At 46.8% G+C, this 59932-nt stretch overlaps 2 protein-coding genes across 7 annotated transcripts; both read left to right on the top strand.

Annotated features, from left to right (window-relative positions):
- Positions 1–2618: 2618 nt before the first annotated feature.
- SLC41A1 (solute carrier family 41 member 1) lies at positions 2619–25156 on the top strand. Of its 2 annotated transcripts, none has more exons than XM_070384580.1 (11): positions 2619–2731; positions 5219–6230; positions 14529–14636; positions 15701–15772; positions 16416–16560; positions 16704–16850; positions 17438–17585; positions 18355–18434; positions 18921–19055; positions 19359–19507; positions 22609–25156. In XM_070384580.1, the coding sequence occupies exons 2-11, from the start codon at positions 5856–5858 to the stop codon at positions 22792–22794; spliced, it is 1545 nt and encodes a 514-aa protein (XP_070240681.1). In that variant the 5' UTR covers positions 2619–2731; positions 5219–5855; the 3' UTR covers positions 22795–25156. The 2 variants fall into 2 exon arrangements, with proteins under 2 accessions (XP_070240681.1, XP_005909539.1); XM_005909477.2 differs by lacking the exon at positions 2619–2731 and adding an exon at positions 3146–3552.
- Positions 25157–39410: 14254 nt separating this feature from the next.
- RAB29 (RAB29, member RAS oncogene family) lies at positions 39411–46692 on the top strand. Of its 5 annotated transcripts, none has more exons than XR_011467181.1 (7): positions 39411–39623; positions 39801–40050; positions 42045–42116; positions 43290–43471; positions 43762–43883; positions 44160–44382; positions 46481–46692. XR_011467181.1 is itself a non-coding variant. In XM_005909478.3 (6 exons), exons 2-6 carry the CDS (start codon positions 39927–39929, stop codon positions 44269–44271), a joined length of 612 nt encoding a protein of 203 aa, XP_005909540.1. In that variant the 5' UTR covers positions 39411–39623; positions 39801–39926; the 3' UTR covers positions 44272–46692. The 5 variants fall into 5 exon arrangements, 3 of the variants coding, with proteins under 3 accessions (XP_005909540.1, XP_070240680.1, XP_070240679.1); XR_011467182.1 differs by having other exon boundaries at positions 46461–46692; XM_005909478.3 differs by having other exon boundaries at positions 44160–46692.
- Positions 46693–59932: the final 13240 nt, after the last annotated feature.

The raw sequence follows: 59932 nt of genomic DNA, 5'->3' as shown, positions 1-59932 counted from the left end.
AGTCGGACATGACTGAAGCAACTATGGATGCATGCACACATGCACTGATGCTAAACATATACACATATTCTATGATGCAGTAGAACTGATGCTTTTGAACTGTGGTGTTGGAGAAGACTCTTGTGAGTCCCTTGGACTGCAAGAAGATCCAACCAGTCCATCCTAAAGGAAATCAGTCCTGAGTGTTCATTGAAGGACTGAAGCTGAAGCTGAAACTCCAATACTTTGGCCACTTGATGCAAAGAGGGGACTCATTTGAAAAGACCCTGATGCTGGGAAAGATTGAAGGCAGGAGGAGAAGGGGATAACAGAGGATGAGATGGTTGGATGGCATCACTGACTCAATGGACACGCTACTGCTAAGTCACTTCAGTCGTGTCCGACTCTGTGCAACCTCATAGACGGCAGCCTACCAGGCTCCTCTGTCCGTGGGATTTTCCAGGCAAGAGTACTGGAGTAGGGTGCCATTGCCTGAGTTTGAGTAAACTCTGGGAGTTGGTGATGCCCAGGGAGGCCTGGCGTGCTGCAGTCCATGGGGTCACAAAGAGATACGACTGAGCGACTGAACTGAACTGCTGACCCAGTAAGTCTGTTTGTAAGTATATGTCCAATAGAAATAGAAACATAAGTGTACCAATGGACAGAAACAAAATTGTTACAGCAACTTTATTCATAATAATGCCAAACTAGAACAACCTAGATGTCCACCAACAGAATAATAGAAAAATAAACTGTGGTATATGCATTTAATGGTGATGAAATAAAACTCATTTTATTACAAGACAAGAAAAATTGAAACATCAAAGTTTTGTCTGCCCATTTGGGCCTCCTCCTTCCCCTTTAGTATGTATTGTGCGTACGTGTTAACCAGAACTCCTTAGGAGATAACATCCCTTCTCAATCTTGTAAGGGGTCATGGTGCCCCACTACTTGCTTTGTTCTGCACATCTGGATAGCATAAACTGTCAATACATCATTCAGTGTATAAACCTTCATCTCAAAAACACATATAACTATGTTTTGCCCTCCAGCAGGCAGAACAGTCCTCAGAGCTTTCTGAAAAACTGTCTCTCAAGTTATAATCCTCAGGCTGGCTTGAATAAAATTTTTCATTTCTTTCTCAGATCTATTGATTTTTATTTTTTCATCAACAGCTGCAATGGCGTACCATACAGCCATGAAAATGAATGAGCTACTGCTACCTTGGGCTTAAATTTCACAAATATAACACTGAGTGAGAAAAGCTAGACACAAAATAGTACCAACTGAATGGTTTCATTTATATAAAGTTCAAAAGCAGGTAAATCTAACCTATGGGATTAGACAGAGGTTAATTTAGGAAGGAGGGTGGGGTAGTGACTGGGGGGGAGACATGAAGAGGGCTTTTGGGGTGCTGGTTATGGTCGAATTCTTGATCTGGGAGGCTGTCATACAGGTATGTTCACTGTGTCGTAATTTGTTGACCTGCATATTTAGGATTTGTGCACCTTCCCACAGATCTGGTGGGAAATTCTATTTTAAAAAATTTACAGGGGAAGGGAACTGCTTCAGCAGAATTTTTTTAAAGGAAGGTAGAAAGGGAACAGGAGGTGGATCAAGATCTTACATTCAGGTGGCTCAGCTGTGGCAAGATGAAAAGGGAACAAAGTGGACTGTTGAATGGAGCAGGGGCAGGAATTATTTCCAGCCCTCAACTGAAAAGTCTCCAGACACTTCCGCCTTAATTCCCTCCCCACCCCTACACCACCTATTCAAAATCGGGTCCTTTTGGGTGCAGCCCAATGTCTCCTAGTCTAGCAGTTACTTTTGTATCCAGGCAGAAAGACGTAGTGTTCCTGGCCAAATTAGAACCCCAATTTTGACACAGCCATTTCCTGTACTAGGTGCTATGAGAAACTGCAGGCCCTGATGCCAAATGTCCCAGCAGCTAAACTGGAATAATCCTGAGGACTAGAGTGGGAAATAGGGACTAGACTGTGCGGGTTTGCGCAAAGGAATGAATTACCTGCTCCTGTTGCTGTGTGTGTGCTGGGGTGCGTGCGTGTTGGGGGGTAGGGGGGAGGTTGCGGTATCTCAGAAAGAGGAAGAGGCAGCCAGAAGCTCCTACCCAGCGCTGTGTTCTCTTCGCAGGCACATCTCTACTCCAAAACTCATCCGGGGGTCTGGAGTCACGCTCGAATGCACCCCTGAGCCACTTTCCGGGAGGAAAATGACAGGAAGGAACCACTGGTCACAGGTTCCACTGACAAGAGGGGAAAACCCAAGGGTGGCGGTTCCTTTACGGGGGAGATCACACCCCGTACACCAAAACATCCCCAAAAGAACTGGTTCTCCGTTTGCGTTGGAGAGGTGGAGATACCCCAGGGAGGAAGTGGCAAAAGGCGAAATGGGAACAGCCCTCTTTGATCCCAGAAGGTGCGTCAGGGAAAGTTGGATTTTGTTTAGCCCGGGATGGATACATCCTTCCGTGCTGCCACCAGAATCAGCGGGTCAGAGGAACCCAGGCTCCCCTCCGCCCCGCCTCGGGCGGTGAGTGTAGGACCGCAGCGGAGGTTTTGACCTCTTTTTCCTCCCTCCCTCCCGCCCGCCCATTTCCAGCCCTTCCAAGGCTGGGACTTTATTAAGGCCGGTTCCTTCAGGCTGAGCCACGCGCTTGCAGGAACGCGGCATCTGGCGGAAAGAGCAGAGGTGACTTCTCCCCAGCAGGCAAGAGGCTGTGTACCCAAACAAGGTAGGGACGGTTCTCTCCGGGAACCGAGCCCGGGGCGCAGAGCAGCGGCAGGGTGGTTTGAGTCCCGGTGGTCAGAGCTGGCGGCTCCGCTGGGAGGTTTCCCGGTCTTGCCGAAGGCCGGAGGCACAAGGAAACAATTCCGTACGCAGGGGTAGACGCGCACCGGCGCGCACGCCTTAAAGGGGCGAGGGACGATCCCGGCGCGGCGTGGCGGCCCCGGGCGGCGGCACCACGCGAGGAGCGCGGGGACCCGCGAGCGGCCTCCAGCGCGCGTCACCCCGCGTACTGCGCCTCCCCGGCGCCCCGCCCCCGGGGCCGGGCCGCAGCCGAGCCCGCCCCCCTCGCCGCCTCTGATTGGGGGCTGCCGCTGTCCATCCGGAATCTATTTTTGATGGAATGGGGGTGCCACCCATTCTGCCCCAGATCACGTTTGCCGCTAGCAGCCAACCAGTCAGGCCCAAGTCTGCGGGCAAGAAGGGATTGGGGGCGAGCGAGCTCGGCCCCACGGCCTGCCGTCCGGACTGCCCCCCGCCCCGCCTGGGACGCGGCGATCTGTCCTGCCCGCCAGGGCCACCTAACCCTTGTGGAAGCAGAGCGGCGGCCTCGCTCGCCCAGCGCCGAGGCGAAATGTAGCAAGTCGGGTGCCGCGGCTGGACGCTCGCCTAGGCTGGGGTGTGTGTGTGTGTGGCGAGGGGCATCCGGGGGCCGAGGAGGACTGCAGAGGAGGAGTGATGAGAAGAGGGGGACCCTTGCCTCCCCCGAGACCACGGGTCCCCGCCGCCAGTCGCCAGGCGCCCCCTTTCCTCCCGAGTGAGGGGCAGGTCAGTGCTGTTGGGTCTAGGGGCTGGGTGGCGAGGCCGAGTAACCTGGCACCCCGCGCGTTCGCTGACTCTGTTTGGAGGAGAGGCCGGAGGGCCACCCAGATACTTCTCCCAATCCCTGGGTTCGGGGACACGAAAGCCATCTGCTTAGTCCCCTCCCCAGAGCATCCCGGGTCACTTTTGCCTCTTTCATCCCAGGGCCTAGGCCCGGTTGAAGTCTCTTTACTGGCAGCAGTGGATGAGGGGCTGGCTTCTCTCGCTACGAGCCCCGTTTCAGGTTAGGTAACTTGCCAGGAAGGCTGGAGGAGGAGGGCCGGTCAGGTTTTAGCGGACTCAGAAACTTTTCTGGCACAGGAGCCGCGGGTTCTCTCCTGCTCAGAGGTTTCTTCCTGGATCTCTAGTGAGGGTGTTTGAAAGAACTAACAGGACAGTGTTTAAGGAGACTGGAAAAGGGAGTCCTGGTGACGTGAGTGGCTACAAAGAGAAAGCAATTCCTGTGGGCCAGTTACTGGAGTTTGATCCACCCTTCCCCAAACTGGAGTTGACTAATTGTGTGTGTTTGGAATACTTAAGGACCTATTCATCCTTCCTAGGGAAATTCTCTTTAAACGTATTTTTTACTCGTGAGAGCTCTTCTGGTGGGATGGAATCGGGTGGGAACAAGGCCTGGGGATTCCTGTAGGCAAGAAGAAGTGGGGCCATTACCCTAAAGAGACATGCATTTGGGAGCAAGTGCGTTTTGGCTTATACTGCTTTTGTTTTTTATTTTGCTCTGTTTTATTTATTTTTTCCGATGGTGCTCTTTTGTTTTTGTTTTTAAGAATTCCATTATATCCAACTCTCAGTAACCCTGGGGAACAGGGCGAACCTAGAGAACTGAAATCTGTGCATAATAACCACAGTGTTACCGTCTTTCCCTTCAAAGTGAGATAATACTCTAGTCCTATCTGAAGAGCTCACAAGGCCGAGAGCAGGGGGAGAGAAGTAGCAGAGGCCTGGATCCAAGTCAGTGTCTGAGCTTTTTGTAACACTGTTGACTCTCAAGGGCAGGAGTGGGTAGGCCTCTGGCTCTTGGCCTTGGTCTGGCAGGCCTGCCCCATTGCCTGGGGAGTCCTCCCAGTTTGTTGGTTTTTTTTCCTCAGGGACTAGGGTTTGTAGGGGCGTAGGGACCTTCATTCAGTAGTCAGATTCTTCCTGCTTATTTGCCTTATGACTGTAAACTATCGCTTTCTACAGCCAAGTGGCTGTAGGAAGCTTGTGACTGAATTTGGAAGAGACCCCGCTGGGAGACCGCATTTTAGTAACCTTGGGTTCTTAATGGACATTCAAGAAGGGATCTCCCCCAGGACATCCCTTCCCATCCCCCACTGCTGAGAAGGCAATGCCAAGGTCTCCTGCACAGCATCTTCCCCGTCCCAGGCTGGCCCATCTCATGGCTGTTGACCATGGTGGTGGTCCCTGGTCGGCAGTGTGCTGCCTGTTGGGAGGATGGCAGGACTAGTGCCTACTGGGCATCCAGATGTTGCAGGGCAGGAATGGAGGGTGTTAGTGGAAAAGGAAGGGAAATAGCAAACTCCTTATGCCTGCCGTGTGGGAATATTCTCAGAGTAGCAGCTGTCTTCTGCCATATCGTAACATTCCCTTATCTTCCTTCTTCCCACATAAGGTGTTCCATCCAGATTCTTGTGACTGTGAGGACCAGGGATTGGGGAAGATACAGGGTCTTCCCAGAAAGGAAGAACGTCTCTGGAAAAAAGGAGAAAGAGGGCTGACGCTGCCCTGGGACCAGCAGAGCCAGAGGAGCTGTGGGCAGCTGACGGAGCCCAGCCAGAGGCCGCCCCAGGCCAAGTCTGCCTTCGGAAGGATCTGAACTTGGGCTGCTTGTCATCAAAGCAGGGCCACCTCAGAGGCACCCCAGACTTGACCGGGCTCTTCTGCTCTGGATGCCTCCGACTCTGAGGAGTCTGCGCTGAGAACCAAAGAAGTTAGGAGGCCAGAGGAGCTCCCCCCAAGAAGCTTCTTGGCCTGCTGGATCGGGCACCTGCACCCCTCGCGCCAGCTGCAGCCTCTGGTGCGGAGTTTCCTGCTCCCCTCCAGCTTGTGGCTTCAGTGCTTGATGGGGCTGCCTGTCGGTGGATCAGCTTCTGAAGCGCCCCATCGGAGCGGAGAGCCGTGGGAAGAGGTCCCGCGGCCACCACGGCTGCGTTCACCCCAAGACTAAGTTCTTTCCCAAGTCAGAAAGGGAGAGAGAGCGGAAAAACAAAAAGAGGAGAGTTCCCCCCTTCTCCTCCTCCCTCCGCGACATGTCCTCCAAGCCAGAGCCCAAGGACGCCCACCAGCTGAACGGGACTGGTCCCGCCGCCTCAGCCTGCTCTTCGGAGGGCCCGGGCCGAGAGCCCTTGGCTGGGACCTCGGAGTTCCTGGGGCCCGATGGGGCGGAGGTTGAGGTGGTGGTGCCTGAGTCTCGGGCCAACGCCAAGGGCCTCCGGGAGGAGGATGCCCTGCTGGAGAACGGCAGCCAGAGCAACGAGAGTGACGACGTCAGCTCGGACCACGGCCCCGCCGCCCCCTCCCCGCTCAAGGAGACCTCCTTCTCCATCGGGCTGCAGGTGCTGTTCCCCTTCCTCCTGGCCGGCTTCGGAACGGTGGCCGCCGGCATGGTGCTGGACATCGTGCAGGTAGGGGCTGGGAGGGCGGCCCTGGACACTGAGCCTAGAGCCATCTTTTCCTCCTGGGAGACTGTCTCTTGAAGCTTTTCTTCCACCTCCCTGTCAGAAGCAGCTGCTGCTTCCTGGAACACTGTTTCCCTTTGGATCATGTCCTCGGTTTCTTCCTTTAGTCCCTTTCTACAGAAGCCTTGAGGAAGCCGGGTAGCCCTGGGACAGGTGGTCAGGGCTGTATTGCTTAAACAGAAGCAGGGTTGATTCCCAAGCTCAGGCTTGGAAGAGGAGAGATGGAGCAGCTTGTTGCCTGCCATCCCTCCTGGTCGTTCCTGCTGAGCCCAGCTCACTAGGAGACATTTAGATCGTGGGCCTTCTCTTTAGGCTTTCTTTCCCCTTTATTTTGGGGGTTTCAAGGATACCCACAGTAGAAAGCTCAGTCTCAAGCCTTCCCTTCACCCCCCTGCTGGGCAGGAATTTGTCCAGCCGCCAAGAGGGTCTCAAATTAAGCGAGAAGGTTCTTAAAGGCATTTTGTGTTGCTTGTCTTCGTGTAACCTTGGCAGGCTCTCCTTAGAGAATGGGGGTGGGTACATGCTGAGACATGATCTGGGGGGTTGGCGTGATAAGACATAGAAGTGCTGATTATGTGACAAATATGGGGACAAAATATAACCAAACCTGGGCAGAACTGTCTCTTCTCCTTGCTTCTTACCTGTCTTTCATGAACCTGTGGTGGGCAAAGAGAGCTCTTTGTGAGGCTCCTAGGTAGAATTAAGGACAGGAATTGGCAGAACCAGGAAGCTAAGAGCCAGGGATATGCTATGTTAGAATATTGTGGGTTAGGACTTACCCAGGACCTCCAGGTCCCCAAGATGATTTAAAGCTTTGTTTCCAGCTAAAGTTTCTGAGGCTTAGTAAGACACATAAAGCTTTCTAAAAGTGCTGGGTTTATCTAAGTTAATCATTAACATGTATCAGATTCCTACTGAGTTCTGGGCTCTGTCCTAGGTACTCAGAGAAATAGGAAGGCTGGAGGTGATCTGGCTTTTGCCTTTTGGGCCTCCCACTGCCCCCTGCCCAAACCAGTGAGTCCTTGGCCATGGAATCTCTCAGGAGGATGTGGATTTCAGCATCCCCTCCCCTTTGCTGAGCCAGCCCTACAAACGATGTATATGATAATACAGAGTCCTGCTGGCAAGTCTTACCAGGCCCCTGTCCCAGAAAGCAGGGTGGTTGGTTCTAGGAGGTTCTTTCAATGGTGTCTACCTGGACCACTTTGACTTGAGACCTTAGGGGGACCCTGCTCCTTTGATTGCTACTGAGGATGGTGTTTATATCATGCCTTCTGTCTCCCTTAACCTGTCTCTTTGGGGATCGTTCCTCATGGAGGTTGGGATGCCAGTCTGGAGCAGGGAGGGCAGACTTTGGATTCCTCGCCCTGGTAGCTGCTCCCCCTCCTAGAGTAGTGAGTGGGGTAAAGAGAGGAGGAGAAATTAGACCAGGGTAGCAGTTTCTCCACCTCTTCTATCCCTTTCCTGTGGCCTGGGTTCTCATTCTCAGAGGTTTCCAGTTCTGGTTTGATGCCTCCAAAGGGGTGTAGAACCAGGGTCTAATGGTAACCTGGGAGGGGTTATTGTATTTTCTAGAAAGTAAGAACGGTAGTGGGCAGCATCTGTTGGAGTCTTCTGTGAACCTGTGAGGTTCAAACCATAACTGTCCCCATTGTGTAGATAGGGAACCAATGGCTCAAAGGGATTAGTAACTTGTCCTTGGTCATCGGACTCAGAACCTATGTCCTTAAGCCTCTATAGCCTTTACCGTGGCCATGGTTCCAAAGTTGGTTAAAGACTCTGGGAGGAGTCTGCTCTTTGTCTTTCCTCGAAAAACAGGGTAGACTGGAATCTGGAACAACTGGAGTTATATTCTAAATGAGCAAGAACAAAGATTCTTAGAGGGCTACTCCCTCCCCTTCTCTTACACACTCAAGGGAATTCTAGAGCTGGAAATGACTTCCGGCATCTTACCCCTTACCCTGAGACATTGAGAAACCCAGGTAGGTAATCTTTGGAGCCTGCCCAGGGTGCCAGGCCAGCATTTGCCCTTGGTGTGGCACCTTGGCTCACTGCAGAGCTAAGGGCCAGTTGGTATGGAGGACAGTGGCTGGTTTGTCTTTGTGCCCGCCCCCAGCCTTCTCCCGCAGCGTGTCTGGAGCAAGCCCTGCAGATGGCTACAGTCGAGTCACGGCAGGGATGGCAGGAGCAGAGAAATCAGGGACCGCGGGGAGGTTTTTATTCCATATCTAAGGGGGTGAAAGAGGTGACTGGCATCTTGGGGTCAGAAGGAACAGGACAGTTTCTAATGATTCACACCTGCATTTCCCCCTCACAAGCTAAGCTGAACTGCAGTGGGATGGAGTCCTCTAAGTGGCCCTTGGGAGGAGCTGGCTGTAGGGTGTCCCCCGTGTCTCAGAGCAGCTGAGCACAGGGCCGTGCCGGTGCAGACGTCTCCTTGGTCTGAGGCCCTCATTTTCCCCACTGCTGCAGAAGCCCCAGTCTTTTCCTCAGGCCCGTTTCTGTCTCCTCTTATCTGCCCTCCCTCCAAAGGTGTGTACAGCCACCTTTGCAGTGAGATAAGGAACTGACTACTGGCCAAAAGTAAGAAAAGGTTAAGTAGACTGCAGTCTGCTGCAACCGCCCCACTGCTGAGGCTGAAGTTCCCGAAGCATTTGGGAAGGAAACCGGGACTGGGCCCAGTGTAGGAAATGAAGAGGGGTTGGGCTGGGGAGCCTCCATCCTGCAGAGGCCCTGCCCAGCCTCCTGGTTTAGTCCTGGGCTGCCCCAGGGCACCTCACTCCCCTCTTCTGTAAGCTCTTGGAGGGATGGGGGTGGCAGGAGGTGGTGTGCCAGCCTTCCCTGGAATTCTGCTGCTGCTGCTACTAAGCCGCTTCAACCCCATAGATGGCAACCCACCAGGTTCCTCAGTCCCTGGGATTCTCCAGGCAAGAATACTGGAGTGGGTTGCCGTTTCCTTCTCCGTCACTGGAATTCTAAGCTGTGTTAAAACAGGTGAGTCTCCCAGCTCTTGATCCTCACTATTCTTGTGCTGAAGATCCTGAGGAAAGGAGACACCCTATCCCGTAAACACTCCTCCTCTGGCTTTTTGTGTGTACAGAGGAGTCTGCAAAGGTCAAAGTGAATGGCAAGGATGGCTTTGGGGAAGCGGGGTGGGGCAGAAACATTCCTCCCTGGCTGGCCTGCCCCAAGGCTGCCTATATTCCTGAGCGGAGCACTCAGGTTTCAGGTATCCACCTCCCTTATCACACTTTGTCCAGCTTTCTATCCCCAGGCGCTGCCCTGAGGGCCTCCTCCTTGGACACCTAGAGGATGCCTGCAGGTGGCAGGGAGAGCCATAGTTGCAGGCTAGGTTTACACTCATCTGAGCTGACTCAGTCCTCACCCTGAGAGTCAGCTCTGGCCCAGCTTCCCATGTTCTCCTGCTTCTTCCCAGTTCTCAGAGCTGCTGGGGGTCTGAGTCGGCTTTGTGTCTTTGACTCCAGCCTTTCCAGCCTGTGACTTTCTTCCCTGCTGTTCTCCTCCTGGAGGGGAAGAAGGCTCAGGGAAGAACACTCCAGGCACACTTGGTTCTCTCTTTGAGGCCAGAGGAGGTGTCAGATGGAAGAGAGAAGAGGAACAGACCCGGGTGAGACAGCAGTAGGTTCCCTGAGGCGTGAAACCTTTGGTGATGAGTCAGGATTATTGTGGGGGGAGCAGCAGGCTCATCCCTCCTCCAAGCTATCAGGAACCAGTGAGCCCCATACTGCCCACCCCCCCCACACACACACCATCCACAGACAGAGAAGGAAGGGAAGAGGAGCCGCATTTCTGAGAAGCAGTGAAATCTGCCCCTGTGTGCCATCCACATCTCCCGCCAAGGGCTTCCTGGAATGTGTCCTTTTCCATCCCCAGCAGAGCAGGAAGGTGTGGGTGAAGGCTTGGCTCGTGGGTCTGACTTCAGGGTCAGACACTTCCAGGCAGGGTGAACAGGACGGGCCTGAATTAGGCCAAAGCAGGAAGGAGACACACTGGGCCCCTGACCCCCTGTGTCTCTACCCACTGCTCATCTCAGGGCCAGCCTGCTTCCCGGGCCCTCCCAGAGCCATGCACACACACACGCATGTCAGAGGCTCCCCTGAGAGGCTTTTGTGGGTGAAGAAAGCATGTGTGTAGCCACTGGCTACAGTGACCAAGTGCCAGCTCAGGGTGTTGCTGGGTGGGGGGTCAGGTGGTGTGAGGGTCCAGACTGTCCCCTGGCAGGCCCGGAAGACAGGGGCTGTTAGCATGGGTGCCCATCCTACTTGCTTATCTGTCCAAATCGCTGCTAAAGCCCCATCCCTTCTAGGTCCTAGTGTAGCTGAAGGAGAAGGTATATGTGTGCTGAGGGGGTGCAAGGATTTGAGGATATTTAGAACCTCATGTATATATTTATATATATTTATATGTATTAAGTATTAGTATATAATATAGTGGCAGCTAGAGGGGTTAGCTGAGCTTCATATATATATTTTTTCTTAATCATAAAGACAATATTCCTTACAAACAATCCAGAAAATATTTCTGGCATACACTTGGAGTATTTCTTTTCGGGCTTCTTCACCCTGCCAATACACACACACATTTTACATACGCCTACCTGCAGATCACAGCTTTTCACAGAACCGGAGGCTTGGAAGCTGTGAGAGGTGGGTGTTATGCAGTGAAGAGGGGATATGGGGCTGGGCTCAGAGAAGCTTCCAAAACCTCCAGTCAGCCACTTTTATTGGGGCGGGGGGGAGTGTCGCAGAAGGAATGCTTGCTCTCTGAGCTACGTGTCCAGTTGAGGTGAGGGAGAAGGGGGCAGAGCGGGGCACGGCCCTGCCTGCTGGGAGCTGGAGCCCCAGCGGTATGCATCAGCCTTGGCCAAGAGCAACAGTGCCTGAGCTCCTCCAGGGCCCATGGGGCTCGTGGGGCTGCCTCCCCTCTAGGGGCCCCAGGGCTAAGAAAGGATGCGCCTCCCTCCCAGCTCTTCCTGTGGGTGTCTGAAAGCTCAGCAACTGTGGCTGGGGGTCAGGGGGTTTCTTTCCCATCCTTAGTGTTCAAGAGAGCACCTTCCCTAAAAAGATTCCTATGCCTTCCACTGTGAGGGGCTAGGCCAGGAGCCCCGGAAGGGTGCACTCTAGCCCTAATGAGGGGAGCCCTCCTCTGGGGTCCTGGTAGGGACCCCCCACTGTCAACCCGCACACCCCCATACCCACAAAAAGAAGTCTGACAGGAAAAGAGAGGTCCTTGCCTTTATAGGATCCCACGCGCCGCCTCCCCCGGCCTCAGCCCCTCTGATTTCCATGCTCCTCTGTTTTGTTGTTGTTGTTAAATTGTGTTAAAAAAAAAAAAAAACACACACACATAACATAAAATTTATCATCTTAACCATTTTTAAAGTGCAGTTCAGTGGTGTTAAGTATATTCACACTGTTGTAAAATAGGTCTCCAAAACGTTTTCATCTTACAGAGCTAAAACTCCACACTCTACGCCTAAACATCGACTTCCCTTCCCCGCTCCTCCCAGTCCCAGGTAACCAGCAAGCTACTTCTATTTCTAGGAAGTTGAATGCTTTAGATACCTCGTATGAATGGAATCATATAGTATTTGTCTTTTTACGACTGGCTTGTTTCACTCACTATACTGTCCTTAAGGTTCATCTGTGTTGTTGTTACATATAACAGGATTTCTTTCCATTTTAGGGCTGAATAACTTTCCCTTGTGTATGTAAGACTGTGTTTTGTTTATTAATTTATCCATCAACAGACACTTGGATTGCTTCTACCTCTTGGCTATTAGGAATAACGTTGCTATGAACACGGATGTGCAAATATCTCTTTGACACCCTGCTTTCAATTATTTTGAGTATATACCAGAAGTGAGATTGCTGGATCACATAGTAGTTCTCGTCTTAATTTGTTAAGTAACAGCCATACCGTTTCCCATAGTGTTTGAGCCATGTTTCATTCCCATCGACAGTACTCAAGGCTTATAATTTCTCCACATCCTTGTCAACACTTGTTATTTTCTGTTTTTTAATAGTTGCCATCGTAACGAGTATAAGGTGATATCTCATTGTGGATTTGATTTGCAGCCTTGCTTATCATTAACTGTAGAGTGTCGGTCCTGGAATTGCCATTGGGGACCATCTGATCTGGCCCCTGAAGTGTACATTTTACAGTCAGGAGCTCAAGGCCTTGTAACTTGTCTAAGGAGCCCCTGCTGGCCTCTGTGGGACAATGTTGGGGACAGAGCACGTGGCCCACCCTTGTGGTCTCACGTGGGAGACCAAAGGCTGTCAGTCCAGTGCCCTTGCATTTTGCTTCCTGACCTTGGTAGTCTGATCAGCCTGCGTATCTCCGTCTGGCTGCCTGACCCCTCCTCTCTCCAAACCTGAAAGCTTTCCATTCTTTTTTTTAAATTATTTTTTAATTAAAGGATACTTGCTTTACAGAATTTTGTTGTTTTCTGCCAAACATCAACGTTTCCATTCTTAGAATAGGAAGCACTGAAAGAACTCACATTGCCCTTGGGGCCAGGAAGGGTAACTCGACCCCAGCATTTTTTGCAAGTCTTCAGTTTCAGTTGCAATTAAAGTAGCTTTCAAATAGCCAGTCCTGGCTCCTGCATTTCTCCTCCCAGGACTGAATATAGTGCTCTCTGAACCTCAGTAGTTCCCTCCTTTACAAAACAGGGATAAGAATACCTCCTACCTCACCAGGCTTTTGATAGAGTAAAAGGAAAACTGTACAGAGAGCCCTTAGCCTGGCGCTTAGTGCAGACTTAAGAAGACACTGGCTGGAAGACCGGGTCGGAGCGCGGAGCCTGATGGTCTCAGGGCTGGAATCCACGGCGCCTGTGCTCTTCCCGCACCAGCACCCCTCCGTTTCCTAACCAAGAGACTGGGGGAGCTTTCTGGGGTGACAGGGCCGAGGAGGAATGAAAAACCTCTTGCAGACGAGCCTTCTGAGGTTTGGGGGCCACCGTCTGCATTCAGAGCCTCCTCTGAAGGAGAGCAGCTGTGGCTGAGGCCCAGAGCCCTTGGAGATAGAAGCCAAACAAACTCTCTAATCTCCTTAGCCCCGTGGAGCCCAGCGCTCAACAGCTGAGACAACACCACCCGGGGCTGAGGCCACAAAGAAACTAGACTGAAGGCGATTTGAAGGGTGATTGCGCTGGAGTTCTGGGGTGTAAGCCAGCTCCAGGGTGACTCAGCTGCATGGGTCCCCACCATCTTCTCTCCTGGCTCCACAAAGTAGCCAGAGGAAGCAGAGCCAGGCTGGGGTCTCCTGACTGGGGAGACCCTCTGCACATCCCCGGTTCTGGGTGGCAGGAAGGGGGCTATGTTGTTTGGAGCATCGTGGACTTGGTTTGCTTCCAGGATTCCTGGAGGAAAGGCGTCTGACCAGCTCACTCCCTGCTGATTCCACTTCCTTCTCAACCCCCTGCTCCCAGACTATCCAATTGTAACCAAGCAAGGGCTCATGTGCCCACAGCACAGAAAGCCAAACTCTGATTGCAGGTTTGCAGCAAAGTAAGGGCATAAGGCAATGGCACCCCACTCCAGTACTCTTGCCTGGAGAATCCCATGGATGGAGGAGCCTGGTAGGCTGCAGTCCATGGGGTCGTGAAGAGTCGGACACGACTGAGCAACTTCACTTTCACTTTTCACTTTCATGCATTGGAGAAGGAAATGGCAACCCACTCCAGTGTTCTTGCCTGGAGAATCCCAGGGACGGGGGAGCCTGGTGGGCTGCCGTCCATGGGGTCACACAGAGTCGGACACGACTGAAGCGACCTAGCAGCAGCAGCAACAAGAGCTTACTGCAGGACACCAGGCAAGGCGAGGGAGACAAGCCTCAGAGCCTCTCCCACTTGGTCTTTGAGTGAGGGGATTTAAAGGAGAAGAACAAAAAAGCTCTGGTAACTCATCTTGCCCAGGAGAAACAACCTGAGCTTGTAACAGTGTTATCACTGATCTCAGCAATCTTAGTCATCTGACTCTGGCTGATTGCTGTTTAGTTAACACAGGATTGAGGTCAGAAGGGGCAAGAAAGGGATTGAATTCAGACGGGGACAAGAAAGGGAATAAAGTTTTGGATAGAAACATTAATCATAAACTCGGAGCAGAGTTTATTAATTAATCATAAACTCACTTTCAGGGGACTCAGTTTCACTTTCAACTTTGATGCCAGCCCTGTGGGGCCCTGAGATTCCTGGGTTCTGTTTTCCCCTTGTAGCACTGGGAAGTATTCCAGAAGGTGACAGAGGTCTTCATCCTGGTGCCTGCACTGCTGGGCCTTAAGGGAAACCTGGAAATGACGCTGGCATCAAGGCTTTCCACCGCAGTGAGTGTCCTGGCTGGAGGGAGTGGGGCACACAGAGACTCAGGCACCACAGAGCCTGACCAAGAGGGCACTGCAGGCCTTTCTCAGCTGCTCAGGTCCGCAAGGTGGGTCCGGGCTGGAAAGGCTCAGGGAGATCCCAGGCTGGTTGTCCTGCCCCTGGTCAGGGGCTCCCTGCTCAGAGTGGTTCCCAGGCTTGGTTTCTGGAGGTCCCAGCCATCCCTGGACTCTTGCCCCACTCCCTGCTTCGCAACCCGCCTCGTGACTGTTTGTGCAGCTTTGCCAGGGGAGCATCACGCTGGTCCCTTCACCTGCACAGCCGGGGGCCTTCTCTGATCTCCAGCCCCGCTCTGCAGCTGGGCCGGAGCAGAGCCAGGCCTTTCCAGCCCCCTCCCACCCCGCTCCCTCTCCCCCATGGCAGCTTGCTCATCACTCCCACCTCCCACAACCTTAGATCAGCCACTGATGTGCGGAGACTAAACCAGATTCAGGGCCACGGGGCAAGAGGTAGGAAGTGGTAAAACGCAGGAGGCCAGGAGAGCCAGGTGGCAGGGATGTCCCCGCATGGCCATGAGCCCAGAGAAGGGAGCAGAGAGAAGTGGCAGCCTGCCTAGCCCTCCCCATCTTGCCCTCCTGGCCTGCTCCCAGCCACCTCAGTCCTTCCCAAACACTCTCAGGGCCTCTGTCCTGCACCAGCAGCTGACCTGTTTCCCTTGGATGGCCAGCTGGCTTCAGAGCCAGGGACTGATCGGGTCCTTCTCACCCGTATGGGGATGAGCTGCCCAGATGAGCAGGGCAGAGCCCAGAATCGGCCTCTGTCCTGAGAGGAGGGGAGAAGAGGGCACTGCCTTACGAGCCCCCTGGCCACCCCCCAGCCAGAGGCAGGAGCTCAAGGCGGTCTTGCGCCTTCCCTCTCATCCAGCCCCTCCACCCTGCTTCACCTTCCCTGCGGGTCACACCCTGGTCCAGGGTCTCAGGGCACGTGCACCGTCTGCTGATCCAGGCATGATCCTAGTGAACAGGCTTTCCCAGCCTGCCGCTCCAGACCCTGGTCCTCCCTTTCCCAGGCCAACATCGGGCACATGGACACACCCAAGGAGCTCTGGCGGATGATCACTGGGAACATGGCCCTCATTCAGGTAAGAGAGCAGGGACCAGGCCGGTGGGGCTCAGCCTCTTTCCTCCCTGGGCAGGAATGTGACAGGCCTGTCAGCACCCACTGGCTCCCGAGTGAGGCTCCAAGGTCCTGCTGAGCTGCCTTCTCCCAAAGGAACTCTAGGAGTTTTTCCCAATTTCCCAGGAAAATGGCCAAGATCAGGGGGATTCCCGGGATCTTCAGTGTCAGTTCTCTGCTTGCAGTGATGCAGGAGGCTTGTGTCCCCCCGGCCCACATCAGGAGGAGACTTGGAGTGCTGAAGGCCCCTGACCACTTTTGTCCCATGTCCCCATGAGGCTGCACAGTTTCCGGACCAGGAGTTCTTCCCCTTGAGTCCCAGGCCTGTGTCTGGATGAAGTCTCGGGCTCTGTGGACCCTCCCCCGGGCCCCAGAGGAGCACTCCTTCAGCCAGTAACATGTCCCGGGCTCCTGCAGGGTGCACTACCCCGTACTGGTGTCTCGTGTGAAACTAAATAAATAAAGACATCATTCCTGCCTGGGAGGACTGGACAGGCCAGCTCTGCCTGCCTCCTGGAGCTGTGAGGGGTGGGAGGAGGTCTGGTTGAGTGCTCTGTGACCTCAGCTGAGAAGCTCTCTGCTCCCTGAGTCACGGCTCCCCTCCCCAGGTGCAGGCCACGGTGGTGGGCTTCCTGGCGTCCATCGCCGCCGTGGTCTTCGGCTGGATCCCTGACGGCCACTTCAGCATCCCGCATGCCTTCCTGCTCTGTGCCAGCAGTGTAGCCACAGCCTCCATTGCCTCTCTGGTCCTGGGTAAGGAGGGCGAGGGAGGGGCTGAGGGGGAGGCAGGGCGGTCCCAGAGGTGTCTGAAACCAGGCCCCTCCCATCTCCCTCTCGGTTGGTGAATGCCCCATCATTTCATCTTCCCCTGCCTGGCCCCTCTCCTTCCTCCCCAGGCATGATCATGATTGGAGTCATCATTGGCTCTCGCAAGATTGGCATCAACCCAGACAATGTGGCCACGCCCATTGCTGCCAGCCTGGGTGACCTCATCACCTTGGCACTGCTCTCGGGCATCAGCTGGGGACTCTACCTGGAGCAGGGTGAGGCTGAGGTCACTGAGGATGCCACCAGGGTGGATTCCTGGGTGGGACTGGGAGATGTGGTAGGGCTTTCGCACATGTGTAAGGATTTCTCCTCTGTTCCTAACCATTTGGTTGGAACACAGTTTGTAATAATTCCCTGCCTCACAGAGATGAGGCTGAGTTCTTATCTCAGCTTCACGCAGGCAGTGGGAGCAGGGGTGAAAGTATCTTAGAAATACATTTGGTCCTATGGAGGGGGAAGGGGAAAGGGCAAAGGAAAGGAACTAAGGCTGGAATCTGCTTGCACAATGAAAGAGAAGAGATGGAGATTTTTCCAGGGATCAAAGCAAGAAACTTAGGACCTGGTCTCTGCCCCTAATAAGTTCAGTGTCTGAAGAGGTTCACCTTGGCTTCCTCATTTACAGAATGGAAAGGGCTGGCCCCCGTGTACCTCCCGAGTTAACAGCGAGCATCAAATGAGTGGATACATTTGCTGGCATTTAGCGTGGTGTTACCGTTGGCCTGTTGGGATTTTGCAGGCTGAGCCGAGGGGAGGCTGGGAGCAGGGAGCCCGTGCTCACCTGCGTCTCCTCTCCACCTCTCAGGAATCTGGCAGTACATCTACCCACTGGTGTGCGCCTTCTTCGTGGCCCTGCTCCCCGTCTGGGTGATGCTGGCCCGACGGAGCCCGGCTACAAGGGAGGTGCTGTACTCGGGCTGGGAGCCCGTCATCATCGCCATGGCCATCAGCAGGTAGGCTCAAGCCCCTACCCGCCGCCCTCCCAGCCCCGGAAGGAGGAAGTGCGGCCCGGACCCTAGAAATGCCTTCGATAGTGGCTCAGTCACACGTGCTTCTATTGGAAGTGGCGGAGCCGTGTGAAGGGGTTTCATTAGAAACCACATTGGCTTAGGGAGCTGACTACACACAGCTGGGCTCAGGAACATAAATGATCGGGCCCCAGCATTCTCCATCTCTCAGCTCTGCTTTTCTGTGTGCTGGCCTGCAGCTTCAGGTTTGCTTCCATAAACAGGCGGAGAGAGATTCTTTCTCTAAAGTCTTCTGCAAAGTCCCATTATAGAATTTCACTGACTGTCCCTGAACCAGTCACTGTGGCCTCAGAGATGTGCAGCTCTGACTGCATGGGCCTGGGGCCGCGCCCTCATTGGAGCAGGGTCACGCAGACCACAGTGGCCAAGTCTGGGAGAGCTGGTTCCCCGAGGAAAAGTCCAGCCTTCTTACCAGAGGGGAAATAAACACTGAGCAGGCAGGGCAGCCGGCAGCTCCTCACGCCGACTTGGGAGGTGGTTGAAGAAGGTGGCTGCCTGACCCAGCAGCACCAGCTTGCCCGGGGTGCTGTGCTAGGGTGAATGTCAGGAGCATCAACTGGTTCTGGCAAGGGGAGGCGAGGACTGGAGGACAAGGGACTCCTGGGAGCCGCCTCACTGCCCACGTCCAGACGGACCTGCGGCCCCACCCCAGGGACCAGAGCAGAAGCCTTCACTGGTCTTTGTGTCTGTGCAGTGTGGGAGGCCTCATCTTGGACAAGACGGTTTCAGACCCCAACTTTGCAGGGATGGCTGTCTTCACACCGGTGATTAACGGTGAGGTCTCAGCATCAGCTGCCAGGGCGGGAAAGGAGAGGGCTGGATCAGAGGGTCTGGGGGCTTTGTATCAGTCAGGGTTCTATCAGGCAAGAGAGTCCAGCTCAGAGAGTTCAAGACTTGGACTGGTTCCTGGAACCGGCGCTTGAGCATGGGGTGCTGGGTCCGCCTAGCTTCGGAGAGGGACTGATCACGGCAAGGCTTGTCCCCTGAGCTATGCTTATGACCGCAGGTGCACACGCTGTCTGGGTAGAGAAGTCAGGCTCCCTGTGTCTACGCATCTGTCCCTGCCCATGCTCTCCGCCTGCCGGGGCTACGGGAGACTGCTGTGTCTCCGTAACTGGGAGGATGGGGGGAGCCTTGAAAACACCCTGGAAAGGAGTCTCCCTGCTCTGTGTCTCCATCTTCTCCTAGGGACTGGTGGATGGGTCACGCCCTCCCCGCTGCCCGAGCCCACCGCGGCTTAGGATTCACGTGTCTCCACAGGTGTTGGGGGCAATCTGGTGGCCGTGCAGGCCAGCCGCATCTCCACCTTCCTCCACATGAACGGGACGCCAGGGGAGAACTCGGAGCAAGCCCCCCGCCGATGCCCCAGCCCTTGTACCACCTTCTTCAGCCCTGGTAATGCAGAGTTCCCACCTCCTCCCCTGGGTTCACATCATCACTTAAGAAGCAGCTGGAGCCCGGTTATGCGGGTTCTCCTCGTCTGTTGGGCTGTGTGCACCAGCTGTCCTAGAAGGGGAGCCCAGGCAGGAAGGCTGGCCTTTCCTGGGGCACCCTGGGGGCTGGGTGCCGTGGGACGGATGCAGACTCAGTCCGCCGTCTGCTGCCCTGGAGTGCAGCACGGCACCTCCTGGCTGTGAAACGCCTCCTGGCACCAGATCGCCCCCTTCTCGCCTCACGCCCCCTCTCCGCTGGTCCTAGATGTGAATTCTCGCTCGGCCCGCGTGCTCTTCCTCCTCGTGGTCCCAGGACACCTGGTGTTCCTCTATACCATCAGCTGTATGCAGGGTGGGCATACCACCCTCACCCTCATCTTCATCATCTTCTACATGACAGCTGCTCTGCTCCAGGTGCGGACAGGCAGGGGCGTGGGGAGGGGCCAGGGCCGCCCTGCAGGGGTGGGAGGGGAGGGCCAGGGACGGTGTGGCCAGTGAACGCTGGACGGGGGCTCAGGAGAGCAGACCGCAGTTCCAGCCCAGTCCATAAGAGGCTGTTTGGCTTTCGGTGAGTTGTTTTACTTCTCTGAGCCTCAGTGGTACATTTGCAAATCTAGGGGAGTGAAGCAGAGGTGCTGGATTTCAGGCCGGTGCCACCCCCACTGGCCTGGCCGTGGAGCTCTGTGTGACTTTGCTCACATGCTGGGCTTCCTTGGGAGATTTCACTTGAGTAGAGGATTTCACAGCTTGAGAATGTGTCAAAACCACTGCACTAGGCAATCTCTAGGATCCCATCCAGCCTTCCTACTCTGTAATACTAGGATGTTTTCTCCCTTGCTGTTTACTACATTTTTTCAACTTTTTATTTTGAAATCATTATGTATTCATAAGAATTTGCCCCTCAAAAAATGTGCTGAGAGAGCCCCTGTACCCATCACGCAGCTCCCCACAGCTGGAACATCTTGCATGATTATAGCACAACACCAAACCCAGGAAGTCCGTGTTGGTATAATGCACAGAGCCGCTCGGATTGCACCAGTTTTACGAGCGATCTCGTGCGTGTGCATAGGCCTATCAGTCATACGCTCATGAACCACCACCACAGTCAAGACACAGAACAGCTCCGTCACCGCAAGGCTCTCTCGTGCAAGCCCTTTATAGCCAACCTAATCCTTATTATTACATTTTCAATCTCTATAGATTTGTTTTTTGAATAGGTTAGTTCAAAAACTTTGAAAGGGTCAATAGAGAAACCTCACTGAAACATCTTTCCTCCCCTCTTGGCATGCACCCAGTTCTCTTCCTCACGGGCCATGGGTGTCCTCTGTTCCTCTCTTTCTTTTTTTTAATAGAGTTGACTAACACTGTTGTGTTAGTTTCTGGTGTACAACAAAGTGATTCATACATAGAGATATAGCTTAAGGTTAAGTCACTTCAGTCATGTTCGACTCTGTGCGACCCCATAGACGGCAGCCCATCAGGCTCCCCCGTCCCTGGGATTCTCCAGGCAAGAACACTGGAGTGGGTTGCCATTTCCTTCTCCATAGAGATATAAAGGATACATATATACATCCTTTTTCATATTCTTTTCCATTATAGTTTGTTATAAAATATTGAGTATAGCTCCCTGTGCTATATAGTAGGATCTGCTATATATAGATCTGTTGATCTATATCTCTTATATATCCTTCAAGCTTATTCCACATTTAGGCAAGCAAACATACATATTTTTCTCATTTTACTCTTTTTTTTTAACACACATATTATTGGGTGTCAGGACATCTTGGCCAGGTCTGGGCCAACCACGTGCAGTTCCCCACAGCCGTTACCCCAGTTGCCACGGTCTGTTGCGAGTTGGGGTGAAGTGCACGTTGCAGAGCAGGGGTGGGTGTGGGCGCCCAGGGTCTGTGGCTGGAGGGCGGCCCTCGGCCACCTTGGGAAGGGCGAGCCTGCCTCCATTCCCAGCTGTGAACACGCCGGGGGCCACGCTCACCTCCTCTCTTCTCCAGCTGGTGCAGGGCCAGGGTGGGACACCTGATCCCCTCTAAAGGTTCCTCCTGATCCCCTCGCTGCCTTCTCCCGGCGTGTTCCCAGGGCCTGCTCAGGAGGCTGGAATGTGGAGACAGCTGCTGCCCGTCCCTTCCTGGGGCACGTCCCAAAGTCCTCTGGCCATGTTCTTTATTTGGGACCCTTCTGCAGCTGCTGGCAAGGGTGTGAAGTTATGGGGGTGGGGCTGTCCCTCACTCAGGGTCAGGGCCACAAAAGTTCAAGGCCGCTATGTGCAGGGCAAGGCAGAAGGTGAAGGATGCTGAAACTGTAACCTCTGCCTTCGTTGGAGAGAAGACTGGAGAGCAACCAGTTTGCCTAAATTTAGATATCACATCTGGCTTCCGGATCCCCCAGTGGGCTCTGGTTCCAGGAACTAAGCCCCTTTGGGTAGAATTTGCATACCACAGTATTTACAAAGTACACTCAGGAGTAAAACCTCCCAAATGACTGTTTCAGAGCTTTACCGTTAGAAACCATTTCATTCTTGCTCAGATGCAGTCATCTGGGGAGTGCCCCAACTGCCAGGAACTGTGCAGAGTATAGAGAAGATGCAGGCCTGTGGACATCCCATAGTATTCTAGGTCAAGTGCATCGCCAACTTAAAAGTGCATGTAAATCTTGTTCAAAGGCAGATTCTGATTTAGCAGATCCAGCATTAGGCCTAAGATTCTGCATTTTTCACAAGCTTCCAGCTGTTGATGTCCCTGGTCCTGGGCCCACTAGCAAGGTTCTAATGTAGATCATCATGAATTATCCGTAGTAAAGGAAGAAAAGCAAGGGACAGATACATCACAGCAGCAGGTCATCCAAAGTGTCTTTTGAATTGCTAGGCACTGTGTGCTTGGTATTCAGCTGCCTTATTCCTAACTCTGTTTTGCTAGGACTAATGTTAAAATAAACTTGCATTCTTTGAGCAGAATGGGAAGGGTCAGGAGGAAGGCAGCTTGGGATAATCAACTGTTACTCGGACAACTGTGCCGGCAGCAGCCTCTCACACTGTCCTTATTCCACTCTGCTCTGAGGACAAATCCCTCTCTGAAAAGCAAACTCCAACCCCCCAGCCGCCTGCTGGGCTCCCGCAGAGGCCAACATGGCAGGAATTGGAGTGACCCGAGAATAGGATGACCCAGAATTAGAGGCAAGAGGACTGAATTCCTGCAACAAGTAGGATGTTGATTAGCAGGCCTCTTGTCGGGTAAATTTGGGAGCAGAATGTAATGTAGGCAGCTCCGGAGAACAGAGGCACCTTCCTTCCCGATGAACTCAAATTCCTCCTGGCATCTGTTCGAGGTGGTCACTGTGGGCTGGAGGAGCAGAGAGGGCTTGCAGGGGCAAAGAGATGAGCTGACTTGCTTAAGGACTGGCTGCAGCTAGCCGAGCCTTGCGCTGCAGTGAATGGGGCGATCGCGTGGCCTCTGGCTCCCCCTGGAGAGGGGTAGCTGTAGGCTGGCCCTTCTGTCCTGCAGGTGCTGATCCTGCTCTACATCGCAGACTGGATGGTGCACTGGATGTGGGGCCGCGGCCTGGACCCAGACAACTTCTCCATACCGTACTTGACAGCCCTGGGGGACCTTCTCGGCACCGGGCTCCTGGCACTCAGCTTCCACGTCCTCTGGCTCATTGGGGACCGAGACACAGATGTCGGGGACTAGCCCGGTCACTCAACCTTCTGTCCACCTCTCTGCACTTTCTGTTTGAAATTTTTTTGGGGGAGGGGCGGTCTTCTTCCCTCGCCCCCACCCCACTCGACACTCCCATCTCTTTCTAGGACTTCATGTGGATACCGAATTCTCATTATTTTCAATGGGAATTTTTATACATTGAGCCAAGTTTGTAGAGTAAGAACTCAGACAAGACAGATGGACTGAGATGAACAGTACAAGTAGGTGTTTGGGCCAGTCACCAAGTGCAGCTGCATGATGGGTGCCTCCAGGGGAGACGCCTGGGGCAGGGGTCTCCATCCAGGATATGGGGTACTTGGTTTAGCTTTAGCAAACTCCAGTTGTGGTTTGGGGGGTTTGTCTTTGTTTTTTCTTTTTCTTTTTGGTTGAACAGAGGGCTAAATGTCACTCTCCCCTCTCCCCACACATACGTTTTCTAGAAGTGGACCAACTTCAAAACCCTAAGCAAGAGACAGCTGCTCCTAGCCCCAAGTAATCCTAGCCCTGTTCTCTGCCCTGCTCTCCAAAAGGATGAGGTGAACTCCTTAAATTATATACCTGCTCCTTACCCAACTGCCTGATACATACCACCAGCCCCTCCCTCTGATCTTTTTTCCAACTGACTGCCTCATCCAAGAAGAAATGAGCCATGACCTGGTCTCCCTGTTGGCCCATGTCCACCCATAGGTTTGCCAAAATCGACATCCTCCCTGGACCCAGAGACCTGATTCTTCATCTCTGTTCACCTTTATCTCTAATGATTTCTAAGCACGACCTTCCCCAGAGCTTGCCGCATTGGCTTCCGAGATTAGGGACGGAGAATGGGTTTGTGGAGAAGCGCTGGGCGGTTGATGGGTGTTTCCCTGCTGCTGTTTCTCCCGATTATGATTTCTGCCATAATCACATGGCCCCTGAGAATCTCTTGCTTCCTGAAATCACTCATTCTTTCATGCTGTGGAAGTCAGTTTTCCCCTCTCTCAGCTTCTGCCCACATCCGTCTTGTATTCATTCACTCATTCAGCAAATACGCAGCTTCCCCAAGAGGCGCGATTCTGCAGGCACAGTCTGACATTCACTGAGCGCTGTTTATTGAGCGCCTACTACACGTCAGGTCCTGTGCTGGGTACTGACTGGCCAGAGGAAACACAGTCCCGCCCTTGCCTCATTCCCCGGGTGCAAAGGCTGCGTGCCCTTTTCAGTCTAGCAGAGAAAGCGTCTTCACTGTACTCCCCTCTTTGTCCAAGCAGGGTCTGCCTCTCGACGCCGCTCCTGGCTCCCACCTGCGTGCGGCACTGGCCACAGCTCAGGCCCCGTGGCTCAGCCACCACTGATTTCCCTACACTGCCTGTCTCACCCTCGCTTCCTTCCATGTCCTCACCAGTCACCTGAAAGAGGGTTCAGATCTAGAAGGCCAGACATCCACCCACTGCTTCCAGTTTACCCAGCACAGGAGTGGGAGATCGCTGGGGCCTCTGCATCCTCCCAGCACGTTACTGTGAACAGGTCAGAATTCTGCTGCCCACACTCACGTGTGGACACACCTGGGCATTCGGATGCAGGTTTCTTCCAGCCTCTCTGTCCATAGCCTGCCCTTCAGCTGTCCCCCTCTTGTCAGCTAAAGGGCCTGTCTCCAGAGGAAGGCCAGGCAGTGACCCCGCCTCTTACCACCACCCTGCCTCACCCCAAGGAACTTGCCCTACACCTCTAGAGACTCTTTCTCTCTCTGCATTTCCACCCAGGCCACCCGCCAGAGCCTAGACCCTTAGACTTGGAATCATAGAGGTTACCCAGCTGGGGCTTCCCCCAGCAGAGTTCACTGACACCAGCCCAGCCTTGTTCCTGCTCTTCTCAGGCCTTCTCCTATCTTGTCGTCCATCTCCAGACACGTTTGCACACAGACTCTTGTACAGGCATCAGAACCAACTCCTCCGCCCCCAAGGCTGTGCCCCTGTGGTCTGCAGTCACCCCCGCCCCAGGCACTCACCCCTTTCTCCTCTCTGGAGTTCACCCAGGCTGCCCTGGAGGAGTCCGGTGTGCCCTCCTTTGCCAGAGAAGTGGGAAGGTAGGTGTGCCCCAAGCCCTGAGGATGAGCAGAGGGAGGTCTGCAGGGCGAGAGGGAAAGAAAATGAACTTCATGACTTTAATGGACGATCCATTTCTTTCCCCCCGATTGCACAAACCACGTGGATTTCTGGCCTGGCTGTGGGAGCAACATTGGTTTACTCTTATATCCTTAAAAAGTTACAGAACTGTGTCCTAAGAATTATTTATAGTGACTATAACTGAATTGACAAATGTCAACATAACTGATAAATTATATTTGGTAAAATAAAGAGGACGTTTATTTAGGTGGTTGGTGGCTCCTGTGTGTCTCATCCAAAAGCAGCTTCCCCTGCTGTCTTGGGCCTGCTCTGCGGCCCCACCCCTCCTTGCATAGAAGTGGAAAGAGGCCAGAGAGTGACAAGAAACGAAATAGCTCTTAAATACAGAGATGTGTGATAGGAAACAGTCATTTCTTGAGAAGCAGCCAGTGCTGCTCTGGGGCATCCTCCCTGCTCTCCACACACTGACTCGGCCTTGGTTGGGGTGTTGGCAAAGGGCGCACCTGGGGGTTAAGAGTCCTTCCTTGCAGAGGTTTATCCCCTGCTTGGGCCACAATGACAATACCTGTATTTGTTGAGTACTCGCACTTGGCTTCACCATGCTCAGCACTGTAAGTGCTTAGAAATGTATAGTTGACTGCAAAGGGTTTAGAATCTGGCCTGGATCCAGATCTTCTAATTGTATTTGTGTGACACTGGACAAGCCGTTTACCCTCTCTGAGCTTCAGTTTCCTCATCTGTACAGACACCTAGGGTCGTTAGGAGACTCCAATAAGACAATTCACAGAAAGCAATAAGCACTGCCTGGCACACACCAAACTCCAACGTAGTAGTCATTTTTAAAGTGAAAGGGAAGTGGGCCAATCTCTAGACAATGTCAATACACTGACCATAGGGGTGAATCAGGATTAACTGGGGAGCAGGCAGGTGGAAAGAACACCCAACCAAGTCTTGAGGGTCAGGGAAGTCTTCGAGGAAGCCAGGAAGAATAGGAGAGCAGCATGAGAGGAGAGACGCGACATGGAGGAGAAATGGTGAGCTGAACAGGGCAGTGAGCCTGGCGCCTTTGGGAACTACAAACAGTTCATACGACTGGAGTTTGCAGGGCAGGGAGTGATAACACAGCCTTCTGAGAGACACACATGTCTGTGACAAAGCAGTTTCTCTGAGATGGCAGGTAGGGAAGGGCAGAGTCACAGTGCAGCCCCATCCAGGCCTGACTAAAGCCTCTGCTGGGAACCACTGCCCACCCAGGACACGCCCCCCAAAGATTCAAGACCATGTTACACAGCACACAGTGCTGAGCAGTACCCTACTCAATGATCAGCCTTCTTTTTTCCAGCTTTACTGAGATAAAATTGACAAATAAAATTGTAAGATAGTTAAAGTGTGTACTGTGATGATTTCATATATGTATATGTTGTGAAAGGATTCCGCCCCCCATTGAGTTAACACATCCATCAGTTCACATTATTACCATTTTTTTTTTCTGATGAAAACATTTAAGAAATCAGCCTTTTATAATGGGCCTGGACTCTGGGACTAACTCTTCAAAGCAGTAATATTTAAAGTTAATGGAAAGAGTATAATTGCTTGCTAATTATTATTTAGACAATATTTCAATATGCAATATTTTATATGACATAGTTTTAAATAATAGCCTCACTTGCAACTTCAATATTATCTCTAAAAGCTCTGCACAAAAGATTTTATCACCATTTTACAAGGGATAGCCTTTGGCACAGAAGGGTTAAGTGCCCAAGGCTGTGGATCCACACCCAGCTTTCTCTCAGCCCACCATGCCTGGAGCCAGATGAAAGCACTGGCCAAGGTGTCCCTGCATAGACAACACAAGAGCATTATACTGAAATAGTCAAAAATATAGTGCATGTTATCCCAGTTTTGCCCTTGAGACACCTTGTATTGCTGCAAAACGGTAACTATCTTCAGAAATAGACAGTATCTTCCAGTGGGCATTTAAAAACAAGCTTCCCAGGCGCCGTCCTATCCCTGATGATATTTTTGCAACATAATTATAGGCAACACCACCAACCCTGAGATCAGTCAGCTGGCAGTCTCCTGAAATCCAGCTGTCTCCAGCTAAAATTCAGTAACTGAATTCAGTAACAGTGTAGTGCTGTTTACTGCACTATATTTTATTACGATTATCTAGATATAAAAATGTTTAATATGACTCCCAAGAAATTGTCTGGCTTGGAAAAAAAAAAAAAAGTTTTTTTAAAAAGCTAATAAGAAAACAAACTGCCGGGAATTCCCCGGTTGCCTAGTGGTTAGGATTCCAGGCTTTCACTGCCATAGCCGGGTCCAGTCCCTGGTCGGCGAACTGAGATCATGCAAGCCATGTAGTGCAGTCAAATCAATAACAACAGAAAAATTGCAGGAAAGTGAGGACCAGTTAGCCAGCCGGAAAAAAACAGATTTTAACATAATTTGTAAGGCCTTATGGCTATATTCATGTTTAGTTAAGTGGGGTTGACTAATACTGTCTACTTGTTTTTTTTTAAGTTAAATGAAAATAGTCCCAAATAAGTAAAAAGTATGTCACATTCAGAGCACAGTAAAATTTCCTTATTTTGAACATATTGGAACAAATTTCTTATTTTGAACATTACAGAAATTATTTTCTCTTAGATTCTATCAAGGAAATGTTGAACATGTAGATAGAAATCATTGCTTTAAGGGAGCTCTAAGTTGTGACCTGCCTGGGACGCACACGTGATTATCTGTCCTTGACTCTGCACTGTCACATATGTGACTTTCAAGTACATTACCTAACTTGTTGACTACCTCACAAATTACTCTGAAATGAAGTATATGTTTTGGGTTTTAGGCCTTAGAAATGTGTGGGGAAAGGAACTAAATCAAATATGGAATATTAATAGGATTTCAAGGCTAAAAATCAAACCAGCCTTCGATACAGTTTCAAGAAGGTGCAGTGGTGAGATGTCACCTTGCCTGAGTTGTTCTCGGGGAGCCCCATCCCAAGCCTGGACCACAACCACTGATCCTCTCCCGGGGACCCCATGCTACAGAGGACAGACCAGCACAGCACACACACACACCCAGCCTTCTACACACTGTCTCTTGCTTCGCTTACCATCCAGATTAGCTTTTTCCTGTGTCAGGGTCAAAGCTGACGGCCAGATTCCTCTGGGATACCCCAGGACATCACTAGATTCTCCTATTCCCCCAACCAGGCACGACTGCCAGCCTGCCTTCTCCAATCAAGGCGGATGCTTATTTTTCGAGGTCAGTAAGTGAAAGTCCTCGTGTCTACTTTTGGAATGAGGTAACTTTTGGAAAACATGCTGAGGATGCTATATTCTTCTGAGAAGTCACTCTAGTTTCCTCTCACAGCTTAGTTTTAAATATAATAGCAAAGCACAAGCTCTAGATGTAGACATAGGTTTAAGTCCTAGCTTTCTCAGTTCCTGTGTTCCCAACTGTCCCATCTGTAGAATGGGATGATAATGCCTTCTCTGTGGGGCTGTTTTGTGGGCACACAGAAGATTCAATAAGCAAACTGTTATTATTATGATATATAATGTTAATTGAAATGAGAAGAGAAATACTCAGGACATAGAGTGTGGGATGCTATGAAGGAACTAGTGAACTGAGACGCTGATGGGCCCAGGCCCACCCTGGATTCTGCTCTTTGGTGGCATGGTTGCAGTTGAGGTTGGACAAAGCTGGGCCATGAGGAGGGCCAGCCAGCTTCACAGGTCTCCATGGAGTAAGAAAACTGTGACTCTGACCTGGCTTCATCCCTAGAAGCCCAGAAACTCAATCCCATCCAGAAATCATCTTGGGGAGGCTAACCTATGCCCACAAGCTCACGGAGGCATGTGCATGAGACCAGATAGTCGGTGGGCCCAACAGACATGTCCTCCTGGCCTGCAGAATCACTGCCTGGAAGGAATTTACCCAGGAGAAAGGTGATCAGAAGGCACTTAGAGAGCTCGGAATCGCAACAGAGAAGTTCGTTTTATCACTTGAAAATACAGTAGCACCATGCCTTGCTAGTCGGCTGCCTGAGTCCTCACCATCGGGACACCTGACCGGCGGGCAGGCATTCCCTTCAGACCCCAGTGTCTGCCAGACAGAAGCCAGAGAGCTGTGAGCTCTTCTCTCAGTGTCTGCTTCGCTGCTGAGACCGACCAACTGCCCTTCAAATCCACACATTTCTCCTTTAGATTTGCTTATACTCCAATCAGACGATCTCCTGCCTCAGAACTTCTCATGGCATGTTGATTTCAGAGTTTACCTCTGGGAGGCCTAGGAAGAACACGGTATTTCCGAGCTCTTTGTGGAGGGATAGGGGATTGTCAGTGGGCAGCTAAGGACCGTCTATGAGCACAATAATCTCTGCCTTGCTCACCTCTTACAGAGTTGAAAAGACAGAGAAAATTAAAATCATCTGGGTGAAGGGAATGCCTTTGTTAGAGAGACGTGACTTTCTCCATGAAATGCTGACACACACTGTGTTCTCTTTTTAATTTTATTTACTTATTTTTGGCTGTGCTAGATCCTCACTGGGGCTTCCCAGGTGTCTCAGTGGTAAAGAATCTGCCTGCCAAGCAGGAGATGCAGGTTCGATCCTCGCATCAGGAAGATCCCCTGGAGAAAGAAGTGGCACTCCAGTGTTCTTGCCTGAGAAATCCCGTGGATAGAGGATTCTGGTGGGCTACAGTCCATGGGGTCAAAAAGAGTCAGACATGACTTAGCAACTAAACAACATCAACAGGTCTTCACAGATGCACAGGCTTTTCTTGACTTGTGTCGAGCGGAAGCTACTCTTTAGTTGCGATGTGCGAGCTTCTCAGTTCAGTGGCTTCTGTTGTTGCAGAACATGGGCTCTAGGAAGCATGGGCTCAGTAGCTGCACCTCCAGGACTTTAGAGTACAGGCTCAACAGCTGTGGCTCACAGGCTTAGTTCATCCACGGCATGCAGTCTGCCCAGATAAGGGATCAAACCTGTGTCTCCTGCATTGGCAGGAGATTCATTCCCACTGAGCCACCAGGGAAACCCACATTCAGTTCTTTAAACCACACATTCTCCTCTACCCCTTTTCCTGTCTTCTTTCCCTGGTCTCTATTTGGAATGAATGTGAGGGTATCCATGGAAGAAGGCAAATGTAGTAGCAAAAGCTGTAAAAGCTGGGATTTGATGTTTCCCCCAGATACTCCCAGCTCAAAGCTAGCTGCACACTCGGGCACAAGCCTGCAGAGAAGTGATTGACACACTGGCCTGTGAGCCCGCCAGCCTCTCTCTAGAGGGTTTCCTAGGGCACCTTGCTGCAGAGCCTTCCGGCTGAATGCTTAGCTGGGTCACAGGCATCTCACCAAGCTACTTCCTGTGCCCAAAGCAACCACCAAAAAGTTACAATCACTTAAGTGAATCTGGAGTTGGAGGCCTGTAGTCTGACCCTTCTCTTGCTCCATCCGCCTCATCCATGCTCCTGGGCTGTATCACTTCAGTCTCCATTTCATGTTACAGAGCATTTTTTCACTCTCTTCCTAGCACAGGAGTGAAGCAATGGAGATTATAGAAAGTCTCTCTCTCTCTCTCTTTTTTTTTTCTTTTGGCTGCACCTCGCAACTTGCAGGATCTTTATTCCCCAACCTGGGGTGGAACCCTGGCCACGGCAATGAAAGCCCCAAGTTCTAACCACTGGACTGCCAGAAAATTCTCTAAACTCTGTCTTCTATTTGAAGTCAAAGCCCCAAGTTTTAGACAATTTCCTGGCGCTGTGTTACTTCTCTAATAAATATCAATATTTATTGAATTCACACAGTAGACATCACCAACCTGAAATGAATGATGCAGTAAGCTGTACACTATGTCCTTCATGCAGCGCTCTTGCCAAAAATGCTTTTCCAGATCTATTCTTGAGAAAATAATCAGATAGTCTAGAATGTAGGTCAACAACCCACACTCTCTACAATAAAACTCACTTAAAATAGGAATTTGTTGTATGGCTCAGGAAACTCAAACAGGGCTCTGTATCAACCTAGAGAGGGGTGGGGTGGGGAGGGAGATGGGGAGGTTCAAAAGGGAGGGAATATATGTATACCTATGGCTGATTCATGTTGAGGTTTGACAGAAAACAACAAAATTCTGTAAAGCAGTTATCCTTCAATAAAAAAATAAATTTTAAAAAAGGAAAAAAAATAAAGGCAAAGCTATTAAAAAAAAAAGAAAGAAACTCAGTGTTACAAAAAGAAAAAAAAAAACAGGGAATTGTAGACTGAAGCTATTCAACAGAACTGTCAGTGATAAGAAAAATACTCTATGTCTGAGCTGTTCAATATAGTAGCCACTATCCCATGTGAACACTTGAAATGTGGCCAGTGTGATGGGTGAGCTGAATTTTAAATTTATCTAATTTTAACTAATTTGAATATAAATAATCACACATGGATACTGGCTCCTGTATTGAACACAGCATGAAAGGGAAAGTGTTAGTTGCTACGATGTGTCCAATTCTGTGACCGCATGGACTGTAGCCCACCAGGCCCCTCTGTCTATAGGATGTTCCAGGCCAGAATACTGGAGTGGGTTGCCATTTCCTTCTCCAGGGAATCTTACCAACCCAGGGATTGAACCTGGGTCTCCCCACTGCAGGCAGATTCTTTACTGTCTGAGCCATCAGGGAAGCCCCTAGGATACAGCATAGTTCTACATTAAAACAAAACAAAAAAGACTAAAGAAATAAAACAACCAAATGCAATGTATGAATTTTTATTGTATTCTGGATCAGAGTAGGGGAAATGAGAAAAAAAAATATTTCAAAGGATATAGATAAATGTAAATTGTTTTGATATTATTGAGCTAAGGTTTTGTTAGGAATGATAATGCTATTGTTACCAAGTCCAAGGTCCTACTCCTCACCCCACAACAAGCCAATAAATGGAGAGCTGATTTTTGGGGCAAGGAATCACAACTTTATTTTGAAAGTCAGCTGATCAAGAAGATGGTGGACTAATGTTCCAGAGAACCATTTTTACCTAGTTAAAATCAAGGCTACTTTTATACCAAAGATGGAGTGACTGCGGTGAGTTGTTGCAAACATTCTGGTGTTAGAATCCTTTTTTCTTGCAGCTGTCCACATAGGTCAAGTCATGATGCTCCTATAAACTTCTAACAAAAGTTATTCTCTGTTCTACCATGTTTTATTTCTGTACACATGGAAGAGTATTATACCTTTAAGGTCAGAGCTTTGAGAATGAGTTCTCCTGTATATTTCAGGAGACAGGCAACATTCTTAACTTGTAACAAAATCAATACAATTCAAAGGTTAAGGTAAAAGAAAACAGATCCAATATGGAGTCACATTTATCCTTCTCTGTTACAACATTTTGGTTTTAAAAGAGAATTTAATTACTAGATCCTGTGTGCTGAAGTGTGTAGGGAGGAACTGTGTGCTACTTAGTTTCAAATGGTTTGATACATCTATATACACAAAGAAACGAAGCAGATGGGGCAAAATGTCAGTAATTGAAAATTCAGTTTTAGGACATATTGACATACATTTACTTTTTAACACTTCTATGGGCTTGAAATTTTTTAAAATAAAAAGTGGGAAGTACAAAGGAAAGAGGCAAGCACCCACGGGAACTGTGACAGGACCAGAGCAAGGCTGACCACTTTCCCCAGCTTCCAAAAAGCTGTGTTCCAAACATGTACATGCAAGTTCGTGTCTGGCACTCTGAATATACTTTCTCTCTCTTATTTATAACTGTCTCTCTGGGAAACTGCAACCACTATTAAAGAAATCAGATCAGATCAGTCGATTAGTCGTGTCCGACTCCTTGCAACCCCATGAATCGCAGCACGCCAGGCCTGCCTGTCCATCACCAGCTCCCAGAGTTCACTCAGACTCACGTCCATCGAGTCAGTGATGTCATCCAGCCATCTCATCCTCTGTCATCCCCTTCTCTTCCTGCCCCCAATCCCTCCCAGCATCAGTCTTTTCCAATGAGTCAACTCTTCGCACAAGGTGGCCAAAGTACTGGAGTTTCAGCTTTAGCATCATTCCTTCCAAAGAAATCCCAGGGCTGATCTCCTTCAGAATGGACTGGCTGGATCTCCTTGCAGTCCAAGGGACTCTCAAGAGTCTTCTCCAACACCACAGTTCAAAAGCATCAATTCTTCGGCGCTCAGCCTTCTTCATAGTCCAACTCTCACATCCATACCTGACCACAGGAAAAACCATAGCCTTGACTAGACGAACCTTTATTGGCAAAGTAATGTCTCTGCTTTTGAACATGCTATCTAGGTTGGTCATAACTTTCCTTCCAAGGAGTAAGCGTCTTTTAATTTCACGGCTGCAGTCACCATCTGCAGTGATTTTGGAGCCCAGAAAAATAAAGTCTGACACTGTTTCCACTGTTTGCCCATCTTTTTCCCACGAAGTGGTGGGACCGGATGCCATGATCTTCGTTTTCTGAATGTTGAGCTTTAAGCCCACTTTTTCACTCTCCACTTTCACTTTCATCAAGAGGCTTTTGAGTTCCTCTTCACTTTCTACCATAAGGGTGGTGTCATCTGCATATCTGAGGTTATTGATATTTCTCCCGGCAATCTTGATTCCAGTTTGTGTTTCTTCCAGTTCAGCGTTTCTCATGATGTACTCTGCATATAAGTTAAATAAACAGGGTGACAATATACAGCCTTGACAAACTCCTTTTCCTATTTGGAACCAGTCTGTAATACAATACCTCTATTCCCACCAAAAGAACTGTCTCTCCTTTGATAGAAACTCTGTAAGCTGGGGAGACACCAGGAACTTGCTAATCTTCCCTCTTAAATCTTCATTCTTCATGCTTCAGATCTGGTAAACTTAAAGTAGTTCCTCTTACAGACAACCAGGGTCAAAGCCAAAATTTTGTATTTGAAATTTTTGTTTACTTTGCAGTATACTGTTTGCATATATGTTAAATAATTTTATATTGATCAGTTAAGAGACCACAGGTCAAACCAATTGTAAATGCTCCAGGTGATGAATAAGAGCTACAATAATAAGGGAAATAACTTAAGTCGGGCCTTAAAGCAGCATTTCTCAAAGTGGATCTGATCTAGGCATCACCTTAGTATTTGACAAAAAGGCAGATTTCCCTGGGTCCTACCCTAGGCCTGCAAAGTCAGAATGTTCATATTTAACAAGCACCCCCCAGCGATTTGAATGCACACTGAAGTTTGAGAACTTAGAGTGTGGTAAGACTTAGGTGTATGAAAAGAAGCCTGAGGGGTGTCTTGATAGGTGAAGAACCTGAAGCAAATATACAAAATCAAATTTGAAACTGGTGACTTCCCTGGTGGTAAAGTGGATAGTAATCTGCCTGCCAAGACAGGGGCACAGGTTCAATCCCTGGTCTGGGAAGATTCCGCATGCCACGGAGCTCTAGAGCCTGGGAACTGCAACGACTGAGCCCATGTGCCGCAAGTGCTGAAGGCTGGGTGCCCTAGAGCCCCTGCTCCACAAAAAGAGAAGCCATTGCAGTGAGAAGCCTGCACATCGCAACTAGAAGTAGCCCCCGCCCACCCCAACAAGAGAAAGGCCCTCACGTAACAATGAAGACCCAGCGTAGTCAAAACTAATTAATTCCAAAAAAGTCTGTCCTGGGAGGGGATGCTAGAGCTTAATAACTGTGCTCAGGATGGTAGAATTGGCTATATCCCATCAAATCCTCCCCTGCCTTACAAAAAAAAAAAAAGAAAGAAATTGCGATTTAAAGAGTACAAGGAGCATCACTTTTCGGAGGGGGACAATTCCATTTGAGATCAGGTGAGACAGAGCTGTTAGGTAGGGTGGGACCAGTGTACAGAAAGCTTCTGACACCAGTCAAGGACGTTGGCCTGTTTTTGAACAGTTGGTAGATAATGAAGGAACAAATCACAACAAACTGTGGAAAATTTTTCAAGAGATAGGAATACCAGACCACTTCACCTGCCTCCTGAGAAATCTGTATGCAGGTCAAGAAGCACAGTTAGAACCGGACATGGAACAACGGACTGGTTCAAAATTGAGAAAGGAGTACATCAAGACTGTATACTGTCATCCTGCTTATTTAACTTCTATGCAGAGTACATCATGCAAAATGCTGGGCTGGAAGAAGCACAAACTGCAGTCAAGATTGCTGGGAAAAATATCAATAACTTTAGACATGCAGATGACACCACCCTTATGGCAGAAAGTGAAGAAGAACTAAAAAGCCTCTTGATGAAAGTGAAAGAGGAGAGTGAAAAAGTTGGCTTAAAGCTCAACATTCAAAAAACAAAGATCATGGCACCCGGTCCCATCACGGTAAATAGATGGAGAAACAATGGAAACAGTGACAGACTTTATTTTCTTGGGGCTCCAAAATCACTGCAGATGCCATGAAATTAAAAGCTCCTTGGAAGAAAAACTGTGACCAACCTAGAAAGCATATTAAAAAAGCAGAGACATTACTTTGCCAACAAAGGTCCATCTAGTCAAAGCTATGGTTTTTCCAGTGGTCATGTATGGCTGTGAGAGTTGGACCATAAAGAAAGCTGAGTGCCCACGAATTGATGCTTTTGAACTGTGGTGTTGTAGAAGATTCTTGAGAGTTCCTTGGACTGCGAGGAGATTAAACCAGTCAATCCTAAAGGAAATCAACCCTGAATATTCACTGAAAGGACTGATGCTGAAGCTGAAGTTCCAATACTTTGGCCACCTGATGCAAAGAACTGACTCACGGGAAAAGACCCTGACTGAGGGCAGGAGAAGGGGATGACAGAGGATGAGATGGTTGGATGGCATGACTGACTCAATGGACATGAGTTTGAGCAAGATCTGGGAGTTGGTGATGGGCAGGGACGCCTGGCATGCTGCAGTCCATGGGGTCACAAAGAGTCAGACACAACTGAGTGACTGCATTGAATAAGGTTTTAGAAAAATCAACCTGGCTGGCTGTATAGGATGCATTGAAGATTTTTAAAAACTAAAATCAGAGAGACCAATACACACATTTTTGAAGATGATCCAGGAGTGAGTAATGAAAGCAGCACTGGATACAAAATGTAAAGGATGAGTGGAAGAAATGTCTTTGAAGGAAGGATCAATAGGATGTGGTGACTGATTTTTTAAAATGGAGGGGCTACACTGCCATGTGTAAAATAGATAGCTAGTGGGAAGCCACTGTATAACACAGGGAGCCCAGCCTGCTGCAGTTATAAACTAGAGAACGGGGATGGGAAGGGGGGAGGAGGTTCAAGAGGGAAGGAATATAATATATAATTACGGCTAATTCGAGTTGTTGTACAGCAGGAACCAACACAACATTGCAAGGCAATTACTCTCCAGTTAAAAATAAATTTTAAAAATCTTAAAAGAGAGGGGCTACAGAGCAATGTGTGTAAGAGGAAATATGAATAATGCTCAAGGTCCATATACACTCTACTGTACATAAAATAGGTAGTTAATAAGAGCTTACTGTATAGCACAGGAAACTCTCCTCAATACTCTGCAATGGTTTATATGGGAAAAGAGTCTAAAAAAGAGTGGATATATGTGTGTATATAACCGATTCACTCTGCTGTATACCTAAAACTAACACAACACTGTGAATCAACTTGACTTCAATAAAAATGTAAAAAAGAAAAGCAAAAAAGTCTGGAAATGCTACTAACAAAAACAAAAACTTAACAACATATTTTTTAAATTGGCTAAGGAGTTAATAGATTTTTCTCCAAAGAAGACATACAGATGGCAAAAACTATATATATGAAAAAGTGATCAATAACTCTAATTATTAGGGAAATACAAATTAAAACCACAGTGAAGTATCACTTTGCATTTGTCAGGATGGCTATTATTTTTTTTAAAAAAAGAGAGAGAAATGACAGGTGTTAGTGAGGATGCGGAAAAACTGAAACCCTTGCACACTGTTGGTAGGAATGTAAAGGCTGCAGCCATTATGGAAAACAGCATGGAGCTTCCTCAAAAAATTAAAAATAGAACTATCATATGATCCAATGATCCCACTTCTGGAAATTTATCCAACAGAATTGAACTCAAGATCTCAAAAAGATGTTAGTACTCCTATGTTCATCGCAGCGCCATTTACAATAGCCAAGATACAGTAGCAACTTATATGTCCATCAAAATATGAAATTTTAAAAATTGTGTATGCAATGGTGAAAAACCAAAATCATTTCCTCTAAGATCAGGAACAAGACAAGGGTGCCTACTCTCACCACTATTATTCAACATAGTCTTAGATGTCCTAGCATGGCCAGTCAGAGAAGAAGAGATAATAGGAATCCAAATTGGCAAAGAAGTAAAATTGTCACTGTTGGCAGATGACATGATACTAAACATAGAAAATCCTAAAGATGCCACCAGAAAACTACTGGAGCTAATCAATGAATTTAGTAAAATCACAGGATACAAAGTCAATATGCAAAAATCTCTTGCATTCTTATACACTAACAATGAAAGATCAGAAAGAGAAATTAAGGAAACTATTCCATTCACCACTGCAACAAAAATAATAAAATACCTAGGAATAAACCTAGGTTTAAAACTTACGAGGTAAAAGACCTGTATGAAGAAAACTATGACACTAATGAAAGAAATCAATGATGGCACAAATAGATGGAGAGATACACCATATTCTTGGATTGGAAGAATCAATATTGTGAAAATGATCATCCAAAGCAATCTACAGATTCAATGCAATCTCTATCAAATTACCAACAGCATTTTTCACAGAACTAGAACAAAACATTTTACAATTTGTATGGAAGCACAAAAGACCCTAAATAACAAAAGCAATCTTAAGAAACAAAACAAAACAAAACAAAACAGAGCTGGAGAAAGCAGGCTCCCTGATTTAAGGCTATTCTACAGATGACAGTCATCAAGATAGTATGGTACCCGCATAGAAACAGAAGTATAAATCAGTGGAGCAGGACAGAAACTCAGAGATACACACACCCACTTATGGTCACCTAATGTATGACAAAGGAGGCCAGAATACACAGTGGAGTAAAGACAGCCTCAAGGAATGAAATTAGAACACCCCTTAATACCAAACACAAATATAAACTCAGAATGGAGTAAAGATCTAAATGTAAGGCCAGACTATAAAACTCTTACAGGAAAACATGGAACACTCTTTGACATAAATTACAGCAAGATCTTTTTTTGACACATCTCCTAGAGTAATGAGAATAAAAACAAAAATAAACAAATGGGACCTGCTGCTGCTACTGCTAAGTCGCTTCAGTCGTGTCCGGACTCTGTGCAATCCCAGAGACGGCAGCCCACCAGGCTCCCCTGTCCCTGGGATTCTCCAGGCAAGAACACTGGAGTGGATTGGCATGTTCTTCTCCAATGCATGAAAGTGAAAAGTGAAAGTGAAGTCACTCAGTCGTGTCTGACTCTTAGCGACCCCATGGACTGCAGCCCACCAGGCTCCTCCATCCATGGGATTTTCCAGGCAAGAGTACTGGAGTGGGGTGCCAAGACCTAATTGAACTTAAAAGCTTTTGCACAGCAAAGGAAACCATAAACAAGATGAAAAGACAGCCCTCAGAATGGAATAAAATATTTGCAAATGAAGTAACTGACAAAGGATCAGTCTCCAAAATACACAAGCAGCTCACGCAGCTTGATAGCAAAACAAACAGTCCAATCAGAAAATGGCCATTTCTCCAGAGAAAACATAAAGATGGCCAACAAGCACGTGAAAAATGCTCAATATCACTAATGATTAGAGAAATGCAAATGGAAACTACAATGAGATATCACTTCATACTGGTCAGAATGGCTATCACCACAAAACCTACAAACAATAAATACTAGATGCAACAGCAAAAACAAATGGAGGAAGACTGGCAGTGTACTTCAGTCAGCTTCCAACTCAAATGGTGTGAGCGGTGTAGTGTGACTGAAGATTATGCAAGTGAGAATGAGGAACCGTCTGTTGTTTTCTGTCTTTACTGCAGTAGCAAGTTATTAAATACTAATTACTAACATTTAACGGCATGGGATTTCCTGAGTCGGTCTTTTAACCTGTCCCTGAATTTGACTAGTTTGAGGTCTTTTGGGGTGGGTATGTCTATCTATCCATTTGGAAGAATAGGAAATGGACTTGAAGCATGAGGAATGAGGCTTGAGCTTTTATTAGTGGAAATAATATGTGGAATCTATGGAATAATTTTTTTAATCTTAGCTCCATGAAACTTTTATTAAAGATGAGACATGTATGTGGGGACAGATTTAGGAAGGTTAGATCATGTCGGACAAACCGCTTTCTGAAGGATGTTTTCTATTCCAGAATTATTTAAAAATAAGATTCCAAACCATTGAAGGAGTTTGAAACTAAGTGTATTTAAAAAAAAAAAAAAAATAGCGCATAAACTACACTTCCAGGAAGCCATGCGGGCGAGTCGCTGCGCTCGGCAAGTAGCCTTCGCCGCAAGGTACGCTGGGAAGTGTAGTGCGCCAAGCGACGCTGCACGTGACACGCGGAGGCAGGCGAGGGGACCGCGCCACCTGAGGCGGTCCGGGATCCGGGGGAGGCTAGGCGTACGCCTCTCTTTCCCCCCGAATTTGGTCTGTGCAGTTAGGGGATGGCCCCCATCTCCTCCCCACCGTGAGGTGAAATAAGCTGGCTGTGTTCCGTCGCCCGCTGGAGCAGCTCCGGGGAAGTCTGTCTGGGCGGGTAAGGCATCGTGGTGCCTCGCCCCTTTTCTCGGCGGCCGGGCGGGCAGGGGGAAGAAGGTAACAGCCGGGGGCTCAGAGCCTGCGCCCTGCGCTCCGCCCAGGCTGCGGCCGCGCGGGGAGGAAGCGCGTCTAGTTGAGCGCAAAGTTTCCTTTTTTTTTTTTGCTTTCTCTTCAGAGTCGCCCTAACGGGCCATGGGGCGGGTATGCCACACTTCAGTTTGAGCGGGGGTCCGGAGACCAAGGGCTGAAAATAAGCAAACCCCCCACTCCCCGCCTCCGTAAAGCGTCCATCCCGCTAGCCATGAGCAGCCGCGACCACCTGTTCAAAGTGCTGGTGGTGGGGGACGCCGCGGTGGGCAAGACGTCCCTGGTGCAGCGATATTCCCAGGACAGCTTCAGCAAACACTACAAGTCCACGGTAGGAGGTGAGACGCTGCGAGGGGCGGTCGGGGCAGCGGCCGGGGTCCTGCGACCAGCCGCGGACTGGAGTGGGCTAGGGACCGGGGGTTTTGCCGTCTTTAGGTCCTTCCCCGGGCCAGGAAGGAGCTGTCTGGGACCCTGGTGTTTGGGGTGCAAGCCTCTCGGGGGGGTTTTCCAGTTAAGTTTACCCAGTCAGAGCTGACTGTGTCGAGAGAGAAAGGCAAAGGTGTGACGGTAGGAAATGGGGAAGGGTGGGTGTGAAAATGAGCAGTTGCTGCGTTTCGCTGGGGAACTGTAAACTCAAGCCTCCAGCCTTCCTAGCGGTCACCGGCAAATTTCTGCGACAAGCGGACGCCGCTGAGACCTTCTGGAGAACCTGGTTAGGTACCAGCTGGGGCTGCTCTTCTACCTTTCACGAGAGTTACAGACAGCTGTTGAAGGAACAGACGGGTGTTTAACCTGGCCTCAAGTAGCCTGGCTTTGTTATGGAGATGCCTGCCTGGGAGAGCTCCTTGGACACTCAGTCAGATGCTGATGAGCTGTGTGGTTTTTGTCCTTTGATTGTTTAAAGACAACCTATTCCTAGTGTAAAATATACTACTTTTCTATTTTCCCACCCCTTTTTCTCTCAAACTGGGGAGGCAAAGGACACAGGGGACACCAGGGGTTCACTTCTTTTCCAGGTGTGGCCTTTGGACTCAACTTTCCAGAAGTAGAAGAATGCCTTTTAAGTAAAAGTTTATCTGGGGAGAGCTGGTGAAGAGGGAAAGTAACAAACATTTATTTATCTCCATTAAAAGAACTTTTGTAATACAAATTTTGAAAATGTACACTAATGTTCATTATGGAATTTTTTAAAATTAACATGCAATTACATTGCAATTAAGACATCTTCCTTAAGAATATCCATCAAAATGAAGGGTTTTAAGTTTCAAACAAACAAAAAAAATAAGTAACATGAGGGCCCCTAATTCACGGATTTGGTTTAAAAGTATCCCACTAATTTTTAGCAATTGCTCTAGTTTTCCTATCGGAGAAGGCAGTGGCACCCCACTCCAGTACTCTTGCCTGGAAAATCCCATGGATGGAGAAGCCTGGTGGGCTGCAGTCCATGGGGTTGCACAGAGTCGGACACGACTGAAGCGACTTAGCAGCAGCAGCAGCAGCTAGTTTTCCTATAGTAAAGAATATAATTGACTGGCTATTTTTTTCAGTGTTTATTCTAAATTTCCCCTAGCTTTCATTTCTGTCGTAGATGTGAAGAAATATATTTCCAAACATTGGAAATTATCCTGTTTCTGTCTTCGTCAAAAGCTCTTCCCCCTTGGCCTTAACTCATGGAGTCTCAGCATCTACAGATGTGGCAGGAGCTTCTAGCACAGCTCTTAAGCATCACCCGTGGGGTGAATCCTCTGGGACCTTTTCACTTTATCTCATTCCTGCCCAGGATAACTCCTACAGCCTTATGAAGGATGTAGAATTCCCCCAAGGGTGTGATTTTCTCATAATACAATTGGATTAGAAACCAACAGTGAAATTAAATGTGGAAGATGCAAAGGCCAACACACTTACCTCATTTCCGTCTTCTACTTCATCATCCCTTCCCTGAGAAAGCCCCCTAAATCTTCCAAAAACTGTTTAACCTGAGATAAGGAGTTGTTTTTGTAATTACTCTCACCTAATATTCTCCAATTGAGTTTTCTCAGCCTGAGCCAACTGTCTGAAAAGAGATACGTCAATATTAGTAGGATCAAATAAGTGGTTTGACAAAAGAGTAAAAGCCAGAGATGCCTTCAGAAGATGCATGTGAATTATATGTCCCATATTTAATACATGGGTGTGGTCCATTGAGGGCTTAAAATAACCAAATAAACAAACAATGAATGAATGAATTCGATTGGAGTTGTGTGTCCCTAGGGTTGTATCTGCATATTTGATATGACTTTGTGGACTTTTTAAAGGTAAACTTTATTCAAGTATATTATACATATATTTTCAGTGGATTTTGCTCTGAAGGTTCTCCAGTGGTCTGACTCAGAGATGGTGCGCCTCCAGCTGTGGGATATTGCAGGTAGGATGGGAAGACGGGACAAGAATAAGGGGAGAGATTTTGGTTTAACCAACAAGCTTTCAGAGAAAAAGTGGAACCAAACTTTTTTTTCTGAAGCTGGAATGATCAGACTGCTCTGAGGATATGTAAGCTGAATAGACGTAGAGCTTTTGTAGATGTGTTCTGTAAATGTTTTACCCTGAATAAATATAGAGCAGTCTCTGTGTGGGTGGAAGGGCTGGTGAAGTAGTGAACTATGAAGACCATAGGTGGATGCTCCCACAGCAGGCAGAGGGTGCTCTTTCTAAGGTTTCCAGCTGACCTTGGTGAGAAACAAGAGAAGAGAAGACAATAATAATAGCTAGACAAAGTATTAAAAAGAAGAGACATCACTTTGCTGACAAAGGTCTGTCTAGTCAAAGCTGTGGTTTTTCCAGTAGTCGTGTATGGATGTGAGAGTTGGACCATAAAGAAGGCTGAGCGCTGAAGAATTTATGCTTTCAAATTGTGGTACTGGAGAAGACTCTGGAGAGTCCCTTGGACTGCAAGGAGATCAAACCAGTCAATTGTAAAGGAAATCAACCCTAAATATTCACTGGAAGGACTGATGCTGAAGCTGAAGCTCCAATACTTTTGGCCATCTGATGCAAAGAGTGGACTGATTGGAAAAGACCCTGATGCTGGGAAAGATTGAAATCAGAAGGAGAAGGGAACGACAGAGGATGAGATGGTTGAATGGCATCATAGAGTCAATGGACATGAGTTTGAGCAAACTCTGGGAGATAGTGAAAGACAGGGAATCCTGGCATGCTGCAGTCCATGGAATCACAAAGTTGAACGCGACTGAGCGGCTGAACAACAACCCTTATTTATTATTTGCTAATCACTTTTCTAAGCGTTTTAGATTCACTGACTCATTAATCTTTACAACTAGCCTGTAATAAAAAACCACTGCTTTCCCCCACTTTACAGATGAGCAATCTGAAGCACTGAAATGTTGACTTATCCAAAGTCACATAGGTGGTAAATGACAGAGCAGGAATTTGGAAGTGGATGATCTGGATTCAAAATCTGGACTCACCGCTCCTCATACTGCCCTCTTTCCTTTAATGAAGATGGAAAGGGCAGGGTGTCAGAGAGGGTCCCCAAACTGGCTCTGAGGATCACCTTCTCAAGAACTGTCTTACTTCCCAGGGCAGGAGCGCTTCACCTCTATGACCCGACTTTACTATCGGGATGCCTCTGCCTGTGTTATTATGTTTGATGTTACCAATGCCACTACCTTCAGCAACAGCCAGAAATGGAAACAAGACCTGGACAGCAAGCTCACACTGCCCAATGGAGAGCCAGTGCCCTGCCTGCTCTTAGCCAACAAGGTATGTGGTCAGCTTGGAAAACGGCCCCTGGCTTCAGTCTGGTCAGAGAGTAAGTGAATCTAAAATGCACTCTGATTCTAGGTTTCCACTTGCCCTTCTCAAGCTGGCAAAATCTTCTCTACCTCTCTTCAAGAGATGTTGAAACTTTCTTTGAGAAGAACGTTGACTGTAGATGTCTGATGCTTCTGTTCTAGCCATTAGGGGAACTATTTTAAATCCACGTGTATCTGAGCAATGTTCCTATTCTCAGGAAGTTTATGGTGTTGCCTTTGATTTATTTTCTTTGCCAGTGTGATCTATCCCCTTGGGCAGTGAGCCGAGACCAGGTTGACCGGTTCAGTAAAGAGAATGGTTTCACAGGTTGGACAGAAACCTCGGTCAAGGAGAACAAAAATATTAATGAGGCCATGAGGTGAGTAGCTTATGCTGTTCTAGAGATAAGCATACAGATTTACCCATCTTTCACTGCAGTATCTTGGACCTTCTTGTTTCTGAGCAAACAAGAACAGATTGAGCCAATGGAATGCCGACTTCTGAAGGCCAGGGGTGCTGTCTTCTCTCCTGAGATAATTGGGGATAATGAGGCATTTAAACCTTGTGGCTTTACTGAATGCCATCTGGTGACAAAACACAATATCTGCTGTTTCTCCATTCAGTTTCTCAGGCTTATTTTTTATTTGATTTTTAGAGTCCTCATTGAAAAGATGATGAGCAATTCCAGAGAAGATATGTCTTTGTCTACCCAAGGGAACTACATCAACCTGCAAACCAAGCCCTCCTCCAGCTGGGCCTGCTGCTAGTAGCATTTGGCTTGTTTTCCCTCCCAGCTCCAGGAGGGCTTTCTCTTCCCTTTGGTTGCCCATCCAACAGTTTTACTAAGTACATTTGACCTGTCTGCTGGTAACTGTCTGGTAAGGAGAGCCATCATCACTCAGAAAAGACACGTGGGACCCATGGGCATTTCTGCCTCTTGCTTGCTGCTGGCTTAGAGAGACCAGTCAGTGTCTTCTGTCCAAACAAGATCATCTCATCCCTCAGTTTATGATCTGGGATTGATTTTGTGGCAAGGATTAGAAATTAGCATCTGTGTTTCAAGAAGCATAATTCTCACCTGCTTTTGAGTGTATTTTTCCGTTCAATATATATTGATATCCCAGTCTGATAGGACTTCAGTTACAAGGAAAGTGAGATCAAAGCTCATTTCCCAAATTCCTTGTTGGCCATTGCTTTCAGATTCTTTCTGTTTTGCCTTTGAATTAAACATCTGATTCCGAGATGCAGGAGGAGTGGGGCCAGATAATGTGAGTTTAGGGCTACCGGAAGCCCTAAACCAAAAGTCACTGTATTTTTTAAAGATTCTAAAGTTGTATTAGCTTTCTCTTGTCTTGGCTTTAAGAATAGCCAAGCTTTTAAATGAACTCTTTGGTGAGAGCATTTCTTTCTCCAAAGAAATTAATTCTCACGTTAATGTTTTCTAGTATCTTTTCCCCAGTGGGCTGGGGACCAGGTTTGCAGGTTTCTGGGTTGATGTCTTGCTGCATAATGCTGCAAGTGACATCAATTGGCCATGGTGCCCTAAAATAGGTCTGTTTCTCAAAGCTCTGGTAGTCTGAGTGGAAGAAGAGGGAGAGGTTAACAGAACAAAATCCTGTGGCACAACTTGCTTATGAGCACTTTTGTGGCTAGCACTTAACAGCCATAGGAAATAAATATTATATATAGACCTTTGCCTGGGGGTGGAAAGTAGATAGACAGAAAATCATTAGGTAATTTAAGTGCTAAATTGGATAGAGTTTTTAGTATCCAATCACTTCTAGACAGTTTAATTTATTAAATTCTCACAGGATGGTGATTTATAACCTACCTAGAGTTGTGAATATTCTTAGTGAGCTCAGACTTAAGAGCTCTGTGAGAGACACTTAGCTAAATAAGTGTTCTAAGTCTGTGGTTCCCACATATGATCAAAACCACCTAGAAAGTTTGTTTAAAGATTTTAAAATAAAATGTTTTAAGATTTGTGTTTCCCAGTCTAACCTACTAAATCAAAATGTCCAGGAGTGAAACCTGGGGATTCATTGTTGTTGTTTTCAAAACTTCCCAGGCAATTCTGATCAGGCCAGTTTGGAAACCACAGCTGGAGAATGTGGTAAAAATGCAGAGATCCAGGCCTTCCCAGTGAAAGGTTCCTGGGCTTCTGTAGGCTCCGTTAGTTCTCTAGGTGATTTTGACACACACCAGACTGGGGCTTCCCAGGTGGCACTAAGAGTTAAAGAACCCGCCTGCCAGTGCTCTAGACATAAGAGATGAGGGTTGGATCCCTGGGTCAGGAAGAACCCCTAGAGGAGAAAATGGCAACCCACTCCAGTATTCTTGCTTAGAGAATCTCATGGACAGAGGAGCCTGATGGGCTACAGTCCATAGGGTTGCACAGAGTCTGACATGACTTAAGTGACTTAGCACGCACGCGTGCAGACTGAAAACCACCCTCCTAAGAGATCAGAAGCCAGCTATCAGAGCCTTTGGTGGTTTGTTTTTAATGCCAGTTGTTATAAATTTTGCAGTCTTTTTAGACCTTCAAGTTCTCTTCTGTATTACCCATTCCAGGTAGAGTTTTTATTACAATGATTCTGAAAATAATAGTGGAAGAACAAGTTCTCTGTGAAAAGAAAATTGATTTTTATTCACTGATTTGAACCCCGGCAAAATCACAAATAAATGGGAAATAAGTGTTGTATTCATGGTAGTTACTGACCTTCAATTTGTTTGTTAAAGTGTTATTTTATACTGATAAGAGCATTATGGAAATGGAGACTTTTTAAAATACCTTCTTTAAAATGAAGGTAAATGTTACTCTGTTTATCTGTTAATTTACTAGTATCAGTTGCCTTGTTCCAATTCAGTACTTGATGTAACTTCTCAAATACTGCTTGGAAATGTGACCATTTTTTAAAAAATTGAATATGCTTTCTTTTCCCACTGGCTGACTCAGGATATTTCTGCCTTTTCAAGCATTGCTAGAGACTGGCCTGCCAGCCCTTCTGGATTTTCTCTCCCAACTGGTGAACATTATGGCCCTGAAACCAATTAAAGAAGAAAGTGAAATATAATTCCTCTCCATATCCCTATCTGTAAAGAAAAGAGAAAGTAATTAAGATAAAGAAGAATAAAAAAAATATTTACATGATTAGAAATGTGATTATATTAAAAATAATTAGATCTTATCATTTGGATGCTACTTCTTGGGTAAAACTGTTTGGAACATGGATATCGTTGTAGCCCTTCCCTAGAGAAATTTCCATATTTGAGACAAGATGCCCCTTCACTCATCCAGCTAGTCTGTGGCCAAGAAGAAAACATAGGCATTCCCTGCAGAGTGTTCTAAGAGATGCAAGGAAGGGCTGAGAACAGAGCTGTGGAATTGTGACTGCCTTGGCTTGCTACTTTGAACAGAATAGCTGAGTGATCAAACAAGCTGGGAAAGGAACCACAGGTCACAGAAGGCCCCTCAACAGTAAGTGATGGTTTACTCTTCTGTGCTATAATGAGCCAGAGTTGCTCTAAGATGATTTCTCTTACTCATTTAACAATAGCTGAGGACTATTTGGGTTCCTCATTTCCCCCCTTATCTCCAGATTTAACTCTTTTCCTTAGCTGGTCTGTATTCTGTCCCCAGAACACTGTCCCATCTAACAGAAGGCTCTTCCTGCCTTTTATCCTTTTGTAGGCAGTGGCCAAGCTTAGCAGATGTAAAAATTTCCATGATAGATATTCTGTACAATCCAGTGATTAGATTGCTCAAGGAAATAAACTTCAGTGCCCTTTTCTCCTTCACTCCCTTGGTTCACTATGTATAGGAAGAGGCCCCAGCTGTGTACATGACTCATTTATTAAAGGCAGATACCCCCCATGCTGCAAAGTGCAATAGGTAGAAAGCCACTCAAAAATGTGCACTGGAAAGAACTCTACATGTATTTTTGACTTGAGAATATATCTACGCATAATCTTTGTTGTTAGAAAAACCGTGCCTTCTCTTCGGCCTTCAAGCATAATCTGAATTCTGTTCAGTTTTATCTGCAGAGTTTTAGTATAATAATGGTATTGCTCTGCTTTAGGTTTCTCCAGGGAAATAGAACTAATAAGATACAGATATGTATGCATATATGTATATGAATATGTGTGTTTATATATGTAAAAGGATATATTATAAGAATTTGTCTCGTGTGATTATGGAGGCTGGCAAGCCTGAAACCTGTGGAGCTGATGCCACAGTTCAAGTCCCCAGACTGGCAGACTGGAAGAGCTGATGTTCCTGTTCAGAGGCCATCAGACAGAATTCTCTGCTACTCAGGATGGGGAGTCAGCCTTTTGTTCTGTTCAGGTCTTCAACTGATTGGATGAGGCCTACCTATATTAGAGAAAGCAATCTGCCTTATGGCATCTACCAATGTAAGTGTTAATCTCATCCCAAAACACCCTCACAGAAACACACAGAATAATGGTTAACCAAATATCTGGGTAAACCCATGTTCCAGTCAAACTGACACACAAACTTAACCATTACTTGCACTTAATAGTACTTTTCTATGTAATGGTGCTGTTTTGATAACTTTCTTCACACTCAACTTGGTTTACACTTAACTGATTAGGAACTAACCTACATATAATGGGAGTAAAAAGGAAAAGCAGATACGAAAGGAAGAAAATAAGATAGACATTTTATTATTTATCATGACATGAGAAGAGCAGTCCAGTAGTACTAGATACCAATATCTGACTTTGCATAAACTCTTCCCTCAGATTTGTGAGTTGTGCATGTTTCTTATGCTACCCTGGAAATAAGAAAGTAAACAGTTCTTATTTTATATTTGAGGGAAAAATTATCTCAAGATTTGACTAATGGAAGACAGCCATTTGAATCTGTAATAAAGCCAAGACGTAACTGCAAATCTTCAAATTCCCCATCTCCATTCTATCATTTAGGTTTCTGGGAAGCATTTGACCTGAAAAACCTATTTTATTAATAGAATATGAGCCCAGACATTTAGAGAAACAGAACCGGCCCTTTTGGGGTTGGAAATTTAGTTTGTATTAGATAGACTTTGAGATCGTGTTCAGAGACGTGTGTAATTACACTTGGGGCCAAGTTTAGTGCTGTTTGAATAGCACGCAGCACAGATATGTCCTGAGATGTTTGACAAGTTCCAGTGACTAAGATAATGTCACCCAAATGCAGTGACTGTCATTTAATTTTGAACATCGGCTTTATTGTTTGCAAATACAGAAATTTTAAAAAGTTATTCTTTTCCATTATAGTTTATCACAGGACACTGAATAGTTTCCTGTACTATACAGTAAGACCTTGTTGTTTATTTTATATATGCAAGTACAGAGGTATTAACAGCCATTGCATTTTCAACTGTTGTTGCCAGTAGCTAACATCTGAATGTTTCTATAAGCCAAGTACATATTTGTCTAAACAGGTCACATGGATTATTTTTATTTTCACAATGATCCCAAGATTCTATATATGTAGACACTTAAGGCACAAAAATTAAGACTCTGCTCAAGGTTAGACAGCTAGAGAGTGGCAAACTCATTTTTAACCTTTAGCTGTGTTAACTTCAGGAGCTCCTTTAACTAAATAAACTGCCTCCTGTTTTGTATGTGTCTGTTTTGGTGGTGGCATCCTTGATGTTTTCCCACATAAAGAGTAATTTATTAAATGGGTGTACAGGTTTTTGAGTACTTCTATAACAATTTTAAATCTGCTCCTTAAGGAAAATGTCCCACAACCCAAACAAAACCTCTGTTTACATTTTGATAAATTTATGTTCAGTCCATTTTTTTCATGTGCGGACTTTTTCATGTACTTGTATTCACACTTAAGTCAGTTTTCATTGCATACTTTTTATGTATCCAGTATTACAGTAGGAGTTGTGGAGGATATAAAGATCTATGCCATAGAAGTTCATGGAAGGCAGTCAAGAAAGATTTCTTAAAGGGAAGTAGGACATGAGATGGATACCAATCGAGAAAGAGGTGGGATGGGATTTCAGGCTGGGAAGAAAGGGGGCTTAGAGTTTTTATGCAGGTTTGAGTAGTAACCAGTAGACCAAAGGTGTCATGTTCTAGAGCAGTGGGAAATAAGGTTAGAAAGACCATGGAGATTATATAGGTCACTAATTAAGTGGTACACCTACCGTTATAATTGTGGGATAAGACCTGGGGAAGAAATGCTTTCTGTCTAGGAAGGGCAGTCCAGAAGAGAGCCAGGCATGTAAAAGAATTGCATCTCACTGCAGGGAGTCTACTTCTTGTAGTGATGCAGGACAAGGAAGGAGGTAAGGAAAAACCTCATGGAACAGGCACTCCAACTGGAGGACTACAAGAAGAAATGCATTCTTAGACAGAATAAAGCAAATAAAGGCATGGGGGCATTCACTAAACATCAGAGCTTGCTGTAAGAACAGTAGATGGGCGTTAGACCTGGAGCTGTTGTGGGGCTGGGGTAGAGACAGGATGGATGGAGGAGAGCAGGGGACTGTGGGAAAATGAGATTGGAGATAGCGTAAATCAGGAAGAGCTCTCTCTATAGGCTATGCTGAGGCATCTGAACTTCATTTTGTTGGAGAACTGCATTTTTTTTACAGTTGAAAAATACATAAACATTATTAATTTTTTAAATGGCTTAAAACAACAGAAATGTATTATTTTATAATTCTGGAGGTCAGAGATCCAGAATAGGTTGCATTGGACTACAATCAAGTTGTTGGCAGGACTGCATTCCTTTCTAGAGACTCTAGGGAAGAATCATTTTCTTACCTTTTCTGGCTTCTGGAGGCCACGCACATTCCTGGGCTCATGGTCCCCTTCTTCCATCTTCAGAGCCAGCAAAGGTCCGTCAAGTCAGTTTATCACTCTGACATTTCTTGTCCCTCTCTTTGACTTTTAAGGACCCTTGTGATTACACTGGGCCCGCTCAGATAATCCAGGTTAATTTTATATTAAGATCAGCTGATTAGCAATCTAGTTCCCCTTCCCATATTCACAGGTTCCAGAGATTAGATCATAGAACTGAGGAGTAGTGGGTTAAGGAACTTGTCTGGAGTCACACGACTAGCTGGTAGTAGGGCCAAGAACATTATTGTTATAATTCACATAATATATTTTTTAGAAGGAAATAGAATTCTTTTGTAATTTGACCTCTGAAAGACAACTTAAGAGTATGAATATTCCTCCAGGATTTTCTCTGCATATGCAGTCCCAACTGTACAACTCTTTCTCCTAAAAACAAAACAAATTATACACGGCTTCCTGAAACTTCCTTTTTTTCTTTTTTAATGTACCTTGGATATCTCCCCTTGTAAGAATACACAGTTCTACCTCATTCCTTTTACTTGCTGCATAGGATTGTATGGATGTATTATAATTTACTTGAAGTGAAGTGAAGTTGCTCAGTCGTGTCTGACTCTTTGTGACCCCATGGAATGTAGCCCACCAGGCTCCTCTATCCATGAGATTCTCCAGCCAAGAATACTAGAGTGGGTTGCCATTACTTGACCAGTTATCTATTAATGGATGTTTGGATTATTTCTTTTTCCTCTCTACAAATAGTGCCACAGAATCTCTCTATAAATTTATAGACTTGTGTGAAACCTTCTTTATGAACTCCTAGAAGTAAGTCATGGAGAAGGCAATAGCACCCCACTCCAGTACTCTTTCCTGGAAAATCCCATGGATGGAAGAGTCTGGTAGGCTGCGGTCCATGAGGTCGCTAAGAGTCGGACACGACTGAGCAACTTCACTTTCACTTTTCACTTTCATGCATTGGAGAAGGAAATGGCAACCCACTCCAGTATTCTTGCCTGGAGAATCCCAGGGACAGGAGAGCCTGGTGGGCTGACGTCTATGGGGTCGCACAGAGTCGGACACGACTGAAGCGACTTAGCAGCAGTAGCAGCAGAAGTAAGTCAAAGGATATACATACTTTAAATATAGTGCCAAATTTCCCTCCAAAATGTTGGCCCCATTATATACTCCCACCAGTAGGATATGAGGGGCCAGTTTATCCATATCCTTAACAAGACTGTTTTCAATGTTTACCAATTTAAGTAGTGAAATGTAAAAATGTCAAGAGCTGCGTTAGGCATTGCTGACAAAATGGAGGCACGGCCCCAACCCCCTCTCCTTGTCCCACAGGCACAGTCCCAGGATGAAAGAGTTAGGTCTTGTGATTCTGACTTGTTCTTTCCTTTCTTCAGTTGAGTTGGCTGGAAAGAATGTTAAGGTGCTTATTGTTCTTGAGAGGAGCATGAGAAGGCACAAAGCCTTCTGCAGTTGTGCCCAGAGAATAATCCATAAAGTTAACCACTGACATTTGTTCAAGGATCTTTACAAAGAACATTCCAGGATGAGCAGTTAGGCCACAGCTTGAGGCCATGGGAAGGATTGTTACCTGAGACCTGTTTGTGAGGGATATGTTTGTGGCAAAGAAAGTTTGCTGAGTTTAGGGTTTAGGAATAGTTAAGAATAGTTAGAAGCTAAAAGCTTAAGGAATGTTGTAGTGTTAGCATATTTTACTATAGCTTGTAGGGATTAGGAATTTTAGAGTTATTAATAGCTAGAAGCCAGGGGCAGGCAGGATTTACAAAGATAAGAAATAAACTGAGGAATGTGGTATGCAGCCCAGACATAAGCATGAGTTACAATGTAATCACAAGTAAACACAATTCTGAGAGAATCGCTGAAGCAGGAACTCTGTTTGAAGGCCAACAATGAGACAATAAATCTGGGTGAGGGGGAACTGAAAATGTCAAACCTTTGACCTAATGCTTTTGTCAAAGTATAAAAGAGAACCTGAAGCTTGAAATAAACATGCAGTCCCGCACCTTGAATCAGAGGCTGCATCATTCTCCACCGACACTGCTCATCTCTTCAGGTTGATTCCCTGTCTGCTGGAGCTGGACTCCGGCATTAAAAAAAAAAAAAAAAAGGTTATGATTAAATGTAGTTGTCATTTTTATTTCTTATGTTAGTCACCTATTTGTATCCAATGTCTGTTTTTACTTTGTTGTCTTTTTTTAGTGCTTTTGTAAAAGCTCATTGTATATTAAGGATATTAACTGTATCTCATACATATTGTAAATATTTTCCCCAGTTCATGGAGAGATTTAAAGTAGAATAATATTAGACTTGTGCCTGAGAAACTCTGGCAACAGCTTAAATGTTAGTATAAAGCATTCAGACTTTATTATGAGAACCATAAGGACATATTGAAATTTTATTTATAGGAATGCCATGAGTGCTGTACTTCAGGAAGATAGTATTGTCTGTTGTATCTACCACACATTCCAAAAAGGGAAGAGAAGCTGTTGCAGTAATTTAAGCATGAATGGTGACAATAGACATGGCAAGTGAATAGTGAATTTGAGAAACGTAATGAAGAAAGAATCAAGAGGTTTCCGTGTTGAAGACAAACAGTGAAGGGTTGGGGTGGAGTCAGCAGCACCAAGGATTTGAGCTCAGGCGATTAAGAAGATGCTGCTGAAAGAAATGAGGAGTCAGGAAAAGAAGGTGGGTAGGGGAGATAATTTGTTTGGCATAGATGAACTGCTGCTAAGTCACTTCAGTTGCGTCCGACTCTGTGTGACCCCATAGACAGCAGCCCATCAGGCTCCCCCGTCCCTGGGATTCTCTAGGCAAGAACACTGGAGTGGGTTGCCATTTCCTTCTCCAATACATGAAAGTGAAAAGTGACAGTGAAATCGCCCTTAGCGACCCCATGGACTACAGCCTACCAGGCTCCTCCGTCCATGGGATCCTCCAGGCAAGAGTACTGGAGTGGGGTGCCATTGTCTTCTCCATAGATGAACTGAGCTTGTGGGTATTCAAGTGGAAATGTCTGTTAGGCAGTCAGGATACTGGACTGGAACTCCAATATCCTGGAATTCATTGGAGGCAGAGAGGCTGGCAGCAGTTGGTAGAATCATGTCTGTACTGGGTGTGGTCAGAATACAGTACTCCTAGGAATGGTTAGGAGATAGTAGAGAATGAGCGATAGCACCTTGGACATGTTATTGTTATTCAGTCACTAAGTCATGTCCAGCTCTTTGTGACCTAATGGACTGCAGCACGCACGGTTTCCCTGTCCTCCACTATCTCCAGGAGTTCGCTCAAATTCATGTCCATTGAGTTGGTGATACTATCTAACCGTCTCATCCTCTGCCGCCCTCTCCTCCTTTTGCTTTCAATCTTTTCCAGCATCAGGGTCTTTTCCAATGAGTTGGCTCTTCACATCAGGTGGCCAAAGTATGGACATACCTCTTTGGACATTCATGGAGGTAAAAGATGACTGTCATCACTTCTGTCACCTTTTCTGCATGTGTAGCTGTGGGCACTTTTTCTTTACTCTCCTCCCAAGGATTGTTATGTTCCAGTGGAGGCATAAACCAGCTGTTGGATTTTGTTTTTTCTCTTCAGTGAAGACAGTGTAATCTGTTCTACCTCCTACAGTGCTTCATAGTGTTCAACCTGCTTTCACAAGGGAGCTCCTTTTGTTACTATTGTTATACCAATCTCGTGAAGGAGGGAAGGACCAACATAATTATCCCCATTTTACAGATGAAGAAGCAGAGGCACAAGAATTTAAAATTTGCTGAAGATCACCTAGGTAGTAAACCGCAGTGCTCAGGGCCAGTATTCTTCATCACAAGTTCAGTGCTCTTTCTGTTATACTTTGGGGCTTCCCCGTTCAGCAATGTTCACTTAACAGTGTTTGCTGGCAGTTTGGATGGACAAGGCTGTGTTATCTTTCATGTTACAAGTGCAAGTTTTCTATGGATTTTACTGTTGTTAAGCAAAACAGCAAGTGTTAGTGTTGGGGTTTTTTCCTTCAATCTGATGTCAAGTTGTACATCCTATTTGTCTTAGTAACAGAAACCCACCTAAACTTAGCTCTTAATATTCTTTTATTTATTTTTGGCTGTTGTGGGTCTTCCTTGCTTCGTGGGCTTTTCTCTAGTCGCGGCAAGTGGGGGGTGCTCTTCCTTGTTGTGTGCAGGCTTTTCATTGCTCTTGTTGTGGCACATGGCTCTAGAGCGCAAGGGTTTCAGTAGCTGCAGTGTGTGGTTCCCCGGGTTCTAGAGCACAGGCTCAGCAGTAGTGGCGCACAGGCTTAGTTGTTCCATGGTATGTGGGATTTTTCCAGACCAGGGATTGAATCCATGTCTCCTGCACTGGTAGGTGGATTCTTTACCATTTAGTCACCAAGGAAGCCCCAGCTCTTAACATTCTTAGGAATAGAAAGGAAGATGGAAGTCTGGAGCAGAAGAAATATACACTTGAGAAAATAAGAAATGTACACTTGAGAAAATGAATTAGAAAGTTTAAATTGACTTTGGCCCATTCTTTTTCTGGCTGTGACCTGAGGCAAGGAAGCATCCTTCTTAACCATGAACCTATCTCCAAGAAGGTTTTTGGCCACTGGGGTTACAAAAAGACTTACTAAATACACAGCTCCTCTATTTCACCCTTTATTATGAGTGTTGTGATGGGACAGAGAGTCAGCAGGTTGGAGGTAAAAGATTTTTTAAAAGAAGAAGAAGGAAAAAGGAAACAACTCTGGAGAATCTTTCTTTAATTTCCTGGCAGGGTCTTCAAAGACAGGTCCCTTTCTGAGCTCCTGTAGACAGTAGAAGCAGTGTCTATCTTTATTTTTCTTTTAATGTGGACAATGTGGAATCTTTAATTGAAGTATTTAAGAAAGAACATTTGTCATTCTGTTATGGTTGGTGTAGCATACAGCCTTACATAGTTTCTTTTTTAATTTTTTATTTTAATTGGAGGCCAATTACTTTACAATACTGTGGTGGTTTTTGCCATACATTCACATGAATCAGCCATGGGTGTACATGTGTTCCCCATCCTGACCCTCCCTTCCCACCTCCCTCCCCATCCCGCCCCTCAGGGTCATCCCAGTGCACCAGCCCTGAGCACCCTGTCTCGTGCATCGAATCTGGACTGGTGATCTGTTTCATATATGATAATATACATGTTTCAATGCTATTCTTTCAAATCATCCCACCCTCACCTTCTCCACAGAGTCCAAAAGTCTATTCTTTACATCTGTGTCTCTTTTGCTGTCTCTCATATAGGGTCATCGTTACCATCTTTCTAAATTCCATATATATGTATTAATATACTGTATTGGTGTTTTTCTTTCCGACTTTCTTTTCACTCTGTATAATAGGCTCCAGTTTCATCCACCTCAGAACTGATTCAAATGCATTCTTTTTAATAGCTGAGTGATATTCCATTGTGTAAATGTACCACAGCTTTCTTATCCATTCATCTGCCGATGGACATCTAGGTTGCTTCCATGCCCTAGCTATTGTAAACAGTGCTGTGATGAACATTGGGGTACATGTGTGTCTTTCAATTCTGGTTTCCTCAGTGTGTATGCCCAGCAGTGGGATTGCTGGGTCATACGGCAGTTCTATTTCCAGGTTTTTAAGGAATCTCCACACTGTTCTCCGTAGTGGCTGTACTAGTTTGTATTCCCACCAACAGTGTAAAAGCGTTCCTTTTTCTCTGCACCCTCTCCAGCATTTATTGTTTGTAGACTTTTTGATAGCAGCCATTCTGACCGGTGTGAAATGGTACCTCATTGTGGTTTTGATTTGCATTTCTCTGATAATGAGTGATCTTGAGCATCTTTTCATGTGTTTGTTAGCCATCTGTATGTCTTCTTTGGACTAATGTCTGTTTAGTTCTTTGGCCCATTTTTTTATTGGGTCCCTTATATTTCTGGAATTGAGCTGCAGGAGTTGCTTGTATATTTTTGAGATTAACTGTCAGTTGCTTCATTTGCTGTTATTTTCTCCCATTCTGAAGGCTGTCTTTTCATCTTGCTTATAGTTTCCTTCGTTGTGCAAAAGCTTTTAAGTTTAATTAGGTCCCATTAGTTTATTTTTCAGAGAAGGTAATGGCACCCTACACCAGTACTCTTGCCTGGACAATCCCATGGACAGAGGAGCCTGGAGGGCTGCAGTCCATGGGGTCGCTAAGAATCGGACATGACTGAGTGACTTCACTTTCACTTTCATGCATTGGAGGAGGAAATGGCAACCCACTCCAATATTCTTGCCTGGAGAATCCCATGGACAGGGGAGCCTGGTGGGCTGCTGTCTGTGGGGTCGTACAGAGTCGGACATGACTGAAACGACTTAGCAGCAGCAGCAGCGGTTTATTTTTGCTTTTATTTCCATAACTCTGGGAGGTGGGTCATAGAGGATCCTGCTATGATTTACGTCAGAGAGTGTTTTGCCTATGTTTTCCTCTAGGAGTTTTATAGTTTCTGGTCTTACATTTAGATCTTTAATCCATTTTGAGTTTATTTTTGTGTATGGTGTTAGAAAGTGTTCTAGTTTCATTCTTTTACAAGTAGTTGAGCAGTTTTCCCAGCACCACTTGTTAAAGAGATTGTCTTTTCTCCATTGTATATTCTTGCCTTCTTTGTCAAAGATAAAGTGGTATAGGTGTGTGGATTTATCTCTGGGCTTCCTATTTTGTTTCATTGATCTATGTTTCTATCTTTGTGCCAGTACCATACTGTCTTGATGACTGTTGCTTTGTAGTATAGCCTGAAGTCAGGCAGGTTGATTCCTCCAGGTCCATTCTTCTTTCTCAAGATTGCTTTGGCTATTCAAGTTTTTTTTTTTTTTTTGTATTTCCATAGAAATTGTGAAATTATTTGTTCTAATTCTCTGAAAAACACCATTGGTAGCTTGATAGGGATTGCATTGAATCTATAGATTGTTTTGGGTAGTATACTCATTTTCACTATATTGATTCTTCCAATCCATGAACAGGGTATATTTCTCCATCTATTTGTGTCATCTTTGATTTCTTTCATCAGTGTTTTCTAGTTTTCTATACATAGGTCTTTTGCTTCTTTAGGGAGATTTATTCCTAAGTATTTTATTCTTTTCATTGCAATGGTGAATGGAATTACTTCCTTAATTTCTCTGTTTTCTCATTGTTAGTGTGTAGGAATGCAAGGGATTTCTGTGTGTTAATTTTATATCCTGAAACTTTACTATATTCACTGATTAGCTGTAGTAATTTTCTGGTAGAGTCTTTAGGGTTTTCTATGTAGAGGATCATGTCATTTGCAAACAGTGAGAGTTTTACTTCTTTTCCAATCTGGATTCCTTTTGTTTCTTTTTCTTCTCTGATTGCTGTGGCTAAAACTTCCAAAACTATGTTGAAGCAGTGTCTATCTTTAAACCTGGCTGGCTGATTTTCACGCAGCCATAGAACTGGAAGTGCCCGGCATGGAGTAAGTGCTCAAAAATTTTTACAAAGTTCCCAGAAACTATAGCATATCCTTGAAGGAACTGGGTCATTGTTAGGGGTAGAAAAGAATTATCAGACTCACTGCCCCCACACTGTTACTTCTTACTGTCTTTAACATATGCAGGGGAGAAGGAAAAGGCTAATTCTCAAAATGTAACTAAAATCATAGGGGAAATTAAGCACTTTGGGTTCCCAAAGCCATTAAATCTCATTTCCTGGGAGAAAGAATAACTGTCTTTTCTGTCTCCTGTGCCTGTTTCATTTTCACAGTTTCAGTGCATCTAAGATCTAACATGTCAGATGATCAGTGTCTTTCTTCAGTTTCCTACAGAGTGGCTGTGCTTGAGACAGGTGTCCAGGGGAGATTGTGTGGGGATGCACTGGAGGGATCTGACCTTGGAGGTTGCATTTCAGATTCTCCTGATGGCTAGGGAGACAGTTCTAGGGGTCTTGTAGGCATAACTCTGTACTTACTCACTAAAAAGTAAACTAGAAGTTCAAGTCTTCCTTCCTTCCTGAGAGACAGTGTTTGTTGAAATACTGAGTGAAGGGACTTCCCTGCTGATCCAGTGGTGAAGACTCCCCACTTCCACTGCAGGGGGAACAGGTTTGATCCCTGGTTGGGTAACTAAGATCCCATGTGCCACACAGTGCGGCCAAAAGAACAAAAAAAAACAGTACCTGGAACAAATGAAAAGAGTATCCAGTGTTTTAAAAAAGAGAAAAAAAAAATACTGAGTGAATAAACAAGCAAACAGAAGCTATTTGCTGAAGCTAAGGAGAGAGAGAGGATATGGCCCTCACTTTGGAAGAGGAATAGCCTTCAGTGGCCATCTGTACATAGGCCTGGAAGTAAACTACAGTGCCAAGGCCCAGAAGACCTGTTCTGAACTTTCCAGTTGCCTGGATATGTAGACTGGTCAGTTCCTTTCATTGCCTAATAAATGAATAACAAGAATTCCTCTGCCTCATCTCACAATAACAAATAATGGTATTTGCTAAATAACAGCAATCTGACCTAATAAAAGAGCTTCCAAGAAAGTCACCTGTGCCTGCACCACGCCAGCCTCTGCACTGGCATTGTGACAATAATGGATGACAATACTTAGTGAAAACATATTTGGACATCCACTAAGACCACCACCAGGAAAAAAAAAAAAATACTATCAAAAAACACCAAAACAAGGGTTTCCCTGGTGTCTCAGTGGTAAATAATCCACCTGCCAATGCAGGAGACATGAATTCGATTCCTGATCCAGGAAGAGCCCACATGCTGCGAAGCAACTAGCCTGTGTGCCGCAACTATTAAGCCTGTACTGTAGAGCCAGGGAACAACAGCTAATAAACCCATGTGCTGCAACCACTGAAACCCACATACCCTAGAACCCGTGCTCTGCAGCAAGAGAAGCCATCACAATGAGAAGCCCTTGCTCTGCAACTAGAGAAAAGCCTGTGCAGCAATGAAGACCCAGCGCAGCCAAAAGTAAATAAATTATAAAACCAAAAAAAGTGTTGGCAAGATACGGAGAAACTGGAACCCTTGTGCACTGTTGGTGGGAACGTTAAATAGTGCACCTGCTATGGAAAATAGAATGGAGATTCCTCAAAAAAATTACAAATAGAATTACTGTATGAGCTAGGATTTCCACTTCTGGGTATATACTCCCAAAAACTGAAAGCAGGTACTGGAAGAGCTATTTATATATTACATTCATAGCAGCAATTATTCACCATAGCCAAACTCTGGAAGTGACCCAAGTGTCCACTGACAGAGGAACGGATAAACAAAATGTGGTATATACATACAATGACATAGTATTCAGTCTTTAAAAGGCAGAAAATTTTTATACATGCTTCATGATTGAACCTGGAGGGACATTATGCTAAGTGAAATAAACCAATCACAAAAGGATAAATACTATATGATTCCACTTATGTGAGGTTCCTTGCAGTAGTCAAATTCATGAAGACCGGAAGAAGAATGGTGGGTACCAGGGCTGAGGAGAGAGGGAATGGGGATTAGTGTTTAAGTATAATGTTTAGTTGAAAATATTCTGGAGATGTGAATGTACTTAATGGTATGCTTTCTTTTTTAACTACCAACAA

The sequence above is a fragment of the Bos mutus genome, chromosome 16 (assembly GCF_027580195.1).
Source record: "Bos mutus isolate GX-2022 chromosome 16, NWIPB_WYAK_1.1, whole genome shotgun sequence".
Taxonomy (NCBI): domain Eukaryota; kingdom Metazoa; phylum Chordata; class Mammalia; order Artiodactyla; family Bovidae; genus Bos; species Bos mutus.
The sequence above is the reverse complement of the archived record's forward strand: the minus strand, read 5'-3'. Positions and strand labels throughout refer to the sequence as shown.

What these genes read in the sequence shown, in the direction of transcription:
- SLC41A1 (XM_070384580.1), top strand. Translation starts at nt 5,856, where the DNA reads ATGTCCTCCAAGCCAGAGCCCAAGGACGCCCACCAGCTGAACGGGACT. An exon ending in GGAACATGGCCCTCATTCAG is followed by an intron (nt 15,773 to 16,415) that starts GTAAGAGAGCAG and finishes TCCCCTCCCCAG; the next exon opens with GTGCAGGCCACGGTGGTGGG. An exon ending in GGGACTCTACCTGGAGCAGG is followed by an intron (nt 16,851 to 17,437) that starts GTGAGGCTGAGG and finishes TCCACCTCTCAG; the next exon opens with GAATCTGGCAGTACATCTAC.
- RAB29 (XM_005909478.3), top strand. Translation starts at nt 39,927, where the DNA reads ATGAGCAGCCGCGACCACCTGTTCAAAGTGCTGGTGGTGGGGGACGCC. An exon ending in CTACAAGTCCACGGTAGGAG is followed by an intron (nt 40,051 to 42,044) that starts GTGAGACGCTGC and finishes ATATATTTTCAG; the next exon opens with TGGATTTTGCTCTGAAGGTT. An exon ending in GCCTGCTCTTAGCCAACAAG is followed by an intron (nt 43,472 to 43,761) that starts GTATGTGGTCAG and finishes TTTCTTTGCCAG; the next exon opens with TGTGATCTATCCCCTTGGGC.